This window comes from Mytilus californianus, unplaced genomic scaffold, assembly GCF_021869535.1.
Source record: "Mytilus californianus isolate M0D057914Y unplaced genomic scaffold, xbMytCali1.0.p SCAF_10, whole genome shotgun sequence".
Taxonomy (NCBI): domain Eukaryota; kingdom Metazoa; phylum Mollusca; class Bivalvia; order Mytilida; family Mytilidae; genus Mytilus; species Mytilus californianus.
Window position 1 is genome coordinate 1,250,513 of NW_026262582.1, and position 72,089 is coordinate 1,322,601.

Consider the following 72,089-nt stretch of genomic DNA (forward strand, 5'->3'; position numbering starts at 1 on the left):
CGGAGCCAAATAATCTCCATGGAAATGAGATATGCCAATGCTTATACAACTGCATACCAAATATCATTGACCTACCACTAGTGGTTCACCATGAACTAGACCTAATCACAAACTAATACATTGTTGACGCCGCCGCCGCCGCCAGAAACAGCATACCTATGTTTCGCTTTTTGACTCCGTCAAGGCGAGACAAAAATCATTCCGAAAAAAGTAAAGATGAACATGTGTACTAATTTGAAAAGGCCAGAGTGACTGATCAATTATTTTAAAAGACATAAGGAAACAAAAGAAACACTCTTTTGAAACTGTGCCATGACGTAAGTACATGTATGACAGTTAACAGGAAACAAGGAGGAATACCATATAAAAAATAAATACAAATTATGATACATTACCATCGCTTTTATTTCTTATCGTCATCATATAGTTACAGTCATGCCTTCAATTGCAAATGTACCCCATGCAAGCACAGTACAGCATCCAGCTTGCATTATAATTTAAGTGTAACAAGAAAATATTTCACTGTGCAATATGTTGCAAAGGTACTTATTTTCTGTGAAATAGGTTTGAGCGGAACTATATTCATTGATTTCTATGAAATATGTTCGTTAAAAACTAATATCACAGGAACTTATTTCACTTTTTCAAAACTTTAAATATTGGAACAACATTCATGGAACTGTGATTTTTGTTCTGGAACTTATTTCACATTTGGTCAAAAAATTAGTTCCGGAACAAATTTTACAGTGCTGGAACTTTTTTTCTGTGATATAAATTCCGGTGGAACATATTTCCTATGAAAGTTGTTCCAGTGGAACAAATGTCACGCCGGAACAAATTTTTTGTTACATATATATTCCAAAACAGGTGCTCGGAGCTAGTACTAGTCAATGACTTTTAAGTAACAATTATATTTATATTCACAACCAGTGGCGGATCGAAGGGGGATGGGATCCGGGGTTGGACTCCCCTATGTGTATCTCAGTACCACCACCGTGTATCTACGTACTACCACAGTGTATCTCCGTACTTCAACACATGCATCTCCATACCACCATTATGTATCTACGTACTGACACACGAGTATCTCCGTTCTACCACCGTGTATCTCCATACTACAACCCGTGTTTCTCCGTACTACCATCGTGTACTTACGTACATAGAGTGACCTCGTACTACAACCGTGTATCTCCGTAGTACCACCGTGGACTTACGTACTTAGAGTGATACTGTACTATCATCGTTTATCTCCGTACTACAAAACGTGTATCATCATAGTACCACCGTGTACTTACGTACTTATAGTGATCTCGTACTACCATCGTGTATCTCCGTACTACAACACGTGTATCTCCGTACTACAACACGTGTATATCCGTACAACCACCGTGTATCTCCGTACAACCACCGTGTATCTCCATACTACAACACGTGTATCTCCGTAGTACTACCGTGTACTTAAGTATTTAGAGTGATCTCGTACTACCACCGTGTATCTCCGTCCTACCACCGTTTGTATCTACTGTTACTAATATGATAAAAAAGAAAGGGAACATTTCGATAGATAATGAAGGGAATCTATCAAGATTTAAGAACGGGAAACATAAAGATAAAGCAAGAGGACATTATGGAAAAAAAGAAAAAGGATTATTTCTAGAGAAAAAGAGAGGCATCATTTCGGAAGATAATGAAGGGAATCTATTAAGATATAAGAACAGGAAACTTAAAGAGAGAGGAAAAAAAGAAAGGGGACTTATCGGGAAAAAGGAAGACAACATTTCGGGAGATAAGGAAGGGAAATTATCCTATACACGGACAACATCAGGCCTGACGGTCATACAAATGTCGATCACTATTATCGCACTCATACTCAGAAATTAACCAATCAAAACATTTGAGTTGGTGTTTCCAGCACAAGTTGTATACTCCGAGTACTGAGTACAGTTTTATGAAAGAGAGCTTAAATGAAAGGGAGTATGCTACATTAAGAGGATACGAAAGGGAATATATGTGAAGATGATGACCGGGAATATAGTGAGAGACAAATAATGGAATTTGCAAGCGATTTTGTTATGATAATAAAGCACCAATTATGTCACATCATGATGAAAAAGTATTTCATTGATTACTATAGACATGTATTATTTAGTTTCTAAATCGAGTGTTTACAATAGATTGTAAGATGTATGGTGTTCGCGTGATTTTCAAAAATACTTAAAAGCTTAAAAGATTTGCTTAACGTTGAAGTCTAAGACGTCCCAGTCCTCTATAAATTTCTAGTTTGTCCTACAACCGCCTAGGGTCGTCATCTATAGAGTGTATATACACATAGTCCTCTGTGTACTTTGTGGTCGAATTCCAAACGCACTTCATTTACTTATTCAATTTTAAAGAGCGGTCTCTTTGAAGGCTTAGTTTTAATCCCTTTAATACAAAGTGTAATATTTTTTTTCTTCTTTGAACTCAATATAAACTAACAACACTACATCTGTTTGAAAATTTGGATAAAGTTTCTTCAAATGACTACATTTAAAACTTATTGATGGTGCAAGGTTACCACTTTTATATTGTTAAGACCATATAGAGTTTCCTTCTTTGATTTCAATAAAACACACTGTCTATATCATTGCTCAGACCGTGTCTCTACTTTTAAATTAGGTTATTAATTTACGACAGAAAACCACAGTGACTACTCGCACGTGTTTGGGAAACAATATATTGGTCTTAATTGAGAAGTGACAACTCGCACGTGTTTGGGAAACAATATGTTGGTCTTAATCGAGAAGTGACTACTCGCACGTGTTTGGGAAACAATATGTTGGTCTTAATCGAGAATTAATATCGCAAGGAGATCTTAGTTCTTAACTTTAAGGTCAAATGAAACTAACTTTTGATTAAAGTCTTCGATCGTCCAAATTGTTTTAACAATTTTCTCTTCTTTATATTTTAGTAACCAAATTATTCTCGTTTCTTTAAACGCATCTGGCATAAATTAAAGGCCATGTGAGCTTTTGTCATCACTTGGCGTCTGTCATGGTCTTCAGTTGTCTGTCGTCCGTCCGTCGTCTTAAAATTAAAAATACAAAAAATCATTTCCATTGAAACTGCTGAGCCAAATGCTACCAAACTTTACCTTAATGTTCCTAAGTATATTTAGTTTAAAAAATGTACACAGGGATATGAATTATCAACAGAAATGACCTCTGTTGCTAAAGGTAGAACGTAAGAGTAAAATGCAGTTTTTGGCTAATATATCAAAAACTAAAGCAGTTACAGCAAATCTGACATAGTTAAAAATGACCAGCAGATCACTTGCGACATTTTCAGAAAAATTGGCTCACCCATTTTGGAGTTATTGCCAATGAAATGTCCATGTTTTAGTAACTTAAAAAGTTTTTGGCTCACATCTCAAAATTGTGGGCCGAGGAACAAATCTGACATAAATAGAATTGACCTGCAGGTCTGTCTCCCGCTCAAATTTTTAGAAAAATCAAACTCATTAATTTGGAGTTACTGTTCCTGAAATGTCATTTTTTAGCAACATTCGCTGTTTTTGCTTATTATCTTGAAAACTATTACAAATAGAGTAAGTTTTAAAGAGTAAGAATGACCAGAACAGTGAGATTCACAAATAAGTCAAATGGACGAATTGTCAATTGACCCCGTAAAAGAGTTATTGCCTACGACAGACTAATTTTACTGGTTTTATAGAAACTATAATAGATCAAGAGAAATAGTAAAACGCAAAAATGTTCAGCAAATAAGATCAACAAATAAGTCAACATAGACGAATTGTCAGTTGGCCCCTTAAAAGAATTATTACCCTTGAAAAATGGTTCTAATCTATTTTTTTCTCATTCTTTGCATAAATCATTATAAATAGAGATCAATTGAAAATAGCAATGATTTTGAGGACAGTTAGATCTTCAAAATGTCTCCCTAGTTAAAATTATCAACTGACTCCTTTTAGAAGTTATTGTCCTTGAAAGATATTATTTTCCATTTTTGCAGTTTCTGAACAAACTATATTATTTGGTGAGAAATATAAATAAAACAATTGTTCAGCAAAATAAGATCTGCAAATCAATCATCATGTCCAAAAATTATTTGTTGCATTTTTGTCAAAACTAACGGATTAAGAGAGAAACTTTATAGATAACAAAAAAAAAAACCAATCAGCAAAGTAAGATCTTCATGGTGTATGTGTCACATTTATTGTCAGTAAAGATGGTCACCACTACATGACCTACAAAAATACTACTAAATTATATCCACAATTAAATAAGCAGGTATAATCAATTGCTATAGAGGAAAAAAAATATCAAAATGGCAAATTGTTTATCAAGTTAGCGATTCAGGCGCTCATGAGTCTCTTGTTTTATATAAAGATAAGTTGATGTAGTATCATATTAGAATCTACTATACTAAAATCCAAATAACACTTATGTAAGCAACAGTAGGTCAACAATGAGCTAAACCCATACCGTATAGTACGCTTTAAATGGCTTGACAGAGACAGTTTGAAAAAGAAACGCTTAAGATACCAAAGAAAAATTAAAAATCATAAGTCGAAAACAAACTGACAACGCCATGACAAAAAAACGAAAAACGACCATAATACAAACAACAGCATACAAAACACAACATAGAAAACTTCAGACTGAGCAACAAAAACCGGTGGTGATTTCAGGTGCTCTTGAAGGGTCATTCTCCACCTCAGCCTGTAGTTTTATTATGTTGTGTTTTGTATGCTGTTGTTTGTCTTATGGTCGTTTTTTGTTTTTTTTGTCATGGCGTTGTCAGTTTAAACACATCAATAATGCCGTCGGGTTAATCAACAACCACAAAACTATAGGCTCCTGGCTTGGGACAGTCACATCAATAACGCCATCTGGTTAATCAACAATCACTAAACTATAGGCTTCTGGCTTGGGACAGTCACATCAATAATGCCGTCGGGTTAATCAACAACCACTAAACTATAGGCTCTTGACTTGGGACAGTCACACCAATAATGTCGTCGGGTTAAACAACAACCACTAAACTATAGGCTCCTGACGTGAGACAGTCACATCAATAATGCCGTGGGGTTAACTAACAACCAATTAACTATAGGCTCCTGACATGGAACATTCACATCAATAATGCCGTCGGGTTAATCAACAACCACTAAATAATAGGCTCCTGACTTGGGACAGCCACATCAATAATGCCGTCGGGTTAATCAACAACCACTAAACTATAGGCTCCTGACGTGGGACAGTCACATCAATAATGCCGTCGTGTTAATCAACAACCACTAAACTATAGGCTTCTGACTTTGGACAGCCACACCAATAATGCCGTGGGGTTAATCAACAACCACTAAACTATAGGCTCCTGGCTTGTGACAGTCACATCAATAATGCCGTGGGGTTAATCAACAACCACTAAACTATAGGCTCCAGACTTGGGACAGTCACATCAATAACGCCATGGGGTTAATCAGCAACCACTAAACTATAGGCTTCTGGCTTGGGACAGTCACATCAATAATGCCGTGGGGTTAATCAACAACCACTAAACTAAAGGCTTCTGACGTGAGACAGTCACATCAATAATGCCGTGGGGTTAACTAACAACCAATTAACTATAGGCTCCTGACGTGGAACATTCACATCAATAATGCCGTCGGGTTAATCAACAACCACTAAACAATAGGCTCCTGACTTGGGACAGCCACATCAATAATGCCGTCGGGTTAATCAACAACCACTAAACTATAGGCTCCTGACGTGGGACAGTCACATCAATAATGCCGTCGTGTTAATCAACAACCACTAAACTATAGGCTTCTGACTTTGGACAGCCACACCAATAATGCCGTGGGGTTAATCAACAACCACTAAACTATAGGCTCCTGGCTTGTGACAGTCACATCAATAATGCCGTGGGGTTAATCAACAACCACTAAACTATAGGCTCCAGACTTGGGACAGTCACATCAATAACGCCATGGGGTTAATCAGCAACCACTAAACTATAGGCTTCTGGCTTGGGACAGTCACATCAATAATGCCGTTGGGTTAATCAACAACCACTAAACTAAAGGCTTCTGACTTGGGACAGTCACACCAATAATGCCGTTGGGTTAATCAACAACCACTAAATTATAGGCTCCTGGCTTGGGACAGTCACATCAATAACGCCGTCGGCTTAATTAACCACTAAACTATAGGCTCCTGAATTGGGACAGTCACATCAATAATGCCGTGGGGTTAATCAACAACCACTAAACTATAGGCTCCTGACTTGGTACAGTCACATCAAGAAGGTCGTCGGGTTAATCAACAAGCACTAAACTATAGGCTCCTGAATTGGGACAGTCACATCAATAATGCCGTCGGGTTTATCAACAACCACTAAACTATAGGTTCCTGACTTGGGACAGTCACATCAATAATGCCGTCGGGTTAAACAACAACCACTAAACTACAGGCTCCTGACGTGAGAAAGTCACATCAATAATGCCGTGGGGTTAATTAACAACCAATTAACTATAGGCTCCTGACGTGGAACATTCCCATCAATAATGCCGTCGGGTTAATCAACAACCAGTAAACTATAGGCTCCTGGCTTGGGACAGTCACATCAATAATGCCGTGGGGTTAATCAACAACCACTAAACTAAAGGCTCCTGACTTTTGACAGTCACACCAATAATGCCGTGGGGTTAATCAACAACCACTAAACTATAGGCTCCTGGCTTGTGACAGTCACATCAATAATGCCGTGGGGTTAATCAACAACCACTAAACTATAGGCTCCAGACTTGGGACAGTCACATCAATAACGCCATGGGGTTAATCAGCAACCACTAAACTATAGGCTTCTGGCTTGGGACAGTCACATCAATAATGCCGTGGGGTTAATCAACAACCACTAAACTAAAGGCTTCTGACGTGAGACAGTCACATCAATAATGCCGTGGGGTTAATCAACAACCACTAAACTATAGGCTCCTGGCTTGTGACAGTCACATCAATAATGCCGTGGGGTTAATCAACAACCACTAAACTATAGGCTCCAGACTTGGGACAGTCACATCAATAACGCCATGGGGTTAATCAGCAACCACTAAACTATAGGCTTCTGGCTTGGGACAGTCACATCAATAATGCCGTGGGGTTAATCAACAACCACTAAACTAAAGGCTTCTGACGTGAGACAGTCACATCAATAATGCCGTGGGGTTAACTAACAACCAATTAACTATAGGCTCCTGACGTGGAACATTCACATCAATAATGCCGTCGGGTTAATCAACAACCACTAAACAATAGGCTCCTGACTTGGGACAGCCACATCAATAATGCCGTCGGGTTAATCAACAACCACTAAACTATAGGCTCCTGACGTGGGACAGTCACATCAATAATGCCGTCGTGTTAATCAACAACCACTAAACTATAGGCTTCTGACTTTGGACAGCCACACCAATAATGCCGTGGGGTTAATCAACAACCACTAAACTATAGGCTTCTGGCTTGTGACAGTCACATCAATAATGCCGTGGGGTTAATCAACAACCACTAAACTATAGGCTCCAGACTTGGGACAGTCACATCAATAATGCCGTTGGGTTAATCAACAACCACTAAACTAAAGGCTTCTGACTTGGGACAGTCACACCAATAATGCCGTTGGGTTAATCAACAACCACTAAATTATAGGCTCCTGGCTTGGGACAGTCACATCAATAACGCCGTCGGCTTAATTAACCACTAAACTATAGGCTCCTGACTTGGGACAGTCACATCAATAATGCCGTGGGGTTAATCAACAACCACTAAATTATAGGCTCCTGACTTGGTACAGTCACATCAAGAAGGTCGTCGGGTTAATCAACAAGCACTAAACTATAGGCTCCTGAATTGGGACAGTCACATCAATAATGCCGTCGGGTTTATCAACAACCACTAAACTATAGGTTCCTGACTTGGGACAGTCACATCAATAATGCCGTCGGGTTAAACAACAACCACTAAACTACAGGCTCCTGACGTGAGAAAGTCACATCAATAATGCCGTGGGGTTAATTAACAACCAATTAACTATAGGCTCCTGACGTGGAACATTCCCATCAATAATGCCGTCGGGTTAATCAACAACCAGTAAACTATAGGCTCCTGGCTTGGGACAGTCACATCAATAATGCCGTGGGGTTAATCAACAACCACTAAACTAAAGGCTCCTGACTTTTGACAGTCACACCAATAATGCCGTGGGGTTAATCAACAACCACTAAACTATAGGCTCCTGGCTTAGGACAGTCACATCAATAACGCCGTCGGGTTAATTAACCACTAAACTATAGGCTCCTAACTTGGGACAGTCACATCAATAATGCCGTGGGGTTAATCAACAACCACTAAACTATAGGCTCCTGACTTGGGACAGTCACATCAGTAATGCCGTCGGGTTAATCAACAACCACTAAACTATAGGCTCCTGACGTGGGACAGTCACATCAATAATGCCGTGGGGTTAATCAACAACCACTAAACTATAGGCTCCTGACGTGGGACAGTCACATCAATAATGCCGTGGGGTTAATCAACAACCACTAAACTATAGTCTTCTTGCTTGGGACAGTCACATCAATAATGCCGTCGGGTTAATCAACAACCACTAAACTATAGGCTCCTGACTTTGGACAGTCACATCAATAATGCCGTGGGGTTAAACAACAACCACTAAACTATAGGCTCCTGACGTGAGACAGTCACATCAATAATGCCGTCGGGTTAATCAGCAACCACTAAACTATAGGCTTCTGGCTTGGGACAGTCACATCAATAATGCCGTGGGGTTAATCAACAACCACTAAACTAAAGGCTTCTGACTTGGGACAGTCACACCAATAATGCCGTGGGGTTAATCAACAACCACTAAATTATAGGCTCCTGGCTTGGGACAGTCACATCAATAACGCCGTCGGCTTAATTAACCACTAAACTATAGGCTCCTAACTTGGGACAGTCACATCAATAATGCCGTGGGGTTAATCAACAACCACTAAACTATAGGCTCCTGACTTGGGACAGTCACATCAATAATGCCGTGGGGTTAATCAACAACCACTAAACTATAGGCTCCTGACTTGGTACAGTCACACCAAGAAGGTCGTCGGGTTAATCAACAAGCACTAAACTATAGGCTCCTGAATTGGGACAGTCACATCAATAATGCCGTCGGGTTTATCAACAACCACTAAACTATAGGTTCCTGACTTGGGACAGTCACATCAATAATGCCGTCGGGTTAAACAGCAACCACTAAACTACAGGCTCCTGACGTGAGAAAGTCACATCAATAATGCCGTGGGGTTAATTAACAACCAATTAATTAAAGGCTCCTGACGTGGAACATTCACATCAATAATGCCGTCGGGTTAATCAACAACCAGTAAACTATAGGCTCCTGGCTTGGGACAGTCACATCAATAATGCCGTGGGGTTAATCAACAACCACTAAACTAAAGGCTCCTGACTTTGGACAGTCACACCAATAATGCCGTGGGGTTAATCAACAACCACTAAACTATAGGCTCTTGACTTGGGACAGTCACACCAATAATGTCGTCGGGTTAAACAACAACCACTAAACTATAGGCTCCTGACGTGAGAAAGTCACATCAATAATGCCGTGGGGTTAATTAACAACCAATTAACTATAGGCTCCTGACGTGGAACATTCCCATCAATAATGCCGTCGGGTTAATCAACAACCAGTAAACTATAGGCTCCTGGCTTGGGACAGTCACATCAATAATGCCGTGGGGTTAATCAACAACCACTAAACTAAAGGCTCCTGACTTTTGACAGTCACACCAATAATGCCGTGGGGTTAATCAACAACCACTAAACTATAGGCTCCTGGCTTAGGACAGTCACATCAATAACGCCGTCGGGTTAATTAACCACTAAACTATAGGCTCCTAACTTGGGACAGTCACATCAATAATGCCGTGGGGTTAATCAACAACCACTAAACTATAGGCTCCTGACTTGGGACAGTCACATCAGTAATGCCGTCGGGTTAATCAACAACCACTAAACTATAGGCTCCTGACGTGGGACAGTCACATCAATAATGCCGTGGGGTTAATCAACAACCACTAAACTATAGGCTCCTGACGTGGGACAGTCACATCAATAATGCCGTGGGGTTAATCAACAACCACTAAACTATAGTCTTCTGGCTTGGGACAGTCACATCAATAATGCCGTCGGGTTAATCAACAACCACTAAACTATAGGCTCCTGACTTTGGACAGTCACATCAATAATGCCGTGGGGTTAAACAACAACCACTAAACTATAGGCTCCTGACGTGAGACAGTCACATCAATAATGCCGTCGGGTTAATCAGCAACCACTAAACTATAGGCTTCTGGCTTGGGACAGTCACATCAATAATGCCGTGGGGTTAATCAACAACCACTAAACTAAAGGCTTCTGACTTGGGACAGTCACACCAATAATGCCGTGGGGTTAATCAACAACCACTAAATTATAGGCTCCTGGCTTGGGACAGTCACATCAATAACGCCGTCGGCTTAATTAACCACTAAACTATAGGCTCCTAACTTGGGACAGTCACATCAATAATGCCGTGGGGTTAATCAACAACCACTAAACTATAGGCTCCTGACTTGGGACAGTCACATCAATAATGCCGTGGGGTTAATCAACAACCACTAAACTATAGGCTCCTGACTTGGTACAGTCACACCAAGAAGGTCGTCGGGTTAATCAACAAGCACTAAACTATAGGCTCCTGAATTGGGACAGTCACATCAATAATGCCGTCGGGTTTATCAACAACCACTAAACTATAGGTTCCTGACTTGGGACAGTCACATCAATAATGCCGTCGGGTTAAACAGCAACCACTAAACTACAGGCTCCTGACGTGAGAAAGTCACATCAATAATGCCGTGGGGTTAATTAACAACCAATTAATTAAAGGCTCCTGACGTGGAACATTCACATCAATAATGCCGTCGGGTTAATCAACAACCAGTAAACTATAGGCTCCTGGCTTGGGACAGTCACATCAATAATGCCGTGGGGTTAATCAACAACCACTAAACTAAAGGCTCCTGACTTTGGACAGTCACACCAATAATGCCGTGGGGTTAATCAACAACCACTAAACTATAGGCTCCTGGCTTGGGACAGTCACATCAATAACGCCGTCGGGTTAATTAACCACTAAACTATAGGCTCCTAACTTGGGACAGTCACATCAATAATGCCGTGGGGTTAATCAACAACCACTAAACTATAGGCTCCTGACTTGGGACAGTCACATCAGTAATGCCGTCGGGTTAATCAACAACCACTAAACTATAGGCTCCTGACGTGGGACAGTCACATCAATAATGCCGTGGGGTTAATCAACAACCACTAAACTATAGGCTCCTGACGTGGGACAGTCACATCAATAATGCCGTGGGGTTAATCAACAACCACTAAACTATAGGCTTCTGGCTTGGGACAGTCACATCAATAATGCCGTCGGGTTAATCAACAACCACTAAACTATAGGCTCCTGACTTGGGACAGTCACATCAATAATGCCGTGGGGTTAAACAACAACCACTAAACTATAGGCTCCTGACGTGAGACAGTCACATCAATAATGCCGTGGGGTTAATTAACAACCAATTAACTATAGGCTCCTGACTTGGAACATTCACATCAATAATGCCGTCGGGTTAATCAACAACCACTAAACTATAGGCTCCTGACTTTGGACAGTCACACCAATAATGTCGTCGGGTTAACCAACAACCACTAAACTATAGGCTCCTGACTTGGAACATTCACATCAATAATGCCGTCGGGTTAATCAACAACCACTAAACTATAGGCTCCTGGCTTAGGACAGTCACATCAATAACGCCGTCGGGTTAATTAACCACTAAACTATAGGCTCCTAACTTGGGACAGTCACATCAATAATGCCGTGGGGTTAATCAACAACCACTAAACTATAGGCTCCTGACTTGGGACAGTCACATCAATAATGCCGTGGGGTTAATCAACAACCACTAAACTAAAGGCTTCTGACGTGAGACAGTCACATCAATAATGCCGTGGGGTTAACTAACAACCAATTAACTATAGGCTCCTGACGTGGAACATTCACATCAATAATGCCGTCGGGTTAATCAACAACCACTAAACAATAGGCTCCTGACTTGGGACAGCCACATCAATAATGCCGTCGGGTTAATCAACAACCACTAAACTATAGGCTCCTGACGTGGGACAGTCACATCAATAATGCCGTCGTGTTAATCAACAACCACTAAACTATAGGCTTCTGACTTTGGACAGCCACACCAATAATGCCGTGGGGTTAATCAACAACCACTAAACTATAGGCTTCTGGCTTGTGACAGTCACATCAATAATGCCGTGGGGTTAATCAACAACCACTAAACTATAGGCTCCAGACTTGGGACAGTCACATCAATAATGCCGTTGGGTTAATCAACAACCACTAAACTAAAGGCTTCTGACTTGGGACAGTCACACCAATAATGCCGTTGGGTTAATCAACAACCACTAAATTATAGGCTCCTGGCTTGGGACAGTCACATCAATAACGCCGTCGGCTTAATTAACCACTAAACTATAGGCTCCTGACTTGGGACAGTCACATCAATAATGCCGTGGGGTTAATCAACAACCACTAAATTATAGGCTCCTGACTTGGTACAGTCACATCAAGAAGGTCGTCGGGTTAATCAACAAGCACTAAACTATAGGCTCCTGAATTGGGACAGTCACATCAATAATGCCGTCGGGTTTATCAACAACCACTAAACTATAGGTTCCTGACTTGGGACAGTCACATCAATAATGCCGTCGGGTTAAACAACAACCACTAAACTACAGGCTCCTGACGTGAGAAAGTCACATCAATAATGCCGTGGGGTTAATTAACAACCAATTAACTATAGGCTCCTGACGTGGAACATTCCCATCAATAATGCCGTCGGGTTAATCAACAACCAGTAAACTATAGGCTCCTGGCTTGGGACAGTCACATCAATAATGCCGTGGGGTTAATCAACAACCACTAAACTAAAGGCTCCTGACTTTTGACAGTCACACCAATAATGCCGTGGGGTTAATCAACAACCACTAAACTATAGGCTCCTGGCTTAGGACAGTCACATCAATAACGCCGTCGGGTTAATTAACCACTAAACTATAGGCTCCTAACTTGGGACAGTCACATCAATAATGCCGTGGGGTTAATCAACAACCACTAAACTATAGGCTCCTGACTTGGGACAGTCACATCAGTAATGCCGTCGGGTTAATCAACAACCACTAAACTATAGGCTCCTGACGTGGGACAGTCACATCAATAATGCCGTGGGGTTAATCAACAACCACTAAACTATAGGCTCCTGACGTGGGACAGTCACATCAATAATGCCGTGGGGTTAATCAACAACCACTAAACTATAGTCTTCTTGCTTGGGACAGTCACATCAATAATGCCGTCGGGTTAATCAACAACCACTAAACTATAGGCTCCTGACTTTGGACAGTCACATCAATAATGCCGTGGGGTTAAACAACAACCACTAAACTATAGGCTCCTGACGTGAGACAGTCACATCAATAATGCCGTCGGGTTAATCAGCAACCACTAAACTATAGGCTTCTGGCTTGGGACAGTCACATCAATAATGCCGTGGGGTTAATCAACAACCACTAAACTAAAGGCTTCTGACTTGGGACAGTCACACCAATAATGCCGTGGGGTTAATCAACAACCACTAAATTATAGGCTCCTGGCTTGGGACAGTCACATCAATAACGCCGTCGGCTTAATTAACCACTAAACTATAGGCTCCTAACTTGGGACAGTCACATCAATAATGCCGTGGGGTTAATCAACAACCACTAAACTATAGGCTCCTGACTTGGGACAGTCACATCAATAATGCCGTGGGGTTAATCAACAACCACTAAACTATAGGCTCCTGACTTGGTACAGTCACACCAAGAAGGTCGTCGGGTTAATCAACAAGCACTAAACTATAGGCTCCTGAATTGGGACAGTCACATCAATAATGCCGTCGGGTTTATCAACAACCACTAAACTATAGGTTCCTGACTTGGGACAGTCACATCAATAATGCCGTCGGGTTAAACAGCAACCACTAAACTACAGGCTCCTGACGTGAGAAAGTCACATCAATAATGCCGTGGGGTTAATTAACAACCAATTAATTAAAGGCTCCTGACGTGGAACATTCACATCAATAATGCCGTCGGGTTAATCAACAACCAGTAAACTATAGGCTCCTGGCTTGGGACAGTCACATCAATAATGCCGTGGGGTTAATCAACAACCACTAAACTAAAGGCTCCTGACTTTGGACAGTCACACCAATAATGCCGTGGGGTTAATCAACAACCACTAAACTATAGGCTCTTGACTTGGGACAGTCACACCAATAATGTCGTCGGGTTAAACAACAACCACTAAACTATAGGCTCCTGACGTGAGAAAGTCACATCAATAATGCCGTGGGGTTAATTAACAACCAATTAACTATAGGCTCCTGACGTGGAACATTCCCATCAATAATGCCGTCGGGTTAATCAACAACCAGTAAACTATAGGCTCCTGGCTTGGGACAGTCACATCAATAATGCCGTGGGGTTAATCAACAACCACTAAACTAAAGGCTCCTGACTTTTGACAGTCACACCAATAATGCCGTGGGGTTAATCAACAACCACTAAACTATAGGCTCCTGGCTTAGGACAGTCACATCAATAACGCCGTCGGGTTAATTAACCACTAAACTATAGGCTCCTAACTTGGGACAGTCACATCAATAATGCCGTGGGGTTAATCAACAACCACTAAACTATAGGCTCCTGACTTGGGACAGTCACATCAGTAATGCCGTCGGGTTAATCAACAACCACTAAACTATAGGCTCCTGACGTGGGACAGTCACATCAATAATGCCGTGGGGTTAATCAACAACCACTAAACTATAGGCTCCTGACGTGGGACAGTCACATCAATAATGCCGTGGGGTTAATCAACAACCACTAAACTATAGTCTTCTGGCTTGGGACAGTCACATCAATAATGCCGTCGGGTTAATCAACAACCACTAAACTATAGGCTCCTGACTTTGGACAGTCACATCAATAATGCCGTGGGGTTAAACAACAACCACTAAACTATAGGCTCCTGACGTGAGACAGTCACATCAATAATGCCGTCGGGTTAATCAGCAACCACTAAACTATAGGCTTCTGGCTTGGGACAGTCACATCAATAATGCCGTGGGGTTAATCAACAACCACTAAACTAAAGGCTTCTGACTTGGGACAGTCACACCAATAATGCCGTGGGGTTAATCAACAACCACTAAATTATAGGCTCCTGGCTTGGGACAGTCACATCAATAACGCCGTCGGCTTAATTAACCACTAAACTATAGGCTCCTAACTTGGGACAGTCACATCAATAATGCCGTGGGGTTAATCAACAACCACTAAACTATAGGCTCCTGACTTGGGACAGTCACATCAATAATGCCGTGGGGTTAATCAACAACCACTAAACTATAGGCTCCTGACTTGGTACAGTCACACCAAGAAGGTCGTCGGGTTAATCAACAAGCACTAAACTATAGGCTCCTGAATTGGGACAGTCACATCAATAATGCCGTCGGGTTTATCAACAACCACTAAACTATAGGTTCCTGACTTGGGACAGTCACATCAATAATGCCGTCGGGTTAAACAGCAACCACTAAACTACAGGCTCCTGACGTGAGAAAGTCACATCAATAATGCCGTGGGGTTAATTAACAACCAATTAATTAAAGGCTCCTGACGTGGAACATTCACATCAATAATGCCGTCGGGTTAATCAACAACCAGTAAACTATAGGCTCCTGGCTTGGGACAGTCACATCAATAATGCCGTGGGGTTAATCAACAACCACTAAACTAAAGGCTCCTGACTTTGGACAGTCACACCAATAATGCCGTGGGGTTAATCAACAACCACTAAACTATAGGCTCCTGGCTTGGGACAGTCACATCAATAACGCCGTCGGGTTAATTAACCACTAAACTATAGGCTCCTAACTTGGGACAGTCACATCAATAATGCCGTGGGGTTAATCAACAACCACTAAACTATAGGCTCCTGACTTGGGACAGTCACATCAGTAATGCCGTCGGGTTAATCAACAACCACTAAACTATAGGCTCCTGACGTGGGACAGTCACATCAATAATGCCGTGGGGTTAATCAACAACCACTAAACTATAGGCTCCTGACGTGGGACAGTCACATCAATAATGCCGTGGGGTTAATCAACAACCACTAAACTATAGGCTTCTGGCTTGGGACAGTCACATCAATAATGCCGTCGGGTTAATCAACAACCACTAAACTATAGGCTCCTGACTTGGGACAGTCACATCAATAATGCCGTGGGGTTAAACAACAACCACTAAACTATAGGCTCCTGACGTGAGACAGTCACATCAATAATGCCGTGGGGTTAATTAACAACCAATTAACTATAGGCTCCTGACTTGGAACATTCACATCAATAATGCCGTCGGGTTAATCAACAACCACTAAACTATAGGCTCCTGACTTTGGACAGTCACACCAATAATGTCGTCGGGTTAACCAACAACCACTAAACTATAGGCTCCTGACTTGGAACATTCACATCAATAATGCCGTCGGGTTAATCAACAACCACTAAACTATAGGCTCCTGACTTGGGACAGTCACACCAATAATGTCGTCGGGTTAAACAACAACCACTAAACTATAGGCTCCTGACGTGGGACAGTCACATCAATAATGCCGTCGTGTTAATCAACAACCACTAAACTATAGGCTTCTGACTTTGGACAGCCACACCAATAATGCCGTGGGGTTAATCAACAACCACTAAACTATAGGCTCCTGGCTTGTGACAGTCACATCAATAATGCCGTGGGGTTAATCAACAACCACTAAACTATAGGCTCCAGACTTGGGACAGTCACATCAATAACGCCATAGGGTTAATCAGCAACCACTAAACTATAGGCTTCTGGCTTGGGACAGTCACATCAATAATGCCGTGGGGTTAATCAACAACCACTAAACTAAAGGCTTCTGACGTGAGACAGTCACATCAATAATGCCGTGGGGTTAACTAACAACCAATTAACTATAGGCTCCTGACGTGGAACATTCACATCAATAATGCCGTCGGGTTAATCAACAACCACTAAACAATAGGCTCCTGACTTGGGACAGTCACATCAATAATGCCGTCGGGTTAATCAACAACCACTAAACTATAGGCTCCTGACGTGGGACAGTCACATCAATAATGCCGTCGTGTTAATCAACAACCACTAAACTATAGGCTTCTGACTTTGGACAGCCACACCAATAATGCCGTGGGGTTAATCAACAACCACTAAACTATAGGCTCCTGGCTTGTGACAGTCACATCAATAATGCCGTGGGGTTAATCAACAACCACTAAACTATAGGCTCCAGACTTGGGGCAGTCACATCAATAACACCATGGGGTTAATCAGCAACCACTAAACTATAGGCTTCTGGCTTGGGACAGTCACATCAATAATGCCGTTGGGTTAATCAACAACCACTAAACTAAAGGCTTCTGACTTGGGACAGTCACACCAATAATGCCGTTGGGTTAATCAACAACCACTAAATTAAAGGCTCCTGGCTTGGGACAGTCACATCAATAACGCCGTCGGCTTAATTAACCACTAAACTATAGGCTCCTGACTTGGGACAGTCACATCAATAATGCCGTGGGGTTAATCAACAACCACTAAACTATAGGCTCCTGACTTGGTACAGTCACATCAAGAAGGTCGTCGGGTTAATCAACAAGCACTAAACTATAGGCTCCTGAATTGGGACAGTCACATCAATAATGCCGTCGGGTTTATCAACAACCACTAAACTATAGGTTCCTGACTTGGGACAGTCACATCAATAATGCCGTCGGGTTAAACAACAACCACTAAACTACAGGCTCCTGACGTGAGAAAGTCACATCAATAATGCCGTGGGGTTAATTAACAACCAATTAACTATAGGCTCCTGACGTGGAACATTCACATCAATAATGCCGTCGGGTTAATCAACAACCAGTAAACTATAGGCTCCTGGCTTGGGACAGTCACATCAATAATGCCGTGGGGTTAATCAACAACCACTAAACTAAAGGCTCCTGACTTTTGACAGTCACACCAATAATGCCGTGGGGTTAATCAACAACCACTAAACTATAGGCTCCTGGCTTAGGACAGTCACATCAATAACGCCGTCGGGTTAATTAACCACTAAACTATAGGCTCCTAACTTGGGACAGTCACATCAATAATGCCGTGGGGTTAATCAACAACCACTAAACTATAGGCTCCTGACTTGGGACAGTCACATCAGTAATGCCGTCGGGTTAATCAACAACCACTAAACTATAGGCTCCTGACGTGGGACAGTCACATCAATAATGCCGTGGGGTTAATCAACAACCACTAAACTATAGTCTTCTGGCTTGGGACAGTCACATCAATAATGCCGTGGGGTTAAACAACAACCACTAAACTATAGGCTCCTGACGTGAGACAGTCACATCAATAATGCCGTGGGGTTAACTAACAACCAATTAACTATAGGCTCCTGACGTGGAACATTCACATCAATAATGCCGTCGGGTTAATCAACAACCACTAAACAATAGGCTCCTGACTTGGGACAGCCACATCAATAATGCCGTCTGGTTAATCAACAACCACTAAACTATAGGCTCCTGACGTGGGACAGTCACATCAATAATGCCGTCGTGTTAATCAACAACCACTAAACTATAGGCTTCTGACTTTGGACAGCCACACCAATAATGCCGTGGGGTTAATCAACAACCACTAAACTATAGGCTCCTGGCTTGTGACAGTCACATCAATAATGCCGTGGGGTTAATCAACAACCACTAAACTATAGGCTCCAGACTTGGGACAGTCACATCAATAACGCCATGGGGTTAATCAGCAACCACTAAACTATAGGCTTCTGGCTTGGGACAGTCACATCAATAATGCCGTGGGGTTAATCAACAACCACTAAACTAAAGGCTTCTGACGTGAGACAGTCACATCAATAATGCCGTGGGGTTAACTAACAACCAATTAACTATAGGCTCCTGACGTGGAACATTCACATCAATAATGCCGTCGGGTTAATCAACAACCACTAAACTATAGGCTCCTGACTTGGGACAGTCACACCAATAATGTCGTCGGGTTAAACAACAACCACTAAACTATAGGCTCCTGACGTGAGACAGTCACATCAATAATGCCGTGGGGTTAACTAACAACCAATTAACTATAGGCTCCTGACGTGGAACATTCACATCAATAATGCCGTCGGGTTAATCAACAACCACTAAACAATAGGCTCCTGACTTGGGAGAGCCACATCAATAATGCCGTCGGGTTAATCAACAACCACTAAACTATAGGCTCCTGACGTGGGACAGTCACATCAATAATGCCGTCGTGTTACTCAACAACCACTAAACTATAGGCTTCTGACTTTGGACAGCCACACCAATAATGCCGTGGGGTTAATCAACAACCACTAAACTATAGGCTCCTGGCTTGTGACAGTCACATCAATAATGCCGTGGGGTTAATCAACAACCACTAAACTATAGGCTCCAGACTTGGGACAGTCACATCAATAACGCCATGGGGTTAATCAGCAACCACTAAACTATAGGCTTCTGGCTTGGGACAGTCACATCAATAATGCCGTGGGGTTAATCAACAACCACTAAACTAAAGGCTTCTGACGTGAGACAGTCACATCAATAATGCCGTGGGGTTAACTAACAACCAATTAACTATAGGCTCCTGACGTGGAACATTCACATCAATAATGCCGTCGGGTTAATCAACAACCACTAAACAATAGGCTCCTGACTTGGGACAGCCACATCAATAATGCCGTCGGGTTAATCAACAACCACTAAACTATAGGCTCCTGACGTGGGACAGTCACATCAATAATGCCGTCGTGTTAATCAACAACCACTAAACTATAGGCTTCTGACTTTGGACAGCCACACCAATAATGCCGTGGGGTTAATCAACAACCACTAAACTATAGGCTCCTGGCTTGTGACAGTCACATCAATAATGCCGTGGGGTTAATCAACAACCACTAAACTATAGGCTCCTGACTTGGGACAGTCACACCAATAATGTCGTCGGGTTAAACAACAACCACTAAACTATAGGCTCCTGACGTGAGACAGTCACATCAATAATGCCGTGGGGTTAACTAACAACCAATTAACTATAGGCTCCTGACGTGGAACATTCACATCAATAATGCCGTCGGGTTAATCAACAACCACTAAACAATAGGCTCCTGACTTGGGAGAGCCACATCAATAATGCCGTCGGGTTAATCAACAACCACTAAACTATAGGCTCCTGACGTGGGACAGTCACATCAATAATGCCGTCGTGTTACTCAACAACCACTAAACTATAGGCTTCTGACTTTGGACAGCCACACCAATAATGCCGTGGGGTTAATCAACAACCACTAAACTATAGGCTCCTGGCTTGTGACAGTCACATCAATAATGCCGTGGGGTTAATCAACAACCACTAAACTATAGGCTCCAGACTTGGGACAGTCACATCAATAACGCCATGGGGTTAATCAGCAACCACTAAACTATAGGCTTCTGGCTTGGGACAGTCACATCAATAATGCCGTGGGGTTAATCAACAACCACTAAACTAAAGGCTTCTGACGTGAGACAGTCACATCAATAATGCCGTGGGGTTAACTAACAACCAATTAACTATAGGCTCCTGACGTGGAACATTCACATCAATAATGCCGTCGGGTTAATCAACAACCACTAAACAATAGGCTCCTGACTTGGGACAGCCACATCAATAATGCCGTCGGGTTAATCAACAACCACTAAACTATAGGCTCCTGACGTGGGACAGTCACATCAATAATGCCGTCGTGTTAATCAACAACCACTAAACTATAGGCTTCTGACTTTGGACAGCCACACCAATAATGCCGTGGGGTTAATCAACAACCACTAAACTATAGGCTCCTGGCTTGTGACAGTCACATCAATAATGCCGTGGGGTTAATCAACAACCACTAAACTATAGGCTCCAGACTTGGGACAGTCACATCAATAACGCCATGGGGTTAATCAGCAACCACTAAACTATAGGCTTCTGGCTTGGGACAGTCACATCAATAATGCCGTTGGGTTAATCAACAACCACTAAACTAAAGGCTTCTGACTTGGGACAGTCACACCAATAATGCCGTTGGGTTAATCAACAACCACTAAATTATAGGCTCCTGGCTTGGGACAGTCACATCAATAACGCCGTCGGCTTAATTAACCACTAAACTATAGGCTCCTGACTTGGGACAGTCACATCAATAATGCCGTGGGGTTAATCAACAACCACTAAACTATAGGCTCCTGACTTGGTACAGTCACATCAAGAAGGTCGTCGGGTTAATCAACAAGCACTAAACTATAGGCTCCTGAATAGGGACAGTCACATCAATAATGCCGTCGGGTTTATCAACAACCACTAAACTATAGGTTCCTGACTTGGGACAGTCACATCAATAATGCCGTCGGGTTAAACAACAACCACTAAACTACAGGCTCCTGACGTGAGAAAGTCACATCAATAATGCCGTGGGGTTAATTAACAACCAATTAACTATAGGCTCCTGACGTGGAACATTCACATCAATAATGCCGTCGGGTTAATCAACAACCAGTAAACTATAGGCTCCTGGCTTGGGACAGTCACATCAATAATGCCGTGGGGTTAATCAACAACCACTAAACTAAAGGCTCCTGACTTTTGACAGTCACACCAATAATGCCGTGGGGTTAATCAACAACCACTAAACTATAGGCTCCTGGCTTAGGACAGTCACATCAATAACGCCGTCGGGTTAATTAACCACTAAACTATAGGCTCCTAACTTGGGACAGTCACATCAATAATGCCGTGGGGTTAATCAACAACCACTAAACTATAGGCTCCTGACTTGGGACAGTCACATCAGTAATGCCGTCGGGTTAATCAACAACCACTAAACTATAGGCTCCTGACGTGGGACAGTCACATCAATAATGCCGTGGGGTTAATCAAAAACCACTAATCTATAGGCTCCTGACATGGGACAGTCACATCAATAATGCCGTGGGGTTAATCAACAACCACTAAACTATAGTCTTCTGGCTTGGGACAGTCACATCAATAATGCCGTCGGGTTAATCAACAACCACTAAACTATAGGCTCCTGACTTTGGACAGTCACATCAATAATGCCGTGGGGTTAAACAACAACCACTAAACTATAGGCTCCTGACGTGAGACAGTCACATCAATAATGCCGTGGGGTTAATCAGCAACCACTAAACTATAGGCTTCTGGCTTGGGACAGTCACATCAATAATGCCGTGGAGTTAATCAACAACCACTAAACTAAAGGCTTCTGACTTGGGACAGTCACAACAATAATGCCGTGGGGTTAATCAACAACCACTAAATTATAGGCTCCTGGCTTGGGACAGTAACATCAATAACGCCGTCGGCTTAATTAACCTCTAAACTATAGGCTCCTAACTTGGGACAGTCACATCAATAATGCCGTGGGGTTAATCAACAACCACTAAACTATAGGCTCCTGACTTGGGACAGTCACATCAATAATGCCGTGGGGTTAATCAACAACCACTAAACTATAGGCTCCTGACTTGGTACAGTCACATCAAGAAGGTCGTCGGGTTAATCGACAAGCACTAAACTATAGGCTCCTGAATTGGGACAGTCACATCAAAAATGCCGTCGGGTTTATCAACAACCACTAAACTATAGGTTCCTGACTTGGGACAGTCACATCAATAATGCCGTCGGGTTAAACAGCAACCACTAAACTACAGGCTGCTGACGTGAGAAAGTCACATCAATAATGCCGTGGGGTTAATTAACAACCAATTAACTATAGGCTCCTGACGTGGAACATTCACATCAATAATGCCGTCGGGTTAATCAACAACCAGTAAACTATAGGCTCCTGGCTTGGGACAGTCACATCAATAATGCCGTGGGGTTAATCAACAACCACTAAACTAAAGGCTCCTGACTTTGGACAGTCACACCAATAATGCCGTGGGGTTAATCAACAACCACTAAACTATAGGCTCCTGGCTTGGGACAGTCACATCAATAACGCCGTCGGGTTAATTAACCACTAAACTATAGGCTCCTAACTTGGGACAGTCACATCAATAATGCCGTGGGGTTAATCAACAACCACTAAACTATAGGCTCCTGACTTGGGACAGTCACATCAGTAATGCCGTCGGCTTAATCAACAACCACTAAACTATAGGCTCCTGACGTGGGACAGTCACATCAATAATGCCGTGGGGTTAATCAACAACCACTAAACTATAGGCTCCTGACGTGGGACAGTCACATCAATAATGCCGTGGGGTTAATCAACAACCACTAAACTATAGGCTTCTGGCTTGGGACAGTCACATCAATAATGCCGTCGGGTTAATCAACAACCACTAAACTATAGGCTCCTGACTTGGGACAGTCACATCAATAATGCCGTGGGGTTAAACAACAACCACTAAACTATAGGCTCCTGACGTGAGACAGTCACATCAATAATGCCGTGGGGTTAATTAACAACCAATTAACTATAGGCTCCTGACTTGGAACATTCACATCAATAATGCCGTCGGGTTAATCATCAACCACTAAACTATAGGCTCCTGACTTGGGACAGCTGCATCAATAATGCCGTCGGGTTAATCAACAACCACTAAAATATAAGCTTCTGACGTGGGACAGTCACATCAATAATGCCGTCGTGTTAATCAATAACCACTAAACTATAGGCTCCTGACTTTGGACAGCCACACCAATAATGCCGTGGGGTTAATCAACAACCACTAAACTATAGGCTCCTGGCTTGTGACTGTCACATCAATAATTCCGTGGGGTTAATCAACAACCACTTAACTATAGGCTCCTGACTTGGGACAGTCACATCTATAATGCCATCGGGTTAATCAACAATCACTAAACTATAGGCTCCTGACTTGGGACAGTCACATCAATAATGCCGTCGGGTTAATCAACAACCACTAAACTATAGGCTCCTGACTTGGGACAGTCACATCAATAATGCCATCGGGTTAATCAACAATCATTAAACTATAGACTCCTGACTTGGGACAGTCACATCAATAATGCCGTCGGGTTAAACAACAACCACTAAACTATAGGCTCCTGACTTGGGACAGTTACATCAATAATGCCGTGGGGTTAAAATGTCTGTGAGTGCTCAAATCTTCTCCAACCCTGCAAGTTTGCTGTAACAGCACAAAATAAGCACACACTGTAAACATAATTCGGAAATAGCTTGACTTATAGTAGATTTACATGAAGCACAAAAGACAGTTATCACAAAGACAAAAGACATAAATTACAAATCTAAGAGTACTCGCAGTTACTGAAAGCAAGTTCAAAGCCAATTACAACTAACAATTAAATCATGTTCTTGTATACAAACCTGTTCCAGGTAAGTGGAAGGGTTTGCGCCTTCAAACTAGTTTAATCCCGCCACATTCTGTATGTGCCTGTCCCTAGTCAGGAGCCTGTAATTTAGTGGTTGTCGTTTGTTGCTGATATCAAATTTGTTTTCCGTTCATTATTTTGTATAAAAATCATGCCCTCAGTTTTCTCGTTTGAATTGTTTTACATTTGTCATTTCGGGGCGTTTTATAGCTGACTATGCGGTATGAGTTTTGATCTTTGTTGAAGGCCGTACGGTGACCTATAGTTGTTAACTTCTGTGTTATTTTGTCTCTTGTGGATAGTTGTCTCATTGGCAATCATACCACATCTTCTTATTTTTAAAAATATCAATCAATACACATCCTTCGAACAAAGTGTAAAGACGTTATCATCAGTCTGAGAAAAGCATGACCATGTGCGGTACGAAAATAAAAGAACGAAGTATTTGAAGTTTGCCCATTTTACTTTGTTCTTATTTTTGCCAATTATTCTTTATTCTTAAATCTTAATCTGACCATATTGGCGGTATTTGAAACACTGCTGTAGTTAAACCCTTGCTTAAGTGGGACTTTTATTTGGTGGCGTGGGACTCACTGCTGCAATTAAACCCTTGCTTAAGTGGGACTTTTATTTGGTTGCGTGGGACGCACTACTGTAGTTTAACCCTTGCTTAAGTGGGACTTCTATTTGGCGGCGTGGGACTCACTGCTGCAGTTAAACCATTGCTTAAGTGGGACTTTTATTTGGTGACGTGGGACTCACTGCTGCAGTTTAACCCTTGCTTAAGTGGGACTGCTATTTGGCGGCGTGGGACTCACTGCTGCAGTTAAACCATTGCTTAAGTGGGACTTTTATTTGGTGACTTGGGACTCACTGCTGCAGTTTAACCCTTGCTTAAGTGGGACTGCTATTTGGCGGCGTGGGACTCACTGCTGCAGTTAAACCATTGCTTAAGTGGGACTTTTATTTGGTGACGTGGGACTCACTGCTGTAGTTAAACTATTGCTTAAGTGGGACTTTTATTTGGTGGCGTGGGACTCACTGCTGCAGTTTAACCCTTGCTTAAGTGGGACTTCTATTTGACGGCGTGGGACTCACTGCTGCAGTTTAACCCTTGCTTAAGTGGGACTTCTATTTGACGGCATGGGACTCACTGCTGCAGTTAAACCTTTGATTAAGTGGGACTTTTATTTGGTGGCGTGGGACTCACTGCTGCAGTTTAACCCTTGCTTAAGTGGGACTTCTATTTGGTGGCGTGGAACTCACTGCTGCAGTTTAACCCTTGCTTAAGTGGGACTTCTATTTGGTGGCGTGGGACTCACTGCTGCAGTTTAACCCTTGCTTACTTGGGACTTCTGTTTGACGGCGTGGGACTCACTGCTGCAGTTAAACCCTTGCTTAAGTGGGACTTTTATTTAGTGGCGTGGGACTCACTGCTGCAGTTTAACCCTTGCTTAAGTTGGACTTCTATTTGACGGCGTGGGACTCACTGCTGCAGTTAAACCCTTGTTTAAGTGGGACTTTTATTTGACGGCGTGGGACTCACTGCTGCAATTAAACCCTTGCTTAAGTGGGACTTCTAATTGGTGGGGTGGGACTCACTGCTGCAGTTAAACCCGTGCTTAAGTGGGACTTCAGTTTAATTGTGTGTGACCTACTGTTTCATTTAAACTCTTGCTAAAGTGAGACTTCCATTTTGCTGTGTAAAATGTTCAGGAAATTTGAAACCATACATCGTATAATTTGTATATATAATAGCGTTCACCTCAGAGTGCGCAACTGCAATTACAAATATAAGTTTACGCCAGTAAACTAGTCGGTGGTAGTGTCACGTGTGAGTTGTGATACGAAGATGTTTTATAAATTAATAAATAATGTGTTTTAAAGTTGCATGTTGTTGTTTCCGATTATAGAATTGGGAAGTCTCAGTATGACAAGAACAGAAAAAAAGGTTAACATCTAGAACAACATCAACTCTTTACCAAATATAAAAGGGAATTTGCATGCACTTGGGCATATATTTGAACACACACATATAGTTAAGAAAAAAAGGAGTTTAAATGAAATGCTTCGTGATTATAATGAAATGTTTTGCAGAGTATTACAGATATTTGCAGTATATGTTTGACTTGCAACGTTACATTATCGTAATAAATATCGTAATCACCCCTTCTGATTGAGTAAAACAACATATCTATATGTAGTTCTGCAACAGAAATCGACTGGGATGAAATGGAACATATGAGAAAATATATAATAAACATCCCCGTTTAAAATAAAATAAAAAACAAAATTATCGATTTTCTGAAAACATCGTTAAACCACTTGATTTGCTCTGATCATACCAACACACACTTTACGTTGACATCTTTTTAAAACACACGGCTATAATTTATATAAAATTATGAATAAACTCACATAGGTACCTTCATTTACATTTTGTACGCAAGACGCGCATTTCGTCTTCAAAAGACCCATCATTGACGCTCGAATCAACAAAGTTAAAACGGAAAAAGTTCGTTTGAAGGTAGAAAGCATTGATGACCCAAAATTCCGAAAGGTGTTGCCAAATCTAGCTCAAGCAATATATTCCTGGGGTAGAAAATTCTCAGTATTTCGAAAAATATTTAAAGCCACCTGCCAAGTCATGCAACTATTTGAAATATAGAAGACATCATAATCAAAGAAAGATAACTGTTATTTTTATTTGTAACTTTTAGGAAATGCAACACAAAGAACATTGTTTTTCTCCTCTTTCCTTCAGAGACCAAGATGACGTCGTCCAAATATGTTACAAGCTATATTATCCTTTTCCACCAAGTTGTCTAACATACATCCTTATCCTTACCGTGATTGTCTGTATGTTTGTGTAGTGCTTGACATATTGACACCTGGTTCTAAATACCCTTACATGGTTGCTTTACTTATATCACTGTATATGTCAGCCAAGTTTTCAATTTGATTAATATGAAATAATTCAAGGCATTGTTAAAATTCGAAGGATATTGGTACTGTGACAATTTTAAATGTTTACAAGGATATACGTTTTATTTATCATTGTACATATTTCCTCAAACGCTCGACCCTGTAATCTCATGTTAGTGAGTCCCGGTAGCGTACACCTTTCCTCAACCATCTGATTATGTAATCTTGTGATAGTGAGTCCAGGTAGCGTACACCTTTCCTCAACCATCTGCTTATGTAGTCTCGTGATAGGGAGACCCATTAGCGTACAGCTTTCATTAACCATCTAACTCTTTTGTCTCATGATAGCGAGTCCCGGTGGTCATGTTTTCAATTCAATCCAAAGCGCTGTTAATGAAAACATTGAAAATAACAGGAATTTACTAAAAATATTGGACAGAAGCCTCCGCATACAAAGAAAATAAAATAAAAAAAAAAATACATTATGGTCCAGATATCATGCAACTCCAGAACCCTTTGTAAACAAAGACAATTAAGAAAACCACATACATTATGTGGTACAGGTACAACATGTGTATTAACGGTGTCCGAAGCAATCATAATAAACGAAGAGCTCATAATTCTTCTAATTAATCTTTAAATAATTTATTTCAGATATTTCACGAACCAGAGTTGTTCTTGCAATGAACAGCCGCAATATTCTCACTGTTACATTAGTAACGGCTTACCTATCCGGAGCACCCGCGTTTACCCTAGGTATAGGTTGGGTTCGTGTTGTTGTAGAATTTTTGGTATATGCCACGAGAGTGAATATGTCGAATGTGACTTCACCAAATGAGACTTAAGACTTAATTTGTGTTTACCATGAGCAACACGACGGGGTGCACGTCCTGAGCAGGATCTACTTACCATTCAGGGCACCTGAGGTCACCTCCTGATTTTGATGGGGTTTGTGTAGATAGATTTTGTATTATATTGTTTGTCTTGTGTATCGGACGCATTATTATTTTATTGTTAATGTATTTATATAAACCTGGATGCAATTATGTTCTTTTAACTACAAATACATTTTGTTTAAACGTATTAAAAAATATTGAACCCTAAGGTAAATTGAAAACAGAAAGTGAACTCCAAGGTAAATTAAAAAAAAAGGAGGAAGTCCATTAGACAAAATCCAACGCTCGACTCTATCAATCAACGCAACGAATGGAAACAACTGTTATATTCCTGTACAGGCATCTTCTGACGAAAATTGTGGATTAAACCTTAATATCATTAAACAAAACTTCCCTCCTTTTGTAGGACAGCTGTTCATAGTTCCGTTATATATACTTATGTACACTTAACGTAAAGATCTGATTAATTTGCAAAGGGCGATGGAACAAACTTAAATTGTATTATTCCCCTTTTGCAAAAATACTAATTGTTTTATATTTGTCATTTCGGGGCCTTTTATTACTGACAATGCGGTATTGGTTTTACTCATTGTAGAAGGCCGTACGATGACTTATAGTTGTAAATTTCTGTCTCATTTGGTCTCTTGTGGAGAGTTGGCTTATTGGCAATCATACCATATCTTCTTATATTTTATATTTTAATTGAGTGATAGACGAATCGCTGTTTAACAGCCATGGCATATTACCGACGTGAACATGATAATATGATATAAATATACACCCTGCTATATATCACTTCATTGGCAAGCTCAGCCGGATTTATAACGTATTAGTTCATAAGGCAAAGTATCCAGAAAGATATGCCACCCTACACGGACACATTATTCGGACTCCTAGTCGACCAGTTGTTGCTCTTAATTCTTAATGCCGCATGCTTAGCGGAGAAGAAGCACATACCAATTGTCAAGTCTGTGGTTTGACTCGGCCAGGTTTGAACCAGCTTCCTTCTGCACTTAAGGCGAGCACGCTACCAAGAGACCACCGAGGCGGTCTTTTCAATTGAAAAGCAAATCATCATTATGAATGCTCTAAAACAATGTCAATACTTCAAACACGTATCTAAAGTATAAGTTATGTCGGGACTTCACTAGTATAACGGAAACATACACACTACTAAAACAATGTCAATACTTCTAATACGAATCTAAAGTATAAGTTATGTCCGGACTTTACTAGTATAACGGAAACATACACACTACTAAAACAATGTCAATACTTCTAATACGTATCAAAAGTATAAGTTATGTCCGGACTTCACTCGTATAACGGAAACATACACACTACTGTACTTTAACATATAAACAAAAGCTAAAAGTTATTAGATTATTCCTTGCTAATAATTAAGCTTGTTTTGAAATAAAGAAAGTTATTAATTCATTTGTAACTTTATCGGGACTATCGAGCCCCCTTATCATAAACATCCCAGCACACATATATTGACACAATTTGAAAAAAAAACGTATGCCTCGTGCAATTGTCTGCCATATCTTAATGCAAACACCACATTCTAATGAAATTCATTTAGAACAATAATGTTCATTGGACATTGACAAATATTTTGAAAGGTAAGATTCCACGTTCTACCAGTCCATAGCAAAGAAAAACCACCTTTTTCAAATCCGATTTGTTTTATATGTATTGTTTTTGTGTGCATCACAATCGTCTTTTTGTCAGTATTTAAAACCATTCAGAAGCGTACGAAAGGTATAAATACGTCTAGTGTTTATGTTTGACAATACGCCTATGCCATACCGTATAGTAAGCTTTTAAAGGCTCTAACATGACGAAACGTTAAACAACTAAAACGAAAAGAACAACGGTATGATTTACACATAATAACAATAAATAAAAATAACAAATATGATTGACAGCACCCAAAGACAAGCACTGATTTACAGGCCCCTGAATTTGGGACAGGTACACTATGTGATAGCAGGTTTACCGTCTATATGTATTTAGGTTTTTGCTGTCATTGAGTTGCTGTCACATTGAACTACACAACACATCCTCTGTTGAAGTATATAAGTAAGCAATGAATGTGGTTGTTATATTTGATAGATGCTTTCTGTGCTTCTTTGTTAAAAGTTTGTTTGTTTTGAGATTGTGACACAGTGATGACTGCTGTACCCATATTTTGACAATGTTACCTATTATGTCTGTTTTGTTCACGCATCGTTGTAAATATAATGAAATTGGATGCGACTGTCATACAAGTGAGAGGATTAGCGCTATAAAACCAGGTTCAATCCACCATTTTCTACATTTGAAAATGCCTGTACCAAGTCAGGAATATGACAGTTGTTGTCCATTCGTTTGATGTGTTTTATCATTTGATTATGCCATTTGATTAGGGACTTTCCGTTTTGAATTTTCCTCGGAGTTCAGTATTTTTGTGATTTTACTTTTTTCTGTTATATAATTAAATAGAATATCTAAACGAAACCTGTCTAATTTTTTATTTGTGTTTCATAACCATTATTCATGTTAGTGCCGTTCTTTTGTACTTGTTTTTTTTTTTTTTTTTAATTTAGAGGTTCTTAACAAAATCAATTGTTTGAACAGAGGGCAGCAATATAATTTATACACCTATTTATCGAGTATCATATTGGAATTCGATACTACCGAGCGATTCTCGAATGCTCGAGTTCTTGTTGACATCCCTAATAAAAACGAGTGTTGAGTCAACTAAACACATACCGAACTGAATCAACACTTTAATGAACGGTTTGCATTGCACTGATGTCTTACGAATAGCTATTTGATCAGTCTTATTATACGAGTAATTTTAGCTGATGTAATTATTTGCTATACTTTGAAGTGGATTTTTAAAAATAAAAGTGACACAAACATTAAATAAATATTGGAACGAAATATAACAAAATCAAAATCTAAAAAACACTACATCAAAAACAAAAAAAACGTAGAAATAGGAACACCAACAAAATCGCAGGAGATATATCAGTCGTTTTGGAAGGGTAAGTTTATCCAGTTCCACTTGTAGAATTCATTGTTTTACTGGTGTAAACAGCAAAAAAGGTAAACACAAAGGAGTTAATACAATTAAAATACAACAAACTTGATATGCTTCGGCATAATACATTAACCGTCTTGCTTAACAAAAGTCATATGCAGTTGTTACAGCCACAAATGAGCTGAATTGCTTTATATTAGAAATACGATGTAAAGTTGGTACATGTAAGACGATTATTTATATAACATATCATCTCGACACATTTAAAACCCACAATAACTCGCTAAATTGTGATTAATATTTCCGTGTACGAAACAAATACCTTTTCTAACACAAATTCATTTAGTTTGCTTGTCCGTTTTTGAATAGCGTGTAATAATTGAAGTCATTGTACTAGTTACGAATTGTATGGCCTACTGCCTTTCTTTGTTTTCATCAAATACATCTTAAAATAACTGAATTGTTTAAATAGTTTCCTTTTGTATAACACTGGGATATGATGAGTCAAATAAACACATCTCTTGCTGAACCAACACATTAATGGACGGGACGCGTTGTACTGACCGTCTAAGGATAAACAGTTGGCCAGTTGTAGTATTATTCTAGCAGATGTAAGTAATTTGCTATAATTGGGTGTAGATTGTTCTTAAACTCAAGTGACAAAAATTTTAAGTAACCTGTTAAATGAAATATGATTGAAATGGGAAGTATAGGTAGGTTAATTTTTCAACTCAAATATTTCCGCAACGTGTAACATAAACAATTTCAAAAGACAGGTGGCAAATAAGAAATAGGGAATACAACTAATCAATCGAAAGCAGACAAGAAAAACCATGACAAAAACCATACATGTTCAATCTTCATATTTTTGCGGGTCTCATTGTAGTCGGATGGTCATTATGCAATTACAAGCTTACAAAAGAATACAGAGACAACGTTTGGTGTAAATTGCAGTCATATATGGGTTTTTTTTCGCTTATTGTTTGCCAAACTCATATACTTAAACAATCATGCAATACGAAGTCGATTACTATTGTGTAAATCTGATAAATCTGATTGGCTAATATATTACATGTAGAAAGACTGTGTTTAGTACCCCACTTCCTCCCGCAAAACATTTTTTTTTAAAAACACACACGTTTTTCAAAATAGTCGTCCCTTGAGACAAAAGCTGTTGTCTTATTTATTTTGTGTTCCATTCACAGCGTCAAATTGCACGTTTTGTTTATGGGTGTATTTTACTTGTTTTTGCTTGCAAAAAGACAAAACAACCCAAACACGACTTCCGTGATATTGTGCAAAGCATATTGTATGGCTATCAAAACAGATGCACATTGTTATATTATTTATTAGAAGCGGTATGCATATCGAAATTAAGCCTTCTCAATCTTGAAAACTGGCTGGATGAAAGGTCAATAGTTCGATCATTGAAATTTGTTTATTTTTTCTGTTTTTTTTTTTGCTTAGCAATGAGATTAAAAAGAATGAGTATTATTAAGGATTAATTTCGGACTGTTACATTGTGATTAAGCCCGTAATAAACCCGACCCAGTGTGCAGGTCGTGTACTATATTTATAACACGTTAAGGTGTTCTTGTCATTGTATGCATGTAATGGTTAAACGTTAGACACCAATCCGTCCTCCTCCTCCTCCTCCTCCTCCTCCTCCTCATCATCATCATCATCATCATCATCATCATCATCATCATCATCATCATCATCATCATCATCATCATCATCATCATCATCATCATCATCATCATCATCATCATCATCATCATCATCATCATCATCATCATCATCAGGCTTGATTTCAAACATGAGTTCAATCAGATGTAACCTAATGATAACTGATAACGTAATGCAATACACTATACGCCTAAGTATTTCATTGATCTTATAAGTTAAGCCCTTCTCAACTGATTTGTACAGTTTGTTCTTATGTTTGCTGTAACACCACTTTCCCAGGTTAGGAGGAGGTTTGAGCGCTTACAAACATGTTTAACCCCGCCACATTTTTTACGTGCCTCGTAGTCGTTGGTTCATTTCTGTCATATTTATTTTTTTCATAAGTTGTTTTGTAAAAAAATAGGCCGATATTCTTCTCAAATATTGTTTCATAGTTTTCATATCGAGGCCTTATATAGTCGACTTTACGTTATGGGTTATTGTTGAAGGCTGTATGATGGCTATAATTGCTTACATTCACTTCATTTGAACTTTGGTGGATAGTTGTCTCATCTGCAGTCATACCTCAAATTTTTATTTTTATAAAGATATGGACATAGTTTCGTGCAAAAAAGCAATGACACTTAACGTAAAATATTCTTCTTCACTGACAGCAAGTAATAAATGAATCGATCCAAACAATGTGTAACATAGGATTTGTTTTAGTGCAAAGGGCATGGAATAATGTTACGTGTATTTTATTTAACACCTTTTTTCAAATTTTGACGAAAAAACAATAACACCTCTTTCAATTCTGATCGTAGTAGGATGCAATTTCCTGTATAAAGGTCAGCAATAAAAATCTGATTTTGTACAAGTGCTGCGATACGATCAACATAAATACTGTAATGATGAATTTTTTTGTGTACTTTTGTGAGAGGCTTAGCTAGCTATAAAACCAGGTTATTCTACCATTTTCTACATAAGGAAATGCCTGTACCAAGTCAGGAATATGACAGTTATTTTCTATTCGTAAGATGTGTTTGAGCTTTTGATTTTGCCATTTCATAAAGGACTTTCAGTTTTCAATTTCCTTTTGAGTTCAGTATTTTTGTTAAGTTTACTTTTTTGTGTACTTTGATTGAGATGTCTGCTAATGTGTAAATACATGATTGACTTTGTCCAGTGCCAAGTTTTTCATGGATCTCTTATATAAAAAAAGACATATTTAATATTTAAAAAGGAGGGAAAAAAGTCAACCATTTAAGGTGAGAGAAAAATTCCTATGTAAACATTTAATATGTTTGGGTAGATGTAATAGTACTATTGCCTACTACTTATGGTGTTATACATCAAGTTTTATATGATTGATAAGTCCCTCAGAACTAACCAGATTTCTGATTTTTAGACTTACCTCCTTGATGGCACACAACTAATAAATATCCATTTTTTGTTTTATTACGCTGTCAGCGTTATATATTATGGTTCGTTTGGTGTGTTTAAATCAATATTTATAAATAATTTAGAGATCTTTCGAAATAATACATTTTTTTACAGGACTATTACTTGTCATACAAGTGAGAGGTTTAGCTAGCTATAAAACCAGGTTCAATCCACCATTTTCTACATAAGAAAATGCCTGTACCAAGTCAGGAATATGACAATTGTTATCCACCCGTTTGATGTGTTTGAGCTTTTGATTTTGCCATTTGATTATGACTTATATCTAGAAATTGACCATGAGGGTCGGTTGAAAACAAAACTTTACGACAAAAGAGATGATTTCAGCTTCCCAATTGTGGATTTTCATTTTTAAACCAAGAGTTCCAAATGGTGAAGCTGAATCATCACTTTGTAAATTTTACGGACGCCATCATGAGTTGGTTGACCGTTATGGAATATCCGTTTCACAGATGATATCGGATATGTTCCTTATGTCGTAACTGCAATCCCGTTCCCTTTTCACGAATGTGACCTACCGAATTAGACTATTTACCCCTATTTTTGACATTTTTACCTATTGTTTTTGTTTGTTTTGTTCACACATCGTTGTCAATATAATGAAATTTGATGCGACTGTCATAAAAGTGGGAGGTTTAGCTAGCTTTAAAACCAGGTTCAATCCACCATTGTCTACATAAGAAAATGCCTGTACCAAGTCAGGAATATGACAGTTGTTATCCATTCGTTTGATGTGTTTGAACTTTTGATTTTGCCATTTGATTGGGGACTTTCCTTTTTAAATTTTCCTCGGAGTTCAGTATTTTTGTGATTTTACTTTTTAATACAACACAGGAATATCAAATACAATTCGAATTTTACAATCTTAAGCTATTTGATAACGAAGAGCATTTGCATTACCTGCATATACACTAATGAATTAAAACATTATCATTTTGAAATATTGAGTAGATGTTTACATCAATGACCTCGTTTCTGTAATAAATTGATTTACATTCGTGTACCCTGATCTATTGGTTGATATATGTTACTGTTATGACGAGACGATGACCGCAGCTTTCAAAAACAATTCCTATAAGAATGTTCCTCAATGATTAATATCGTTTAAAGTTGGCCCAAATCAAATCGTACTGCAAACTATAGTACTGGTCATATCTCCTTGATCTGGTAACTGCTACAATGACATAAAAATACAACCAAAACAAAAACCAAATCAACAGTAAATTTTAATAATTATAAAAAAGAAGATGTGGTATGATTGCTAATGAGACTACTCTACACGAGAGACCAAATGACACAGAAATTAACAGCTATAAGTCACCGTACGGCCTTCAACGATGAACAAAACCCATACCACATAGTCAGGTATAAAAGGTCCCGAAATCACAAATGTAAAACAATTTAAACGAAAAAACTAACAGCCTAATTAATTTACAAAAAAATGAATGAAAAACAAATATGTAACACAGCAACAAACGAAAACAACTGAATTATAGGCTCTTAGCTTGGGACAGGCACATACATACATGTGGCGGGTTTAAACATGTTAGCGGGATCCCAACCCTCCCCCTAACCTGGAATAGTGGTGTACCAGTACAACATAAGAACGAACTATGAAAATCAGTTGAAAAAGGCTTAACTCATCAGATGAATACAAATAGAAATACATATAACAAAAACACGTGGACGTTACCGGGTACTTGTACATCCCAACAACAAAAAGACACAACGTTCAGATCTGAGAGTACTCGCAGTTACTGATAGCTAGATCTAAGCCAATAACAACTAATATAAAAAATCATGCATCTCAGATCTAAAGTATCAATCAGTACATATCCAACATCCAATGGATTTAGTGTAAAATATGTCAAATATAGTCAGAGATAAAAAGACCTTGTGCAATGCCAAGATACAGGAGTCGACAGATTGTAGATCCATGAAAGTGAATATGTATATAGCAGTAATATTTATACAAAAAAGAAGATGTGGTATGATTGCCAATGAGACAACTCTCCACAAGAGACCAAATGACACAGAAATTAACAACTATAGGTCACCGTACGGCCTTCAACAATGAGCAAAGTTCATACCGCATATTTAGCTATAAAAGGCTTCGAAATGGCAATTGTAAAACAATTCAAACGAGAAAACTAACGGTCTAATTTATGAACAAAAAAAGAACGAAAAAAAAATATGTAACACATCAACAAACGACAACCACTGAATTACAGGCTCCTGACTTGGGACAGGCACATATATACAGAATGTGGCGGGATTGAACATGTTTGTTTGCTTTAATTTTCTGATAACAAGATCAATACTAATACAAAAAAAAAATATTCAAAGATCTAATGACAGTTTTGAATTGGTAACCTTTTAGAATAAGTTTATTTAAAGAATCGATAAGTTTACCAGTTCTAATAAGTTAAGTTGTGTTCGATATGCTAAAATTCCACAATTCCATATATGCTTATCATATTTTTACTCTATTGAACATCTCCTTATTTCATATTTTAGCAATATAACTTAAATATTTCATTCGCTAATATGTCACGTGCTTGATGTATAAATCAGTACACTTTTTAATTTGATTGGTCAGTTTTTCAAATAGCAAAGACAAGTCAACGAAAAACAGACCAGAGTATATCCAAAATAAAAACGACAATATATAACAATGACATCTGGCTGGTAATATTAAATGATGAGGAAATATTTTTCAGTTTGTACTCAGTACATTTAGGTCAACCAATAATTAATCGATGATCTCAAATGGGGTGTAGTTTAGTACTTTGTAAATTTCTCGCTGCATTGAAGACCTGTTGGTGACCTTCTGCTGTTGTCTGTTCTATGGTCGGGTTGTTGTCTCTTTGTCACATTCCCCATTTCCATTCTCTATTTTATTATTTAGTACTTTGTGTTTGTATAAAATTGAAGTGTCAGTCAACTAAACAGGAAAAACACCTACTTTCTGACTTAACTGATGGCAGGAATACATTGTACAATCGTAACCAGAAAAATCATAACTAGTTGACCATTCTTGGTGTATGATCTTAGCTAAGGTTAGTAATGTCTTTTACTTGTATGTAGATTCTATGTGACATAACTATAACATACCCTTTTAAAATAGTTCCATTAATGATATTAAACTAATGAAGCCGTGCCTTTAGTTGACTAATTTCGTTGAAGACAACAACACAAAACATTCATTATAGACACTTCTAAGAGGTTTAATTAAAGAAGTCTCAGTTTCAGTTTGAGAAGAAACCGTCTGTATTTGTGAGTGGTCAGAAATTGATTAAAATCATCACACATTTGGCTTAAACAGTGTTTTTCTTAACATAGTTAGTTAATGCATCAGGTCTATAACTTACTGTTGAACGATGTAAGAACGTCCCTAACATTAAATCATACAACATTTTGAGGAAGAAAAAACACACTAAAAGATACGAATCTTATAACAAAGTACAAAGAATAGATTCAATAGAACATATCATAGGAAACTGAGCAAGTCGACTAGGATAGTAGTATTGTTCTATACTGAAGACCCCGCTGAGTCAACTTATCTCGTTCATTGTGTTTCCCTACAATTTCAACTTTATCTATTTTTTTATAAATGCACAATTTGGCACACCCTTTTTTGGCAAATTCTGAAATATTTTCCTTCTCTAAATGATTAATAGATATTTGTTTGTCTTGGTTTTCATTTGTGATTTTGATTTGCTTTCATGGATGTTCGCCACATGTGTGTATGAAAACACTGTTTTGTAAATATTCTTAGTGTTTTTACTTTTTCATTTAATTTGCGCATTAAGTTCAGTAAATGACTCCAAGTGGATAATTGTGACACTTCTTTATTCAATGAATATTATAGTTATTAATTATCACATATTCTAGGTTTTTTTTATCAATTCTTCTGTTTTAATATTCGTAAAATCATTTATTGTACTTTATTTGTTTCGGTATAAAACGGATGTGTAGAGTCAGTCTTTCAAACAGGGAAATACAAATATCTCACTGAATTAATAAATTGATGAAGGAAATACAGTGAACTGTCGTTATCAGGAAAACCATGTCTAGCAATTCTGGTTGACAATTCTTAGTATAATTTAAGTTAGTGGTAAAGTCTGCTAGACTTTTAGGTATATTTTCAGAAATATTTTAGAATATAATGTGATAAAACTATAAGATAAGATGTTGATGAAAATGGAAGTATATGTATATGCAAGTACATTTCAGTATATACTGTACCTTTAAAACAATATTGTTAACACAGGTTACAGTGATAAACAGGACACACGTATACACATAAAACGGATTTCTAGGAAACTACGTCACTCTAAAGTATATTTTGTCTTCTTTTTTCTTTGTGAATATTTGCTTTTGAAAATACGTTGCGCCCTTTCTAGATTTTACTTTAATACACCCCATTTACCTTTAAGTGTTTAAATGAAACATTAGGGGATATGCATAGGTTGCTTTTATGAGTACGGCCTTTTAAATGTGTGCATATTTGAAAATTTAAGCGACATGACACTTGTAATAACAACCATCTCCTGCTGTGTCCTGTTTATTGTTGTAAACTGTTTCAAAGAAAAACATGCAGAAGCAATGTTGTCCACATTTTATACAATCTGGACAGTAGGTTGCTGCATGTATAAGCTTTATAATGGCAATTTTTTTTTTCAAAGATTTTAAATGGTCGTCGCACGGAGTCCATCTTGGAAAATCAGGCCTATCTTAAAATGGAGTCAAAATGACAGAAAAAAAAAGTCAAATCAGAACAATGTATTTGTTTACTCTGTATTTATACAAACAAACACCATATACATGTATCATTTGTAACACAAACATAGCACAATTAATTGCCCCTGATTTCTAACCCTAATAGTATCGTCATCAAAGGGATATAACTTTTTACAATGGCAATTTGCCAAAAAAAAAGAAAGAAAGAAAATTCCCAAATTTAAGGATATATAGCGCCTAGTATAACACTTTTTTCATCTTGCTTTCTTGTGTTAGACCATTCTCGTGTATTTTTTGGTCTTACTTTTTTCATTCATTATTGATTTCTATATTTGTCAAATCAGAGAAAGTTAAAATGTCAGTTGTTATTAACTTGCACATCTTTCTTTACAGAATTTTTACAATGAGCTTGAACACAAACAGTATTCAGCTTGGCGAGGTAAAACCAATTTATGTGTTGTTGTGTTATAAACTTAAAGATTACATATCATTACATAGCTGTCCAAGGAATCAGATTTGAAGGGCAGATATTGATTATGTTAGCTTCATAACCATTATTGCCCCAAACTTTTCGTAGGAAAATTAAAACAAAAAGGAAATGATAACATACTTTAACAATCAATCTTTACAATAGACAGTTATCAAACAGATATCTATAAGGTGGTCTTAAGTTAAGTCTTTATGAATCGTTGAAATAATGAGTGATTTATTACAGACAGTTGTCAAACTGTTATCATAAGGTGGTGTTAAGTTGCGTCTTAATGAATCCTTGACATAATTAGAAATTCATAACAGACAGTTATCAAACTGATATATATAAGGTGGTTTTAAGTTAAGTCTTAATGAATCGTTGAAATAGTGAGTGATTCATAATAAACAGTTATCAATCTGATATATATACGTTGATGTTAAGTTAAGTCGTGATGAATCGATGACATAATAAGGGATTCATAACAGACAGTTGTCAAACTGATATCTATAAGATGGTGTTAAGTTCACTCTTAATGAATGGTTGACATAATAAGGGATTCATAACAGACAGTTATCAAACTGATATCATAAGGTGGTGTTAAGTTGCGTCTTAAAGCATCGATGACATAATAAAGGATTCATAACAGACAGTTGTAAAACTTATATCTACAAGGTGGTGTTAAGTTGCGTCTTAATGAATCAATGACATAATGAGGGATTCATAACAGACAGTTGTCAAACTGATATCATAAGGTGGTGTTAAGTTGCGTCTTAATGAATCGATGACATAATAAGGGATTCATAACAGACAGTTGTCAAACTGATATCATAAGCTGATGTTAAGTTAATTTTTAATGAATCGTTGATATAATAAGGGATTCATAACAGACGTTTATCAATCTGATATCTATAAGATGGTGTTAAGTTAAGTCGTAATGAATCGATGACATAATGAGGGATTCATAACAGACAGTTAACAAACTGATATCTTAAGGTGGTGTTAATTTACGTCTTAATGAATCGTTGACATAATAAGGGATTCATTACAGACAGTTATCAAACTGATATCTACAAGGTAGTGTTAAGTTGCGTCTTAATGAATCGTTGACATAATAAGGGATTCATAACAGACAGTTGTCAAACTGATATCATAAGGTGGTGTTAAGTTGCGTCTTAATGAATCGTTGACATAATAAGGGATTCATAATAGACAGTTATTTTTTATTTGCATTGTTGACTCCACTGTATTTTATCTGCTCTAAAGCAAAAGTAAAAAATGTTCGAAAAATAAAAGGATAAACAGCAAAAAACGATTTTGTTAATTTTGCATCTCTCTGGAGTCATCTGTTTCAAAAATACGATCATATAAAACCCACAGACTCTGTATGGTTTCTTCTGAAATAATTGAATCCATTGCTTGCTTGTACATATTTATATTGTCTTTATTTTTTCCCATGACAACGAATTGGTATAGTATTACTTATTCAAAACGAGACTAATATAAACACAAATGTGATGTCAATCTGTTCAGCTTCTTTAATTCTTAATCGTTATCTTCATAACAATACATAACAAAAATTGTTTTAATTATATGCAGGATTTAATAGATGCCGCTCGACATGGACAAACGGAAAAGTTAAGGAGTTGTTTAAAAAGAGGAGCAAATATAAACTATCAAAACTGGGTGAGTTATGTGAAAAGTATCTGATTTTTTCTACTTTTTTCATTTGTTTGAATTGTTTTCTTTCATTTACCATTTAGTACTTAAAAGGGAAAAAAAACCCAAAAATACCGACTTTCTCATTTCTCTTGTTGATTTACCCTTTGATTATTATAGAAAATGTGCTGTATTTGTATTACCTCATCCATTGTGTTAGTAGGTACTGATGATTTGTTCCGCGTCTTTGTTTCTCTTGTTAATTTACCCTTTGGTTATTATTATAGAACATGGGCTGTATTTGTGTTACCTCATCCATTGTGTTGGTAGGTACTGGTGATTTGTTCGGTGTCTTTATTTTTCTTTTTGATTTACCCTTTAGTTATAATTATAGAACATGTGTTGTCATTTTAGAGATATGTTTAAACAGTGTCATATAAGCGGTAGGTTTGGCTAGCCATAAAACCAGGTTCAACCCACCATTTTGTTCTTAAAATGTCCTGTACCAAGTCAGGAATATGGCAGTTGGTATCAAATAGTTCGTTTCTATGTATATTGGCGTTTGTTTTTGTTGCACTTCAGTGTTCCTTTTGTTCCTTTGTTTTCCTCTTATAGTTGATGTGTTACCCTCTGTTTTAGTTTGTAACCCGAATTTGTTTTCTATCAATCGATTAATGACTTTTGAAAACCGGTATACTACTGTTGTCTTTATTTGTATTACCTCATCCTTGTCGTTGGTTTGTGCTGGTGATTTGTTCCATGTCTTTCTTATTCTTGTTGATTTACCCCTTGGTTATTATTATAGAACATGGGCTGTATTTGTGTTACCTCATCCATTGTGTTGGTAGGTACCGGTGGTTTGTTCCGCGTCTTTATTTCTCTTGTTGATATACCTTTTTGTTATTACTATAGAACATGGGCTGTATCTGTATTACCTCATCCATTTTGTTGAAAGGTGCTGGTGATTTGATTGTCGTCTTTATTTCTCTTGTTGATGTACCCTTTGGTTATTATTATAGAACATGTGTTGTATCTGTATTACCTCATCCATTGTGTTGGTAGGTGCTGGTGATTTGTTCCGCGTCTTTCTTATTCTTGTTGATTTACTCTTTTGTTTTAATTCCCTCTGTTTGTGTTTTTTACCTTTATTTTTCTCTTATCAATTGAATTACGAAATCTGAACATCTGTAAGCTAATGATTCTTTATTATGATAAGCAAGTGAAATCTTAAAGCTTAAAGCTTTAACACCTAAAAAAATAAACCAATTGTGGGTAACTTGTATCATTTAGAAGTAAGACATACTAGTATACACTATTATAAATGCATGATAGTTGATTATCAATTCGAAACAAAGCCATATTCTAGTTCCAGTAAAACATGGGCTGCATGTGATTGACGTCATTATTGTCATTACAACGTCAGTTGTATTTTGAAATACGAAATAACTTAAAATGGACATGTGTGTTGGAGACGCTTGTAAATAGCTTCCGTTCAAACGTGTCCGCTTCGAAATACAAAAGTTCTTAATTTTCCAATTAGAATCGATATAATTCTATCATGCCATGCTCTGTGCTCAGTTCAACATAGGTAGGCATTATATTTGTCAAACATTTTACTCATCGCTTTCCCTCGGTATAAAGATATTGACAAAAATAGTGCCTACCCATGTCAACATGAGCATATGTCATGCCATGAAAGAACTATTTCTCAAATTATAAACATGGCAGAAAGCAATGCAACGTGAATATGAATTACACATTAATAGCCTCCACTGCGAATAGTCCATTGCTAGTAGTTTCAAGAACAAATGATGCATTGTATAATATGGATTACTAATCTATTATCTGTTATATCAAAATACATGGGTTCTATAGGTGCTGATAATAAACAATTTTTTTTCTTTATAACTTGATGTTGGATCCTGAGTTGACTGTACACTTGTTGTGACACTACGTTGTTTACTCTCTTTAGTTTAAACAATTTTGTTCTTTTAAAGCACAAATTACAATTTTACAATATAAATACAGGAACTCGGTCAATTTCTTTGGTAACATTAGTTGCTCCCGTATCATTAAATTGAAGTTAGATTGATATCTGCATTTTTGCTCTATCCGGATTGATACAAATGCACCTCACCGCACTGCATGCAACGGGTAAACATAAATCGTCAAGTTTTTAATTATCGATATTATTGATTTCAAGATACAAAAAAGTCAAGTAACAATAATACCGAACTCAAAGGAAAATTCAAAACGGAAAGTCCCTTAACAAATGGCAAAATCAAAAAGGTCAACCCTATCAAACGAATGGAAACTAACTGCATTATTTCTGACTTGGTACAGGCATTTCCTTATGAAAAAAACAATGTAATTAGATGCATTATTATCAATCATATGTCACTGACTGACATGAAAATAAACATGTATGTACATGATGTATGTCATAACTGCAATTCAGTACAATTAAACTTTCAATAATCATGGTTATACTAATTGTTTACAACTTCTTCTTTTCCATTTGGGAGTTAGCATTGTTCTTCTGAAATAATAATCAGTTACTATAAACTATTCCTCAATTGTTAACGTTTTTATCCATATCACATGGAATTCAAAGTATGAAATACTAAGCAGCGTTTGGGTAAAGCTTGAAGCGTTAAAGTATCTATAAAATGCAAATACAATCAAGCGTAAACTAATGCTACAAGTTATGCTTTACAAGTAAACACGGATTTCCTTGACAAATTTAAAACAATATATACAACCTTTAACACCATCTGATTGTCAAGCACATAGTTGGCTGCTTTGATAGTAGGTACAATCACAAATTGCCTCTTGAATACATTAAGTTTTTTTTTTTTCAAGATTCAAATTTATTAGCAACCCTTTTGTTTACTTCTACATCATTTTTAAATATGATTTACGAATATTCATAATGTTGATAATATTTCTTTCAAATGAAAATCAAAAGAAAATTATCGGATATATACCGTGTTCACCAAATTCTACAGAAAGATGAAAGAGCGCCGTTTATTGACCTGACGACATTCTTTCCCATCCATTTTAATGGAGTACGATATCGATGTTCTTTTTCAGTATGTTTATAACCTGTCGGTTTTGTTTGTACCGCCTGTTCCAACTTTGCCGGTTGAATCACAACTTTATTTTAATGTTTCAAAGTCTCATGGTGCAGGAGCATTATTATAAGCTGACGAAAGGTGTTATTGGCGTATACATACAAATTAAACAGCTACATGTTTAATTTTTATTACGTATATGAAAACCTTGGTGGTTCGTTGTCATCAAAATTGGAAGATATTAAGGTTATTAAATATACTAGATATGATGCTAAATTAATTCTCCTTTTAACATATTTAATATCAAGAAAATGACATGTATTAAGGTAAATCCAGCAGAACAATAAATATAACCAATATACTAGATATGATGCTAAATTAATTCTCCTTTTAACATATAACTTTAGGGGATTCCATCTATTCAGTCCAAGTCAAAATGTGTGAATAACTAGATTTGTACTTGATGCATTTACGTATACTTCAGTTGAAATGAAAACGGTTGTCTTTATTTACAAAATATATAAAAATAAGTATATAAATTACGGTAAACTAGTTAAATTATTGTAGACACTGTGAATTTGAATTTCACGTCAATCACGTTTGTGCACAATGAGGAGGTCATCAAATTTTCAATGTTAGGCTTTACTATTTTAGTGACCAGTCGGCAATCAACAATCCGACGTCGATCAGTTAAGTACGTGTCAAGTTAACGTCATCCCTCTATTAGAAAAATCCTTGCGTCTGATTAGACACGTAAATTTGAGTCTTGTAAATTCAAGAATCGTTGTTTCGTTTTATTTAGTTTAAACGGCGCCACGAAACAGTACAAATCGTTTAAGTACATAAGATCTAAACAATTTTAATTATGTAGCAAAGTGTCCACAACTAAATGTTTCACTTTCGTCTGAGAGAAGTGAAGTATGTGTTTGTTTTTGGCACGGTAGTTTGTGAAATTATTATAAAACCAATGGTTTTTATTCAGACAATGACCCCATAAGGAAAATGCAGCAATGAACTCTGCAGAGCTTTGTTCTCTAACGACATTCATTTTTTTGTATAACTGCAGGAACCTGATATAAAAAACTTATTATCAATTTTCGTTTTACAAATAACAATGAGTTTTTCATATATTTTCATATGCTAATCATATGACATTTATGTGAATTACACAATAATCAGAATAGATCAGACTCTGAACTGAGTGAAATCTATGAGATCTCTATTTAAATACTGGTTGTAGTTAATTTTCAACACATATTTTTCATGTATTACTATACATATTTACAATGTACATTGTACACTGCTTACCCCTATTTTTGATACCTTTTGCCTATTATGTCTGTTTGTTTTGTTCACCCATTGTTACCCGTATAATGGAATTTTATGCGATTGTCATACAAGTGAGAGGTTAAGCTAGCTATAAAACCAGGTCTACACAAGAAAATGCCTGTACCAAGTCGGGAATCTAAAAGTGGTTTTCCATTCGTTTGATGTGTATGAGTTTTGACATCTTTTTGACCATGTTTTCTATTATTGTACTCATACCAAAACCACCACACCGAGGTCTTGGCTCGCTCTCGACATTTAACTATGCCTTAGTCATCATCATGAAGCCGATATAATATTTCGTTTTGTAACGACCGCGGACATATTTCTATCGATAGCTAACTCTTTCTGCAGACTCCAGTACGGTTTCAGGATGTCATTTAAACTAGGGTTTTCTTGACTACCTTCTTTGCAATATAACATAAGGGTTTTGCATATTTCATCTTTTACGCACTCGTCCCTAATGTGTTGAAGTCTCATATCTGATGACTGAAAATTATTTACAATACTGTTCACGTACGCTATTGTCTCGGTCTCAAATTCATTTGACTCGGACAAGATGTCTACCGGCATCTTTATAAGGCATTTTCGATATGTAATTCCTCACCTGGTACGTGCTCAATTGTGAAATCGAACTTAAAAAGGCGCATCCGGAATCTTTGTATACGCGGCGAGAGTTCTGCAATACCTTTACTGCTGAGTAACGGTACGAGCGGCTTGTGGTTAGTTCCGAGATTGAACGTCTTACCCTTAAATAATTGCTGAACTTTTTACACGCCCAAATCAAAGCTAACGCTTCTTTTTCTATTTGCGCATAGATCTGTATATGACATAGATCGCGAATCATACACAACATGCTTGAATATTGTCCATGTTTTTGCCTAATGACTGCGCCTTATCCAAACGACGACTCGTCAGCTGACACTACATTTTCCTTATAAGGATCATAATTTCCAAGCGATCTGGCCGAAGTTAGCTCATTCTTTTTCTCGGTAAACACGGTTTCTTGTGCTATACCCAAATGCCAAGCATAATGAGTCTTTAATAGTTCACGGAGCGGCTTAGTTAGCGCTGTCACATTGCACGAAAGTTTGTTTAGTTGGTTCATAATTCCTAACAAAAGTCAAACTCCTGATATGTCAGTTGACTTTTCCATTTCGGCAATAGCCTTAACTATGTCTGGGTCTACCCTACAACCCAACGCGTCAACGATCTGTTCTAGAGATCTTACTGACGGTTTTTGCAAATTCACACTTTTCGTTCTGTGTGAGACCGGCTTTTCCAATCCCTTCTTAAAGTCACTCTAGGCACTCGTCGTGCTCCTCCTGCTAGGCACCAAACACGAGAACATCGTCCATATGGCACAATACGCCTCGATATCCTCTACTGTCTCGAATATATTTGAAAGAATTCACTTGCAGAGTTTATTCCGAAGGGTAATCGATTGCAACAGTACCTACCGAAAGTTGTAATAATTGTTGTTAGCGGTCGAGACTAGGTTAGTTTGCCAAAACTTAGAATTTGCATCTAATTTTGTTAACATTCTTGCATAAACAAGCTTTGAAGCGACTCTTATTCAGCTGAAAGCGGATAATTTTCACGCTTGACCGATCCGTTCAATTTTGTTAAATCGAAACATATGTGCAACGTTTGAGATTTGAACAAATATCGTGCCAGCATGACTCCGTCGGCTCACCAACTTTTGAGATGACCTCTTTTCCATTCTTATCAACTCGTACATTACCTTATCAATAAAAGGTAACGGTACTCTGCGTGGTGTTGACAACGCGAAAGGTTTCGTGTCATGACATAGCGCAATTTTATGTGTCCATTTCGTTTTCCCTAGACCGCTAAATATCATAGGGTATTTACAACGATAGTAGTTATTCGCTTCGCTAATCGCGTCGGGAAACGAAACATTAACCTTATCAACAATACAGCCCTTGGATGGTGTAAACTTCCCAAAAAACCGTGTATGGTGTAATGGTGTATGGCATATGGTGCAATGGTAGAAGGTGTATGGTGCTATGGTGTATGGTGTAAGGGGAATGGTGTAATGGTGTATGAGGAATGGTGTGATTGTGTAACGTGCGATAGGGAATGGTGTAAATGAATGGTGTACGACATTTCATTGGTTGAAACCGAAGTTCATTTTAATTTTTCGGATTGTAAACATAAACAATAATAATAATCCTATTGTTCTTTTTTCCCAGTATAGCAAATTACTTTACTCGTTAGACTCTATGTTATATATATTATACACATATTAAAAAATCTTTTTTTTTTTTCATATTCTTATTTACATTAAACAATGGCTATAAAATTACACACTTGTGATCACATGCAGTTATCATAAAAGAAAGGATTTTATTTAAACTAGAAGGCGGATAGAAAGGTTATCCACGCATCGGAACAATATTTTTATATCCTGGGTTATCAACATCATTTTTAAAGTTGCTTCGTTCCTCATTTTTGACAGTCTCATTATAAATATTTCATCGTAATTCACCTTTGTTTGCCTTGGATTTACGATGATGTTTTCCAAAAAATGTTCAAAGGAAAATTGTACAGTATTATTGCACATAAGGTGTTGTATAATTATGAACAATCTCGTCAATTTCGTTAGATTTGTCTTTACGGATTATAAATGATATCTTGAACGTCCGAAAAAATATACTTATATGAACAGGAATGAAATATTTGCCACTTGATATTTAGCCACCAACAAAATCAACCAACCGACATAATCTGATAATATACTAACAGTATACTTTTCCTAGAAGAGAACTTCTCATACTTTTCATTATAAAGTACAAATGAAATATTTCATGTCAGTCACAGTGTTGGATGATGTGGTGGAATAGTTTTATTATACAAACCATCCTGAACTACTGAGTTTAAATCATCACACCTCAGCAAGCACGACTAATTTATGCGCAGACCAACCCATCACACAATAGGCCAAAAGGGATCTGTGATGTACCCATCCATATTCAGAAGTCATGGAAGTGGGAAATACAGATACTGATACTGACTTTAGTGACAGTTTTATATTACGAATACAGAGATGAAATGCTGGTCATTGTTTTCCAATATTTCTGTCATATGTATTATATAAGCCATCCTAACATCAAAATATTATTGCATTATAATGCGGCTACATATATTTACATAATAAAGTGCAAATATGGTCAGTTTTGTTTGATGCTGTTAAATAATTTTGTTATACGAGTCAGCCTGAGGTATTAAAATTACTGAAATTTTGTTGCGAGACAATATTTTGAAAAAAAGAGGACATGCTGGCTATCTAGATTGATTGGGACAAATTTTTGTTTTCATTGTATTGCACTGTTGCTGTCATTTGTATTATACAATCCATCCTGACATCAAAATATTGTTGATTTACTATGCGGCTATATAGATTTACATAATAAAGTGCAAATATGGTCAGTTTTGGTTGATGCTTTAAAATAATTTTGTTATACGAGTCAACCTGAGGTATCAAAACTACTAAAATTTTCTTGCGAGACAATATTTTGAATAAAAAGAGGACGTGTTGGCAATCTAAATTGATGGGGATAATTGTTGTTGTCATTGTGTTGCAATGTTGCTGTCATTTGTTTATACAATCCATTCTGACAATAAAATATAGCTGATTTACTATGTGGCTATATAGATATACATAATATTAAAAGTGCAAATATGGTCAATTTTGGTTGATGCTTTAAAATAATTGTGTTATACAAGTCAGCCTGAGGTATAAAATTTACTGGAATTTTGTTGCGAGACAATATTTTGAATGAAAAGAGGACATGCTGGAAATCTAGATAGATGGTGATAATTGTTGTTGTCATTGTGTTGCAATGTTGCTGTCATTTGTATTACATGTATACAATCCATCTTGACATCAAAATATAGCTGATTTACTATGTGGCTATATAGATTTACATAATAAAGTGCAAATATGGTCAGTTTTGGTTGATGCGTTAAATAATTTTGTTATACGAGTCAGCCTGAGGTATCAAAACTACTGACATTTTGTTGCGAGACAATATTTTGAATAAAAGAGGACATGCTGGCAATTTAGATTGATGGGGACAATTTTTTGTTGTCATTGTGTTGCAATGTTGCTGTCATTTCTATTTTACAATCCATTCTGATAATAAAATATAGCTGATTTACTATGTTGCTATATAGATATACATAATAAAGTGCAAAAATGGTCAGTTTTTGTTGATGCGTTAAAATAATTTTGTTCTACTAGTCAGCCTGAGGTAAAACAATTACTGAAATTTTGTTGCGAGACAATATTTTGAATAAAAAGAGGACATGCTGGAAATATAGACTGATGGGGATAATTTTTTGTTGTCAATGTGTTGCAATGTTGCTGTCATTTCTATTTTACAGTCCATTCTGACAATAAAATATAGCTGATTTACTATGTGGCTATATAGATATACATAATAAAGTGCAAATATGGTCAGTTTTGGTTGATTCTTTTGAATAATTTTGTTATACGAGTCAGCTAGAGGTATCCAAACTACTGAATTTGTTGCGAGACAATATTTTTTTATAAAAAGAGGACATGCTGGCAATCTAGATTGATGGGGACAAATTGTTTTTGTCATTGTACATGTTGTTTTGCAATATTGCTGTCAATTGTATTATACAATCCATCCTGACATCAAAATATTGCTGATTTACTATGCGGCTATATAGATTTACATAATAAAGTGAAAATATGGTCAGTTTTGTTTGATGTTTTAAAATAATTTTGTTATATGAGTCAGCCTGAGGTATCAAAATTACTGAAATTTTGTTGCGAGACAATATTTTTAATAAAAAGAGGACAAAAATATTTCCAAATTTTTTAACCCTATACAAATTAACAGATTGACACATTCCCCATTTCCATTCTCAATTTTATAATTAAGTGCAAATATGGTCAGCTTTGGTTGATGCTTGAAACAATTTTGTTGCACATGTTGTACATGTACCAGTCATCCTGACGTATATATATGTTCCTGAGACAGTAAAAACAATGTTATATTGGAGCCAGTCTGAGATGTGAAAACTACTGATTTTTTGTGATGATTCAATTATTTGAATACAAAAGGACATGCATACTTGCACTGTTAATTGTTGCAGAAAAAGAAATATTATTGATATTACGCTGGCCATAAGCATGATTAACTGTACACCAATATTGCTTTCAATTATCATGATTATTTTATATGATCTAAGTACTATTCATTTTTGGCATTGTTTGTCGATTGTATCTGAAAACCAAGTTTATAAGATTTACACTACATTTTAAAACCGATAATAATAGCATTGTAACCAATATCGTTTTTAATTTATATATAGATAGGCAGATCGCGGATAAATTTGCATTACAAGCAAAGTGTTATGCGTACTTTATTTACAAATACATGTATATATATTTAATCTGTATTGTTTATATAACCATCATAGGCATGGCCACGGAGATTTTAATTTTATACATTAATTTACAATATTGTGATCAAAATTCGTTTTTCAAAACAAATAAATAATTTTGTAGTCGCACGCTTTCTTTGAAATTTAATTGCATTATGGGTAATTTCGGATCGTGTAGAGAGAATCGGGAATGGTGTATGGTGTAATGTGTAAGGTGTATGGTGCAAAGGTGTAACGTGTATGGTGTAATAGCACAAGGTGTATGGTGTAATGGTGTATTGTGAATGGTGTAATGGTGTATGGTGTGAGTGGGAAGTTTACACCATCCAAGGACTGTACCTAAAGCCTGAATAGCTGGCCTACCAAATGATGGTTTGCTTAATCCGTTAACAACATATATATCCTGAACACTTTGTCCTTTGTTTCAAGCATGCATTGATATTTTCCTTCAACATTTAAGTTTATATTTCCTGGTCCATTTAGTTTGTAATTAGCTTTCATAAGTTTTGTGTTATCTATTCTTTTTAAATTACTGTCACATCAGCAACAGTGTCGATTTTGAAATATATCTCCTTTTCACAAATGCAATGTTTTATTGACCAAAAACAATCACCGACTGTGTTGATTGTTCCCAGAAATCCATCAGAGTCCGAATAAAAACTCACTGATTCATCTGTTATTACGGTCCTGCAACATTTTTCGAAGTGTCCGATATTTGAGCACTTTCAACATTTTGCCCCTTTAGCTGGGCATTTCTCTTTTGTGTGAAATTGTCAATTTCCGCATCTTTTGTTGAATTTCGATTTAACTGCATCAACATTAGATTTCGGATTGTCACTTCCCATTAAAGCTAGCTGTTTCTTCACAGTCTCCGATTGGCGGGCTATGTCAGTTGTTTTTTCTTAAGAGTAGGCTCTGATGTTAAGTTTGAATCCTTGATACCAACATATGTCCTGTTTCTTATCATTTCATTATTAAATCGTTGTATCCACAATGCTCAGTTAATGTGTATAAAGATAAATCAAAACTTTCTACGCCTTCTTCATCATCTTGTTTCCACTTATTTAACTTTGCACGTTAAAAGATAACATTCCTTCTAGCTATGAAGTAATTGTTAAATTTCTCTTCCACTTTTGCATATTTCTTTTTTTTTCCTCCAAGAAATCAAATGATGCAAAAATAGCATCTGCTTCCGGACCAATCGTGTAGATTAAACAGTTGACCTGTGTAGCTCCTGTTTTTTTTCCACAAGCCCAGAAGCTGATCTAAATCAATCAATCCTTTGGATCCATTTGGTCCACGTTTCTGGATTACAAAAGTCAAACTTTTCTGGAGCTGCGACTTGAAATGTTGCCATATATGTATATATATGAAGCCAATATGTATTCCCTTGATATATATACATAAGACTGGTTATAAGTTTCATTCTAATCTATACTATGCACATTTTAACAGTAAAGTGTAAAGCACACACGTGACGATATTATGGAAACGGTTCTTATATAAAGAAATCTTTGATAGTAACTTTAGCTTCTGATAAGAACTTCAACTTGATAGTAAACATATACACCCTGGTGTTTTCCCAGAGTATCGATTTGCATATAGTTTATTGACACATTCCCCGTTTCCTCTCTCAATTTTTGCTGAGCGTGTAAACATGTTTGTTAAAAGGCCAGCAGAAGCCCGCCTCCGGGTGCGGGATTTTCTCGCTGTGTTGAAGATTTAGTGGTGGCCTTGGGCTTTTTTCTGCTCTTTGGTCGGGATGTTAACTCTTTGACACTTTCCCCTTTTCCATTTTCAATTTCAATGACTTATACCATAATGCAACATTTTCAAATTATTGATAATAATTCTATTTGGAAGAGGAAAATGACAAAGTTAATCTATTAACATTGTGCAAGGAATATTTTGAAGTAATTGGAATAGATTTGTATATCAAAGCACTTCAAATGCGTTGGATTCTAACTCTTAAAACATGTAAAACACTGGTTTACATTTGACAATCAATTCTAGAATATACCTAAATAGATTAAAAAAAATGTTAATATTCGAAATGAACATTCAAAGTATTCATATGTTAGACAAACACATTTTCAAATCCCAGAGTTTTATCAGCTTAACTGAAAAGTTTGACGAACTAAATTAAGATTAAGAAACCAGATTTTATAAATAAAAACATTCAAATAAATGAAACATGAATTCTCTTACAAAATGGAAAGAAAATTGCTTGTCATGTTTTATTTGTATTCATCAATGAGACTGTGCTGCAATAACACAACATCAATGGTTTATTAAGTAAAAAATGAAATAAAATGTTAAAATCTCAATGGCAATTTGTTTTGTTTTTATTTAGTGTTTAACAGACTTTATTATATATCACGTGGCTAATGTCATAAATAAAGGCAACAGTATACCGCTGTTCAATGGTCAAAAATCGATTAAGCAAAAAAAAAAAAAAAAAATCCAGGTCACAAACGGAAACCAAGGAAACACATCAACTATAAGAGGAAAACAACGGAAAAACAGAAACACTGAACTGCAACAAAAACAAGCGACAACACACATAGAAACTGCCGTATTCCTGAATTGGTACAGGACATTTTAAGAAAAATTAGTAGGTTGAACCTGGTTTTATGGCTAGCCAAACCTCCCGCTCATATGACAATGTTAAAAATACTGCTAAAATGACAACATTACGTGACAGGAATACAGTACAAATAAACGCAAGAACACCCAGGACAGACAAATACATAAATAATATAATAGTACATAACAACATGTAAACCACAGAATAACAACGTACACCTCCTATGAATTTACGACAGTACACCAATACACCAGAAACGACTTATACACTGCGCGTCGCATGAATACATTAACGCCACAAAAAGTGACGTATTTATGTTACGTTTGTATTATCACAGGTAAATTTCTGAAATTATGATAGATTTGTTTTATTGTAGACACGTACACGAATATACAATTGGGATTGAGTTTGTAATAGAGTTATTTTATGTATTTTCTAAACATGACAAGAATATTAAAATGGAATTGTGTTTGTGATGATGTTATTATTTGTATTTTCTAACCATGTCGGTTTTTTTTATAAATCAAAACTGTGTATAAACAAAATAAATTGTGTGCATATAGTAGCTTTAAACTTAAAAATCATATAAATGAAATAGCTGATTTACTATTTTAACTTTTACATACACATAGAGAATGAAAAAAAAAAATAACTATAATATAAGGCAAGATGATGTAAGACCAAACAGTAAACACACTAGGACACAAATTAAACAACATATAAAAAAAAAAACGCTATAGACGAACCACGAGTAACTCGACTATACTGACAAATAAGACATAAGTCATCCACAAATTAAATTTGTAATTCAAGTGTTGACGGATTTTTGATACAAAAGACAATTCTAATTCCCAAAGAGTATTAGTTACATCCTTACCTCAATTCTAAGGTATATATTTCGTTTTTCTAATTTTAGTGCAAGATGCATTTTTCTAACATGAATTGCTAATTTATTAATTTTTATTAAGAAAAAATACATCCGTCCAGTATGCACCAATGGTAATTTATTATTGAAATATGATGTATGCTCCTGTGTTCATATGACGCTTAGTTCGACACTACGTTGATTTACTTTCTCTAATGACATACTTTTTTCGAGATTAAGTTAATGAGTTTGAATGTCACTTTGGTATCATTCGCATCTATTTTGCTTCATTTATTATCTAATAATATGCAAACAATGTTATTTTGTTTTTTCCATCCAGTTTGGTGATACTGCACTGCACATTGCTGCTTGGAACAGGTACAAAGAAACAGTAAAGTTGCTGATTGACGCTGGCATTGATCTCAATTTACAGAACCAGGTCAGTGGATGATAAATCAAACTAAAAAAAAAATACTGAACATATATCAATATCTGCAATAACAAAAAACAATTTTACTGCATCAAATGTGTATTTCAAAAACTAGATGTGTTTATTTATTTTTTAGTCCTTTTTAGTCATAAATCTTTTAAGGTTTTGGCGTATTTACACAAACCTGTCTCTCAAGTGTATAGGTTTAAGTGTTCCTGCTGGAGGTAAAATAGCATAAGTTGCTTTTTGTTTTCTTTCATATTATGTAACAATTGTTATTTTGTTTTTCTATCCAGAGTGGTGAGACTGCACTTCACTTTGCTGCACTGAACAGCAACACCGAAATCGCAAAGTTGCTGATTGACGCTGGTATTGATCTCAATTTACAGAAACAGGTCAGTGGATGATAAATCAAACTAAAAACAATATCATTATCTGCAATAACAAAAACAAATTTACTACATCATATGTGCAGGTCAAACTAGACAAATTTAGCTTTTCTGTTGTGTGTTTGGATACTCTTTAGTGAAGTATCTATTAAGGTTGCAGCGTATTTACGTAAACTTGTCTTTGGAATGTAAAGTTAAATCTAGAAAAGCGCATCGAAGACACGACATTTATAAGTGTTCATTTCATTTATGTCACTTAAAACTTAATAAACATTTGTGATAAGTGTCAAATTAATATCTTCCATAACAAACATTGTAAAATGCAGGATAATGGAAAAGTTTGTTGACCTAAAAATGTCCCTAGACTTGAGGTCACAATATATCGACTATACACACTCGAGCACACAAGGTATTATTGTTACAATTCTAGTGATGAAGCTTATAATCAATGACAATTTAAAATGTAATGTGATAAAATCATACGAAATACAATATAAACATTGTTCAATTTGCCCAAACCTAATAAAAATTAATCAAAAGCACACTGACACAATTACTCGAAATTACATAAACTGCACTGTTATAAATATTACACAAAATAAGATATTTTTTTTTTACTTAGAATGACAATGCTTCACTGCATAAGAAAGCACAAACTCAACACAGATTGCTGTATAAAAAGTCAATACAGATTGCTGTAGAACAATTAACAATACTAGAAACAACCTAAATGAAATCGTATCTTTAACATTCATGGCAGGATTAAAACTTCATATTTGTACAATCAAATATAAGAAGTCCGAGTCCAATGTCAGAATAGGTATCAAATGAAATAACTACATATACGTATCATACTGTAGAATAGCAATAACGGTTGCCTTTTTGTTTCTCAATTTCAAGATCCTCGCATCAATATTAGCTCCACTGGTTTTAGGTGTTGTATGCAAATAAACATAAATCTTATAGGATATAGTAACGTAATTGGATTTAACAAATTTCAATATAATTGAAACAAAAGTTTATCAGATAAAACAGAGGGAAAATGTATCAAGGAGGCATTTAACAAGTATAAGCCGCGAGATGATGGTTTCGAAAAGTGGAACATATCAGTAATCTTAATTGACACATATATTTCATTACGGTAACATATTTACAAACATTTGGATAAAACTTTCCACAAATCCATAGATTCCCATCGCCAACATACATACTTAAACCTCAAGACTTGACACCGTTTTTATAGAGTCTTAATGACTAATTGCCTTTTTACTAGACATATATATATATAATTAATTAACGGTGTTTCGGGATTTTTTAGCTAAGTTCTATTTTAGCAAGGGTCCCTTCTCAAAAGTCTCCCTATTTAAAAGTCTTGTTTTTGCTAGGTGCTCTTTTAAATTTTTACTGCGTTTATACGCAATGATAGGCCAATGTTTAAATATTGTTTTACAATATTCATCTCTTTTGCAAAATTTGCCAATGTTTCTTAATAGCTCTGTTAAGATTTATAACTGTGGGGTTATATTTAGTTACTAGGTGTAATACCACCATTGATTTTCCCCTATTAGTCTTTGTTAAATTTGCACTTTTCAAAAAAATGTGCAGAATTTATCTTTGTTTCAAATAAAGAAATACTTGGCATGAGTAAAGATTTATCCTGTCCAGTACTATAGAAAAAATTTCACATAACATTTCATTGCATATAAGAAAATAACCATCACTGGAAGTTAACCAATCAAATTTTCCCCCTTTTTAACCTGTGTACAAGCTTTAGTAACCATGTAACCTCAAGTTTCCAAAATATTCTATAGAAACCCCAAATAAAGAAATAATAGTGCTTTGAAATACCCAAGATATATGTTTATGACTCAGAAATGTTTTACTGCAATGAAATATAGGATCAATTACCTACAACTGTCAAATTCAAGGGAATATTTTTTTTCGACCTATTTTCGTATGCAACCGGATGTGACGTACTATGATTTGGTGGTATTACACCTAAAGAAGACTTTTTTGTTAAATAAACTGAATGTGACTTTTTTCCTTTGTAATACTGGTTATTTCAAGCATTCCTGTCAAGTTTTGTCATAATCAGTTCAATAGTTTGAGAAAAATCTAGTATAATGTAAGACGACATCTACAGCGATTCGAGCAAAATTTCTCCGAAATATCCAAACCAAGTCGCATCATGATAGAGTATAGTGTGGACCAATAAATGATCAAATATTTATCTCATCTGCCTACAAACAGTTGAATATGATACAAAAGATGACTTTAGGATGATAAATACTACTAATGGACCTCTTTGTCTTCCTTATAAGGTCTCTTTTGGTCCATTTATACCTCTCATTTCCTCAAAATTTCTACTTTTTAGGCCAATAAATAAACATTTTGGGGTAACTTTCACTCATTTATGATAGAAATGTTATTATAAATGATTAATTGAAGTATTCAAGCTGAATGAACTATCCGTATAAATGTTTACTGTCTCCAAGGAGGTTTCAATAAGTCCATACGTAAAACTTGAATTTACGCCGCGTTCCAGAGAGGGACATAAAAAACTTCTTTTTTGGTGAATAATTTGTTGTTACTGCTTTAAAAATAATTTCATTTACTTAAAACTATATATTTATTAAAGTATTTCTTAGGAAAAATTTTCTAGTATAGCAGAATATAAGAAATAAGGAGAAAAAGCTCCCCAAAACTCTAAGTATGGCTTGTTCTGTCAACTAATATTCATGGTAAAGTCCTATTTCAAGGAAATTTTTTCATAAAATGTATTTTGGAGACTCAATCCACTCAGAATATTTTATTATTTGTAATATTTCACTTAAATAGCAAGAAATTTTAACACATGAGAGTACTCACAAGGTCAAGGTGCATGTACAGCTTCCCATATTAGGTGTAATACCACCATTGATTTTCCCCCATTAGTCTTTGTTAAATTTGCACTTTTCAAAAAATTGTGCAGAATTTATCTTTGTTTCAAATAAAGAAATACTTGGCATGAGTAAAGATTTTTCCTGTCCAGTACTATAGAAAAAATTTCACATAACATTTCATTGCATATAAGAAAATAACCATCACTGGAAGTTAACCAATCAAATTTTCCCCCTTTTTTAACCTGTGTACAAGCTTTAGTAACCATGTAACCTCAAGTTTCCAAAATATTCTATAGAAACCCCAAATAAAGAAATAACAGTGCTTTGAAATACCCAAGATATATGTTTATGACTCAGAAATGTTTTACTGCAATGAAATGTAGGATCAATTACCTACAACTGTCAAATTCAAGGGAATATTTTTTTTCGACCTATTTTCGTATGCAACCGGATGTGACGTACTATGATTTGGTGGTATTACACCTAAAAGTGTAAGTGGATTTCCCTTTTTCTAAAATTTACTGACAGAGTACTGCATCGTTTCACATTTTGTATGTTTGTTTCAGTTTCCAACTTATCATAGCCTCTATCTATAAGTTTATTCTGCAAGGTCAGAAGATGTTTGTTAAGATCAATTTCGTTGCTATTGTTTCATATGTGACGAATTGTTTCACCTGTTATAAGACTTTTAAAAGTATGTTTAGGATGTGCACTTGTAATTGGGAGATACTGATAAGTTTCAGTTGGTTTGACATGTAACCTGATGTCAAGGACACCATTCGATTTAAAACGCTCCCCTTTGTACACCTCAGTATCTAAGTACGTCACTTCTGTATTGAAGAAATTTTCGACTTATGAGTTTGAATGTCCCTGGTATCTTTTGCAACTCTTTATGGTCCGTCTAAACACTGCTAAGGACTCCTTAGTGCACTAAGGACTTATAATATGCCACTAAGGACTAGAAGGGGTGCTGTTACATGTACATTGTTTTCATATTATGTTAGAGATTGATATTGAATACATAGATTCCAAATTTTATAGAAAAAAAAAAACACACACAAATTAATTGAACAATGTTATTTACAAAGATTAAACATATTTAAATAGCTTAGAAAATATCCTTTTACCAAATGATGAGAAAATATTAACATTTGTAATACTTAATACTTCATAAACTATTCTCGAAACAACTTCTCGTCCTGAATATACATGAAATGTTTGCCACTGGACGTTAAGCAACCAACAATCAAATTACTCAAACGTTGCTCTAAAAAATTAATTAATCAATATAAGCCACAATTTTATCCATCAACTTGGTGTCTCTTGTCTGTATGTAGAATAAACATACTGAATTCGTTGTTGTACAGAAATATATTCCTTAGACGAGTTCATGTAAATAAATTCATAGGGTATCATGTGGTAGTTGAAATTATTTCACGTGGCAAACATTTTACTTAACTTAAAAAAATACTTAACAATTTTATAAGTTTTATCATTAAATTAACTGATTTATACTTTAGATTTTAAACTATAGATGTTGAATTAAAAAAAAAGATTTAAAAACAATAATAAATCCCTAAGTGTTTTTATGGTAAACATATCTAATGTCTGGTTATTTTCTTATGCAAATACTTAATTTTTTATTTTATTTTTAAGATAATAGTGTTATCAGTTATGTAATTTGACACGTGTAATAAGGTTCACTGATTTTCGGCAAAGTCAAAGAAAAACCGGCATGTGCCTAACTATTGTTCAATTATTCATTTATTGGAGATTCTTTTTCGATAAAGTTTGGAATTTATGCATTAAATATAAATCTCTACCAAAATATGAAATTTGTTTACATGTAATAGTACATCTTCTAGTTCTTAGTGGCATATTATAAGTTCTTATTACGCTCAACACTTCTAAGGAATCCTTAGTGCACTAAGGACTTACAATATGCCACTTAGGACTAGAAGAGGTGCTGTTACATCTAATTGTTTTTTCATAATATGGTAGAGCTTGATATTTAATGCATACATTCAAAATTTTATAGAAAAAGAACCACAAATAAATGAGTAATTGAAGAATGTTTAGGCACGTGCCGGTTTTTCTTTGATATTGACGAAAATCACTGAACCGATTGAAACATGTCAAATAACATAACAACTAATCAAACAATCATAATCTTTTTATTAAAAGTAATAAACAATTGTATCGAAAAGACTAATTCTAAATATGTATAATCAAATGTTTTGTAATTATTTACAATGATTAAAAAAACAAATCATTTTGTTTTTGTTCTCTTTCTATAATTAGGAAGGCGTATGAAAAAAATGTGCCATAAATACACTGTCCACTATAGGGACGCCAGGGTTATATTTGTGTTCCCGGACCTATTACATATATACAAGTTCTTTTTTGTCATGATTTTGCTTACTTTAAATATATATTTTTGTGAGCTTTGTCAAATCGTAAAGATCTGCCTGAAGTGTAGAAGGTCGTTTGTTAAATCCCCGGTTTAATTAAAGCTGGCTTTAACATTTATGATTGTAACTTCTACGTTAAGAAAGCGGCGGTGTTGTCTCGGTTTTCTAAATTTGTCAATGTAAGGTTACCTATATCACTGTAGATTGTTACGTAATTTACTAATGAAACTCAGTACACTCGGCAAAGAGCCATCTGTCTGTCCGTTTGTGTCTTTCAATCATTATGAAAAAAAAAACTAAATTATATATGAAATTTCGCACAGTTATCTCGCATTTTGTGCAGATGTTCATCTATTAATTAAGAAAAGTTGTTGTTAAAACATTAAAATATTTTTTCATAAAGTCAAACTCTAAAATTAGGGATGGGACGCCAATAAAATTTTGAACATGCAGTTACCGTTGTTGTGCATGCAATCCTTTATGTATATTCTTTTTTTATATTAAAATTGAAAAAAAAAAAAAAAAATTGGGAAAACACTTTTTACTCTGGTAGGGTTAAAACAAAAAAGTGTTCCAGAATCCATCCCAGTGTCAAAATATTTTCTATTTGTTAAACTATAAAACAAGTTGTGGAATTTTTTAATTGTTTTTGTTTAATTTTATTCAAATAATAAGACACTTGTTGTTGAGCTAGGATAGCAACGACAATTGTTTTATAGGTTTATGGGAACATTTATAGAACACGAACGGACTTAAACAGATTGGTAGGTACGCGCCGATATTGTCTATCATTTGTGTGCACGTGTCATTTCTTCCCGACCAAGCGTGAGGAGCGTGCGATAGTAAAGGAGGTCGTGGGTTCGAACCCCGGCTGGGTCAAAACAGGAACGTTAAAAGCGCCATTTAAGAGTAAGAGTAAAGACAAGTCTGCTCGGAGTCAGAATAATGTGTCTGGGAAGGGTGACATGTCCAGAAGCGGATTTAGGGTGCGCGAGCCCGCCCCCCCTTACATAGAGCCGGTTTGTAGAAATAACTCAAAGAACTTCTTAGTGCACTTGGAACAAAATTTTGCACTAAGGACCCTTAAACGGTGTGTTATTAGCACATAGCACATGGATATAAGATGATATAAGTAAATTAACCATAAATATAATGTTTGGTATCAATAGATATTATGATTTTGAAGTTAAATGACTTTTTATTCAGCACGTTCCGATCGACACGTGACTAACGACTTAGTACAAATTCCCAATCATCATGTTCAACAATTGCATATTTATCGTTGCTAATTGATAGTTAATGGTGTGGTATTTTTTCAACTTGATGAACGAACAATTAAAAATTTTGATTAACGATACCTTTGTTTGATTTTGCATCAAGGTAAATTGTTAATCAAACTCAAACTTTAATGTCCAAGAAGCCAATTGTAGAGTTAAAATTTAAATAAAAAGAACATGTTCCCTTGTAAGTACTTAGTTAATTTTTGCGACTTAAGAACATTTATAATTACGTATAACACATTTTACAAAGTTTGTGTAGTCAATGTTATACACGGCCCGTTGGACCTATAAATCACTTATTTGACAAATTTAGAAAGTTTATAGAACCACGGACAACGTGTTAATATAATATTTCTCAATTAACATACAAATAAAATAAATGTTCAAAAATTTAGATTAAATATGGAAATAATTTAACTGTTATGGATTATACAGTAACTGACGTCTATATTTTAGCTGACGAACTATATATTTACTGCTTTACTTGCGTGTTAGTAAAAAGGTCAATTATTCAGCAGGATCCAAAATCTGAGAAATTCTTTCTTGTTAAGACTTTACCAAAAATGTTAATGCGACAGTTAAATATATAGAGGACAGTCAAATATGAAATGAGACTCAGTTTCGGTTTTTTGGTTGTTACAAAATTTGCATAGACTTTCTTCTAGAATTTCGCTTGAATACCTTCCAGTTTCAATATTTTAGTGGGTTTTTTTTTCTGTTTACTGTATGTAAACATTTTATACAAACAAAGTCTCATATAAAAACCTGTAAAATTGTATAAGTTGTTTAAAATAAAAAATAAAAAAAAAAATATATAAACATTGCAGTTATGGGATCAACTTTATATACAAGAATCAATATACTAGTGTAAATAAATTTACAAGATCAAGCATTTTTTCTTTTATAACGGTCGTTTGTCCGTATTTTAAGTTTGTTTGTTTGTTGTTTTTTTTTTTGCAGTTTACATTACCAAAAAAATTTGGTAGAAATTCATTGAATTTATGAACATAGACAGAAGATTGTTATGACCAAAAGAAAGTATCCAGAGTGAAATTCAGATTCATTTTTATCTACATTTGTCCGAATGTAAAATTTCAATTTTATATACAAAATCAAATTGAACCTGGCACCTGTCGATAAAACATCAATCAACTTCGTCATTTTAAAAAATTAACTGGAACTATTTATTTTAACTTAGTTTTCTTCTATATTTCATGTTCTTTGTGCCAATCATATCATTTCATCAGATTCTTAGTGCACTAAGGAGGTCCTTTGTGGTATTTCTACGGACCCAAATGGAGCTACTTTAATGGATATTCAAAATTTTCTACCTGTTCCAAGTTGTCTAGTTTAGGGGCTTTCCCCCTTTTCATAAACACGTGGTAGAAAAATTGTAGAGTTTTACACGTACGAGTTTAGTAATGACTGTTATATCACTGTCGGACTGGAACAAAAACCAGTAAACATGATGTATATTACTACTGATAGTTTTGAAATGGCAAGTTCGGAGTAACCGGTCGTGTACACTGATACGCTCAGCAGTGAAGCGATGCATGAACCTGCATTTATGTAATTGTATAATAAGAGTGAAAGTCGCTTGATTACCCGGATGTGTCACGTCACCTCACATTACATCTGGCATTAATTCCTTTAACAATGCTGATGATCAAATTAGGGAAGGACCGAATTAAATAAATGTACATGTATTAAATAAAAGAGTTATGAAAACAACCGCATGCTTGACAAGTGATTTTGACACTGAATTACGACTACGTTAGTCCCTGCTTGTTTTTGTACTTTGTGGTTTATAGATATCTCTTGGTCTTTTTTAATTGGGAAGCCGTCACGACGTCTACACTTAGGGAATTTATATTCTCAATTTAAAATCGATGTTGATCTCTTATCTATGAGAATAAAACGTTAATATTTCTGAATTTGTGCTTTTTTTATTTGTTTGCGAACTTTCTCTTAAATGATCCGCTTCGTGATTAAATTGAAACGATATGACTTGGCTTTAATGTTTTAAATATTCATGCACAATTATCAGTTTATATTTGGTGTCAGGTATACTAGTACGTGACGTATTAAAGCTTTGCACCATTTTAATTTTCCAGGTAAATTTAACAAACCAAAAAAACGTTTTAAAAGTTCGAGACGGAATTGGTTCATTTGAATTTGCTTAACGTGCAGTGGCAAATATGTCATGCATGTTCACGACGAAATTCAGTCATTTTATATGACGATTTCTTTATATTTATTGATGTTTGTGTACAATGTCCAGTGGCATTTATCAAGAATGTTCAATTCGCCTAAAAAATCAAACCAAATATTTGGTTCGTAAGTCAATTAAGTTCGGTTTATGGGTCGACAAACATGATTGGTTAAACATTTAACTGACACTTAACAAAGAGGTATGCAGACCTCTTTGGAAACAAATGATTGCATGCAACCTGTACGACATTTCGCAAACCAAGCTTCACTTTTAAAAGTTTTATATTAATTTGTTTAGCCTTTTCCCATGTGAGCCAGTGACAAATATTGCAACTTTAACGGTATGGGTTTTGCTAGTTGTTGAAGGCCTAACGGTGATCTATAGTTGTTATATTCAGTGGTTAAGAGTTGTCTCATTGGCGATCATATTACATCCTCTGATTTTCTTTTTTAACAGATCTAACCTTCAACAAGTCTAAACTGTTTACGGAATAAATTCAACAATTTCAACATTTTCACGATCGTTTTTTTTTTTCATTTAATAAACACATTTTATTTTTAGATAAATACTGTTTTAGTTGTCGGTAGCTGTAAAATATTTTTTTCAACCTAAACGATAAGATATATCGATTTGAATGATGTAAACAATGAATACTTTCTGTTCCTTTTCATTGGTCCCTCTATTGATTATTAAATAACTATCAGCATTCTCGTTTTATTTTTAGCAAAATTTTTATTGTGAGAGACCAACATTACTTATATGACCCTAGTTTTTATATCACTTATCAACAATCTTTCTCATCTAGAGCTACCTCATGTGGACAAATTTAATTTATATCAAAAGACGCACTGATGACAATTTCTTATTGGAATCTGATACCACCGGCTACTGAGTTAAATGTACGCTTATTGCGACACCACGTCGTTTTACTTAGATAATGACATAAGTTGCTTTCATTTTATGTTAAAATTGTTAGTTTGTTTTTTCTATCCAGAGTGGTGATACTGCACTTCACATTGCTACACAAAACTGGAACACAGAAACCGTCAAGTTGCTGATTGACTCCGGTATTAACCTCAATACACAGACACAGGTAAGTTGACGATAAATAAAACTGAAAATTACCAATCATATCTTATCATCTGCAATAACAACAACAAAATAATTTCACTGCATCATATGTGCCTGTACAAAAACTATCTGAATTTAGCTATTCTGGTTTGGTACTGTTTAGTCATATAGTTCCAAAGGCTGTAGCGTAATTCCGCAAATATGTCTTTCGAATGATAAGGTTTAGATGTTCTTGGTTGATACAAATCTATAAATATAAAAACGACAAGAATGCACAACATTTATAAATGTTTACTTCGTGTGATGTCAGTATTTACTGAATTGACATAAGGGATCGATCATATTTGAATATCTTCTATGGCAAACATTTAAGAGTTCAAGACAATAAAGTAGACCATTACAAAGATCTGTATATTCATCTAAGAATGTGTATATTCAAAAATATTTAAAAGAGATTAAAAAATTCTCATAATTAAGTAAACGTGAACAATAATTGAATGTGAAAGTAATGTATGTAAAGGAAAAATTACAGTACAGGAGTGTGCAAATGCTAAAAAAGAACACAATACGTTATAAATTGTATGCGTCCCAAGCGTTTTACTGGATACGCCGTCATTAAGAATGTTAAATAAAGGCAACAGTAATATACAGCTGTTCAATAGTCATAATTCGATTAAGCAACAACAAATCCGGGTACCACACAAAAACCTAGGGAAACAAATCAACTATAAGAGGAAAACAACGGAACAACAGAAACACTAAACTGCAACAAAAGAGAACGCCAACATATATAGAAACGGACTGCAGATAACAACTTCTATATTCCGGATTTGGTACAGGACATTTTAATAAAAAATGGTGAGTTGAACCTGGTTTTTATGGCTAGCCAAACCTCCCGCTGATATGGCAATGTGAAACAAACGCTAAAATGACAACACTACGTGACAGGAATACTCTACAAACGAACGCAAGAACACTCAGCACAGATAAATACAAAAAAGAATGATAAAATAGTACATAACAACATATATACCGTAGAATAACAACGGTCGCCTCCCATGAATTTACGACAGCACACCAGGACACACCATACGAAATATAAACTGCGCGTCACATAAATGGATCAACGGCACAAAACCGAACATTTGAAAGCCAAGGATAAGAACCGAAATAGCTAAAGAGCTATATGATCAAAGAGTACATTAAAATAGCAAAATCCATCACAGGTCAACTTTGCTTGAGGGAGTTAGTATTCAAAATAAAATCGAAAAAAACTCAAGGTTTAAAAGGACTTTATGTTGAATTTACAGACAATTTCGAGGAGACAAGTTGTATGCTTAGTGAAAAAAGAAATTACCAATTCCTAAAACGAAAGAGCACTATACATTATATATAAAACATAAGACCCTCTATCTCTTTAATCTTCTTCTAAGCTTGTTAAATTATGATGAACAATTATTAGCGGATGCACTTGTCCAAAAGATGAAAATTACCACTACTAATAATAATTCTAAATAACCATAAACAACTACATTGACATTGGATGCATTGGTTTTAATCTAAGGAATATACAAGATACAATTGTGTATTAAATGATCTTTAAAGAAGATGAAACCATAAGTTTGTATTTTTTTTGCTAAAGCATTTGACTCCCTTGAGTGGAGTTTTACGTTAAAAACTCTGAACAATAATGGCTTTAAAGTCATTTTATTAGATGTGTTCAAACAATATACACAAACATAATAAGATGTAATCCTTATACTGGCTAGGTTTGAAGTAATTCATTTTCGTGGGATTCTTGAAGGATGTCTGATATCTTCATTAGAAGAGAGGCGAAATATACCATAGTTGAAATTATAGCGATTCAATTTATCCAAAACTATAGTTTAAAAGGACTTGAGGTACATTTAGATGGTAAAATATGTCAGCTGCTAACGATACAACCTTAAATCTTAAATGGCCAAACGATGCTTGGACATGAGTATGAAACCGTTCGGAAAGCATATGTTTTTTTTTATACTTGTCATTCATTCGAACATTTAGGGCTTACCATATTGTATTTTCACTTTCGTCTTGGTAATCAGATACATAATTACCAACGCTCATATGTTTTGGTTTTTTTTTTCAATTAAAGCAAAACAAAAATTTTGTGTTTTGAAGTGGGAAACCTTGTCATTTTGAATTACAAAAAAAACCTTTACCAAGTCAGTGATGGGTCAATATACAGAAATATTTAAACTGTTCAACATTTAATGAAAATAACATAAAAGACTTCATTAACAAAAAATCCTGTTTTCATTGTTTCCCAAGTAACTATGAAACTAGTTTATATTTTGAATTCGGTTATACAAAAATGCCGAGCTCCACGGAAAATTCAAAACGGAAAGTCATTTATCAAATGGCAAAATCAAAAGCTCAAACACACCAAACGATAACTGTCATATTCCTGCCGTGGTACAGGCATTTCTTTATGTAGGAAATGTTGGATTAAACCTAGTATTATAGCTAACTGTACCTGTCACTTATGACTATCATATATGATTTCAATATATTGACTGTAACGGTACTGATACATGTTTCCTTTTTTCTCGTTGATGCCAGAGACAATATTTATATTGATGGAACCACCACCAATTTCGGATCAGTCAAACACTGACAATGGGTTGTCTTGTTTTTCTGACTGGATTTGATTGTTAGATAGATTTAACTTTTGTATTACACATGAACTTATTGGGCGGAATCTATGTTTTTTACTTTTACAAATGAAATTGTATCATCTGAAGATTATCCGAATACACAAAATAAACTAGTTTCATTGTTCCTGGAAGAAAAAATGAAAACAAGATTTTGTGTAAATCAAATCTTACTGTACATCAGCCGAGCAGTAGGCCACAGACCACAATTAATTCCCCTATTAGTTTTTTAAAACGTTTTGTCTCATTAAAAAAAATGTACCTGCTTTTTTTGTCAAATCTTTGGTGTGTGTAATGTACAGTACAAGTCCAAAAATATATCCAACTTTCAGAAAAATTGCATGTGTACATCTTACAAATTTAGCCAATACACATCCATACCCCTATAGACAAGTCAGGAGATGTTCCGAAAACTGTAAATATTACCTTTTTGCACCTGGCCTAATCACTCTTTCCATATCAAAATCAGTTAAAATAAAACATCCAAAAATTTATTTCAGCTCTCTTCTTTCATTTTCACCCCATAAAAAGTAAGAAATGTATGAGAAAGGGAAAGAAAAAACATACAGAAAAAAATCACTTAAATTAAAGGGAACTATATTCGTGGACAACGAAAAGCGGGATCATTAATTATGGTCTGGGGCCAGTATTGTTCCTATAAGTTGAGTTGAATATCCCTTACATGACACATTCAGATCATCATAATAATGACAACAGCAATAATCTACGTACGCAGCCGTGTTTAGTTCTTCTACAAGACATTTTTGATTTTGATGACTCTGAACAACACTGTCTCATTTCGATATGTGAAGCTAAAAGTTGCAAAACATGTGGAATTTTAATAACAGATGCTCATTTCACTAGCAATTTAACTAAAAAGTCTAACTATTTTACCAGAAGCTACGATAATCTGAATTGTAAATCAACAAATGTCGTCCACGGATTAGAGAGTAACCTTTGCGGATTAGTATACGTCTGTGGAACGAAAGGAAGGCTAAATAAACGTATGTGCGGCCATAAATCAGATATCAACAACAGTGTTAAAAGTAAAGTAACAAAAATACCGAACTCCGAGGAAAATTCTAAACGGAAAGTCCCTAAGCAAATGGCAAAATCAAAAGTTCAAACACATCAAACGAATGGATAACAACTGTCATATTCCTGACTTGGTACAGGCATTTTCTTATGTAGAAAATGGTGGTTTAAACCTGGTTTTATAGCTAGCCAAACCTCTCACTTGTATGACAGTCGCATACAATTCCATTATATTGACAACGATGTGTGAACAAAACAAACAGACATAATAGGTAAAAATGTCAAAAATAGAGGTACAGCAGTCAACATTGTGTTATAATCTTAATCACTACAAGCAACATTGTTTACCGGCATTTTAACCAGCCTGATCATTCAATCTTTTCTATGCAATTTCGCATCATCGAAAAAATATATCACAGGACTAACAATCTTATCTTGTAACACCTCTCCGTAGACAAAAAAGAAGACTACTGGATTCAACAATTGGTAACTGCGACACCATATGGTTGTAATGACAAAAATGATGGTATAGGTATTATATCTAGTACTTCCTGTACATTTAGCTCGGTGAATGGGATGAACATTTTCAACTCTACTCCTCAACGTAGACGCAGTCATGGTCATCGTCAATATACATCACTTACTCTCTATGATATCTTTATTAATGACCTGTTGACACTTATACAAAGGTATTCACCACATTCGCACGACGCCTTATCATTACCCCTTTCAAAACTTCATTCTCTGTACAACTGTTTGAAAACCACTGTCACAAACCCTCAAACAAACAAATACAAACTTACAGCTATTATTTCGGATATTGCAAATCACACTTTTAAAACCAGTACGCTTTGGAAAAGATAAAAAGGAGAAAAGATAATTTCTTAACTTTTCTTTTGCCAACAAAGGTTTCGAGGCGATCAACTTGGGCAATATCTTTCATTATAAACCAGTTCACTCAAAAATTCCGCCCTTTTTAAAAGATCTGCCTGTGTCTATCATTTCTTATACCTATTCCAAACAAATTGCAACTAAAATTTCAATTACAAACACGTGTTGCAGGATCTCATTATAGATGACTTTAAGTCTAAACCTCCTGATTGCAACTATGCTAATTCCCTATTCATATATTATCCGGCTGGTCACGTTATTACTGGTGACCTAAACATTGCCAATAACACTTCTTTGCAAAATATGTTATCCAAAGGCCTAAACTGTCGTCAACTTACATCCATCAACTGAAAAATAATGATGGATTCAGTTGAAGATTATGCCAGGAAATGGGTTAAACGGGAGAAAGAAGACGTATATACTCTTTCCGAATGAATGAAGCCAGTGATGTCGTTGATATGAATCAGAATTACGATACTAATAAGTCTATTAATACTCATGCTACATATATCTTTTAGAACCCAAATGTTGCTTAACACTTGTCCTACCTTTATGACATATAGGTTGTTGTCCCCGCAGATAATGCTCCAAACGACATCTTGTTTGTGGGTAAATCACATAACACAAACTATTTGATAAATGAATTAGGTATTGACAATTCAATAAGACAAACACCTACGACACTTACTAAAGAGGAAATCCTGAATAATCATAGGTCTGTTCTATGTTCCTTTGGAATTTCAACCAAAGATGAAGAACTGGATCTTCCATCACTGTATTGGATACCTAAATGTAATAAGTGTCCTCACAAACAACGGTATATTGCTGGGTCTTCCAAGTGCTCCACGAAACTTCTTCCTATTTATTAACATCAATTGTATCAGCAATCACATCTGGGCTTTAAAGTTACTGAGAAACTATCTATTCTAGATGTGGCGTGAATCAGATGTGGATACGTAAAATCTAAAGATCTTTTAGAGTACATACAATATACGACTCTTCCTCTTACAATAGTATTAAAACATTTGATTTTTCTACACTTTACGCAAGTATTCCCCATTCCAAACATAAAACAACAAATTGAAAGAGTTGGTCCTGCTTTTGTTTCATAAAAAAAAAATGACCAACGTAAATACACGTGTCTTGTCTTTTGGAGGGAAAACATCCTAATTTGTAAACAATCGCTCTGATTCAAACAAAAAATTCTCTGAAACCGATATTATCAAGACGCGTGATTTCTTTATTGACAACATATGTGTTACCTTTGGAGGACGTCTTTTTCAACAAACAATCGGCATTCAAATTGAAACCAACTGTGCCCCTCTTCTTTGCCAACTTGTTCCTTTATTCAAACTAGGCTGACTACATACACATGATACAGGAACTTCTTAGGAAGAAAGAAAAGAAGTAAGTAGTATCTTTTGACTTTACTTTCCGCTGTATAGATGATGTTCTCTCACTAAATAATTTAAATTGGGACTATGTTGAACTCATCTATCCCATCGAACTTGAGATAAAGGATTCTGTTGATACGATATTCCAAGGTTTGTATTTCCAATCATGATTTCTTTGATAAAGGGTTACTACTCACGATGAATCTATTAAACCAAGAGTATCAAGTGGTGAAGTTGAAATCATTTCTTCGCAAATTGTACGGACGCTATCACGAATTTGATTGACGGTTATGGAATATCCGTTTCACGGATGATAGCGGATATGTTCCTAGTGTCGTAACTAAATCCCGTCCCCTTTTCCCGAATGTGACCTAATCTATTAGACGTATTACAGGGTTTGTACTTACATGAGCCACACGACGGGTGCCACACCTAAGATCACTCCCAGTTTTTGAAGTAGTTCGTGTTGCTCAGTC

At 36.0% G+C, this 72,089-nt stretch overlaps 1 long non-coding RNA gene across 1 annotated transcript; it reads left to right on the top strand.

Moving 5' to 3' along the window:
• Positions 1–32,127: 32,127 nt before the first annotated feature.
• LOC127719032 (uncharacterized) lies at positions 32,128–55,358 on the top strand. Its single transcript, XR_007990122.1, has 4 exons — positions 32,128–32,245; positions 39,900–39,945; positions 41,575–41,661; positions 55,266–55,358. It is a non-coding gene; the product is annotated as an uncharacterized LOC127719032 (long non-coding RNA).
• The last annotated feature ends 16,731 nt before the right edge of the window (positions 55,359–72,089 follow it).